A 63,517-nucleotide genomic window follows, 5' to 3' on the forward strand; every position below is an offset into this window, starting at 1 on the left:
ATACAATGGCGGACGTACGCTTACGGGCAGTATTAAAATATTGAAGTTCGTGACAGATCGTACCGAAATTATATAAAATAGAACCCGAGATGTTGGACAGAACGTCATTACAACGTGAAAATAAGTATGTTATCAACGGATATTAATGGAAATAGGAACTTTTAGTTTCGTCAATTGCACAATTAAACAGAGTATCACACTGCCTACGACGTATTCTCGGAAGTCGAACGTTACACGAAATACCAAAGTGACTGAAATTATCCATACAAGTCGATAACTGTCAAAGTTCGCGATCCTCGAACGAGAATAATGAAACGTTATGGGTCATCAAGGAAATTTAGTGACTTTCGGACTCGCTGATTCCTATCTCAATCGTCGAAGCTTATCTCGAGGGAGTCACAGGTGTAATTAGCTGCGGCTTGTACACCGATTGTAAAAATACTGCTACTGCCTCAACGAGCACACTTATACAATATTAATTTAGTAAACCCAATTAGTTAATTGAGGATGGTATGGTCGTATCGTAAGCCAACGATACGTCCAATCGTCTTGGTTTAAATGTACCCCGAGGATCGCGTTTCGAGTACAAACTTATACGGGCCAAAGTGTTTTGGAGCGCATTTTCGCATTAACAAGCAAATGTGCGACTCGCGAGTGTGTAACGATAACATTAACTGCGGTAATCGACATAATTATCACGGACGTTATCAATTTCATTAGTTTCTTCTCGGGTAACAGGGAACAGGGGCCGTGGTAGCATTAGCGCGGCGACGATTATCGCGTTTCGAACGACCATTCCCGATGGAGTTCGCGGTAAGAAATGCGAGTGAATTTCGTAGTTGGGCTTCCACTCTTTTCACGGTCCTTGGATAGCCGAGAGGCGCTTTCTTGCGGAACCACGAATATCGTCGGCTCGTGCAGCCTGGTGTTTTGCTCTTTAGGAATCATTAGCCTCGACTTTCGCGGCTAATTCAAATTGCGATTCTCTGCCAGCCTTGTGCTCCTCCTCATCAAAATACCGGACACATGGCAGAGCCGCACCGAGGAACCGACAAAAAGGTCGAATTAACTTTTACTGCGGGAAAAAGCACGCCAGGTCGTTTTGCGCGCGGCGTGCCGTCTCTGTGAACCAGTTGCGGCGACGTCCACCAGTCCCCAGAGGCCACACTCTTTCTCGGTATTTCCGCCAGCACGTGCACCGGAATGTTCCATTGTAGTCGTTTTACCAGCGAAAAGCGTACGCGCAACTTTGAATGTTAAATTAGCTCACGGGGGGATTGCGTTTTTAGCAGAACAGCTTTACCCCGTCCTAAATCGTAAGAGGGACCTTAAACGTTCAATAATCCTCTCGTTACCGCGGCATCGTTATTCCATCAGTGCCCCGACATCATTTCCCCATTTTACACGCCCGTTAATAGTCATTAATTTGCTTCTGTATCAGTAGAATTACCAACAAGGGTGCAACAAATTTGTCTCCGTCCGAGAATGGTTTAGAAAAGAGCAAAATTGAACTAATGAAAGAGATTTTTTTACAGAATGCTCTCTTACTGATACAGATACTGGTTCATCTTAGAATATTCATAAGATTCCTAATCAATATTATATAAAATTACTTGAAAAAACACAAAATAGCATACATTTCCCCGCTGACTATTTTATTTTTACTTGTTTTCAAATTTGGAATTCCAAATCCTTGCTCTAGAAGGTGTCGCTACGATAGCGTAAAAGCGTTTCCCTCTGGTAAGCGAAATGTGCAGCAAGATGCAGTCGCTGCTTTGCCTGACGCTTGCCAGAGGACGCCACAGAATTGTGTGAAGTGGTTGTGTTTTGTGGAGGGCGATGGATCGCCCTCTCGCTTCTGACCATTCTACGCTTATCCCCACCACAGAACATTGGTACTCACGCGTGGCACGCTTTCCACACGTGGATCGCGCGTTTCTCTCCTCGCTGGAACTCGGAGGAGCTCGGGTCCCCTCGTGAACCCTATGCCAACCACGTGTTTTGACTTTTTAAAGCAGACTCCCACGCGATCCGTTCTCAATGGTATGGTAAGAAGTCCTCGTCAAAAAATACATGTCGTGGCATAAAAACGAATTTGTCACTCGTACGTTGTAGGTAGAAAAATTGTTCAGTATTTTATAAAACGTTCAGCCATACGTAACATACAGATATGTACATAAAATGGTAATGAATGTGTATTCCGAAAATCATATAAGAAGGAGTACCCCCTTAATATATTGCCTCAACGTCCATCTCCTTTTAAACGTGTTTCCTCAGCCTTAAAGTCCATCCTACCCACGACTTGAAACGCTATTAAACTACTAATTTAACTAATAATCGTCGAAAGAGAGAAAAATTACATGCGGAGAACAGGATACGTAAAGAAATAAAAAATGGATCTACTAGGTATAAAAACTCATTTGCCAGCTCGTAACCTGGACAGTCAACGGGAAGATACCATTTTTTACAACTTTTCTCCGCAAATTATACGTAATACCACGGCATTTGTAATTTTGCTCGGTTATTACAATCAATTTTAGTGATTCCCATGCGGGCGTTGCGGCCCGCCATGTAGTCGCAGCCCATAAAACGCTTCAGCCAATCCAATGTAATTACCCTGACCGCCACGATTCTAGAGCATCGATACTGTAAAGCGCGCCGTAATTGCTTCGGAATTACGAAAAATAACGGTTGTTGAAGTTAGATCGTAAAATTGAGCTAACGAGAAGCGCGGCGAGCGGGCGTTCATCGCACGCTATAAAAAAGGGGGTCCGAGTGTGGCTAAACGCGACGGATATTCATCAAAGCACGGGTTATTACGTGTTTAATTTTCGACCACACACGTGGTTGCCCGTATTTCGAAGAAACAAGAGCGTGTAAAGCGAACAACAGCGTATACCATTATCAAAAGAACGATTACGACTTTCAATTGTAAAAATCGTAAAACATTCGATAGAAATGTGATAGAACGATAAATCTTGGAGGAAGTTGAAGTTGAAACGCTGCAGCATCATTTATTGTATCACTTGTAACTAAAAGTTACGTCATACAATTCATAACTAGGTATAATAGAATACGTAATATAGATTCCTATCCTTACATTAAAAGCCAGTAATCTTAATGAGTACCTTTATAATAGTAGGTTGTTCTCGTTTCGACTTCCATCTGTCCTTTTAAATATTATGTACCCTTGTGTTTTCGGCTATTGAAAAAGAATGTGAAGAAGGTCCGAGTAAAAGGGAATCATGTTTCTAATCTACTAAACCTTCCCTAGACACGGGAACGTTCAGTGTTAGAACAAAGAATCTGCTTGAAAAAATTGGAGCCAACGTTTTATCAGAGATCGGATACACCGATACTGATGTCAACTTGTGGTTTTCATCTATTTTCGGTACCCATGTTTGCGCCACGACATGGTCAACTACAGATTTTTAATTAGGCTAATAAATTAAAGGACAACAGGATAGTGTTTCAGATGCCATTCATAGGTATCCATTGCTTCTTTGTATTTTCTGGAAAAGTATCCCTTTGTTCTCTGGCTATCAGTTAGATCTTAGCACAGACGAAGTATACGAGTAGACCTTACACCTTATGAACTTTCGTGGGCCAAACAAATTTATTAAAAATGAAAAACTTAAGAAAAATCGACAGGTGCTTAAATTTTTAGGCAAAATTAAAAAATTTCAAATTGTTCTAAAAAAATTGTTTTCGGTTGCGGGGGTCAATTACAACCATTTTTGGTGAATAGACATACCCCCGAAATCCTACTCACTTGCGAGAAAAAAATTCGAGTAGGTGCTTAAATTTTTCGGCAAAATTAAAAAATTTCAAATCGTTCTGAAAAAATTGTTTTCGGTTACGGGGGTCAATTACAACCATTTTTGGTGAATAGATGTACCCCCGAAATCCTATTCACTTGCGAGAAAAAAATTCTTTACCGAAAATATGATGCGTGGCTAGAAATGTTTCCCCGAAATTTCATGCGTATGTTTAAAAAATCAACTTCTGGACGGATTAAAGCATTCAAGGTCTATACACTCTTAGATCGGACAATATAAATATCAGATTTTAGTTGTTTCGAGAGCGAGAAGGAAAGGTTTACATTCGCTTTCTTTCTCGAATTCCCGAAGCTGTCCGAAGCACAGGACTCACGTACACGTGGTTGAGTAGTACAGTGCGTAAGTGGAGGGGCAGTTTCCTCTGGGCACCGGTCTGCCGTCTGGTAACAGAACCTCTAATTCGTACAACACGCAGAAATATTTCTTACAACGTCTATTCTATGCCTTGTTTATTCTTTATCCAAGTTAATGAACCGTTATTTCGATTTTTGTGATAAATATTCATCATGAATATTTAAATGGCGCATTCTAGTTTTCTGTTCATGTCATCCGCTAATATTGTGAATTGACGGTACAGTACATATTTACAATTTTTGATGGGATTCTGAAGGAATGAGCATATGTCCAGTTGATCTGTAATTATTATAATCAAAAAGTTACGATGGAAAAATATATAAAGTTGTTAAAAGATCACGATATGGATTCTCAATTTATGGGCATAGTAGTTGCTGTAATAGTGATTATCCTAACTATAGGTAATTAAATATAGTATTTCTAGGTTATGATAACCTTATGTTTGCTGTATAGTATCAAGACCAATGATTATTATGTATTAAAAGTAATACGAAACGTATCAACAATCTATGGCTTACGCAACAAATATATTTTCCGATTATTTATTATCACATTATTCAAAATAACATCACAGTTTTTCTGTAGCAAGTACAACTAAAACGACATTTACTTAAAGCTATAAATAGATAACATACTTATAAATCATATGTACAAGATAAAATTCACAAACATCATTCAAATAACAAAGAACATTTTGTACGAAGCCACATGTATATTATTATTTAAACATTATTTATTGTTTTAAATCGCAAATGACATTGTGGAATCTGCAATATCAATATCTACTACTTTTATTGCATTTTATTTCTGTTTCTGTTTCTGTTTCTTAACAGAATGATGGTTTTTAATTATTTTCAGGTTTTATACAAATCTGTATTTGGGTATTTATTATTGTATTCATTAGAGAATTTAAAATATTTGTCATGTTTTGTGTTTTCTATTAGATTAATACTTTTAGAACATGTTGCACTGATACCATATTTGACCCCACAATGCCATTTATGTGCATATAAAATCACGACACCATACAAAGGTTAATATTGTTTATGAATTTCATAAGCAGTCTCTTAGAGTCATTTATCAAGTCCTATACACATTATGTTTATTTAGTTAAATTAAGTGTATATTATAATACCTACAGTAATTGTGGAACAATACAAAGATAGATATTAGTAATGAAACAAACATAATGTTATAGTTGTATATATAATACAAAAATAGGTACATTTTAAAGCAAGAACTGTCCTAAGTTGTGACCCAAATACCCATGAATTTAACTCTATAATACCATTTATCTGATATTGATACCATATAAGTTATAAACTTTTATTGCATTTCTTTCTTCAGTAATATTTGCCATATGGCGTAGAAAAAAGTCCATAGGAAACAGTGTACTGTTGACTGGACTCAGCGATGCTGGTAAAACATTACTATACGCGCGTTTACTTTATTCCAAATTTGTTAAAACGCATACATCTGTGAAAGAGAACACAGGAGATATCACGATTAACAATGTAAGTTTTTATAAATACAATGTATAAAACATACCAATGGCATGGGCCTTTAAATTGTTTTGTACATTTAGCGTGTGTTAAAAATTGTCGATATACCTGGATATGAGCGGCTACGCTATAAATATTTTGATCGATTCAAGTTATCTGCAAAAGGAATTGTCTATGTAATTGATTCGGTAACTGTCCAGAAAGACATTCGTGATGTAGCAGAGTAAGTAAATATAAGTGGCAGGTCATCACATTCTGAAACAAAAATGATGAAAAGCTTCAATTTTCAGGGTTTTATATAACTTACTATCTGACTCTGCTACACAAAAGAAACCTGTTCTTATATTGTGTAATAAACAAGATCAAACAATGGCAAAGGGTTCTACTGTTATAAAGACTTTACTTGAAAAAGAAATAAATTTATTACGTATGACAAAGACAAGTCAATTAGAAGCTACAGATGCATCGTCCAAAAACATATTTCTTGGTAAACATGGAAAAGATTTCGAATTTTCTCATTTAATCAGAAATATTGAATTTGCAGAATGCAGTGCATTTAACAAAGATCTTGACAATTCTGCTGACATCGAACAGTTAAACAGTTGGTTAAAGAAAATTACATAAAAATGTATAGTAATAACTTTTACAAATAAATTATTTGTTTCTAACTTTCTAAATTATGTTTTTATTCTCATACAATAAACAATATTTGTAGTGGATTTTTTACTCTTCCGTAACAATGTAATGCAACACACTTATAATTAAAATTTCATAAGAAACATTTTGGTCGATTTAATTAATATACACAATATACACCTCATTATTTATAATTTAATCATTAATCTTTATTTTGACAGCAAACTTTGATCAGTTAATATTTGATTAAATAAACGTTACAATTCAATTTTTAACATTTTCGTGTTAAAACCAATGTTTACATAAAAAATGTGTATAGTTAAATAATTAAATATTATAGACACTTTGTTATTCTTTACTATTATTTATATGCTTAGTGCATATTCGTTCTAACCTAGCAACAATGTTATACATTAGTTGTCAAAGTGTAACAGACTAAACTTATGTACACTTTTTAATTTTGCAATAATCGATGAATTTAAACATTAGCTATTTCTTTTTGTATATTATTAAATGTTAATAGTTCAAATGGCCAAATTTTTCCTTCACCTTTAGAAATCTCTTCTTCCGATGATCAATTATCGACGCTACTGCGCGAAAACAAGTAGTTCAAGTATTAACACGACGCGCAAATATATTATTTAAACATTTCTAACTCATAGGTTTTGAATAAAATGTATTTTACTTCTATCTTCTTCTGCAGACTACAAAGTATTTGTTTATTACTCAAAAGAACTTAATTTTGTACAGTATTTCACATTTATCAATTTATTCGAGTTGTATAGTAAAATAAAGAATTAATTTAAGCAGAAACTAATATAAAATAATAGATATAAATTAATGTAAGAATAAATTGTAGAACTGAAGCAAGTAACTTACAGTACAAATGTATTCTTTATAGATTCTATAATTCCATGCATTGCATTATATATTTTTCTAAATTCTATCTTTTACATTCATGTATTGAAAGATCATTGTATTTATTTTTTAAAGGTGATCAAATTCCTTTGAAAATAGAATTATTAATATTAATTATTGTTTATATAGTCTATATAGACTGACTGTCCACTGTAGGATAATGCCGTAAAATTATATGCTTTAAACTTTTATAAATCTTATAAGATTTGAATTGATAAATAAATTTGAACACTGAGAGAATCATGCAAGTACTTTTGAAAATTGCATTTTATTGAAATTTGATGGCTGCAAGAATAATTAGTATAACTATAAGAATAAGCAGTTCGTGTTTGAAAAAAAAACTAAAATTAAGAAAAGAATTAAATAACTTGAATTAAGATTCAGTGTGTAGAGATACACCTAATTTTTAGATTCAGCTTCAGATAATTTTCATGAAGTAAAGATAAAATGATCTGGGCAAGTAATCACTAAAATACCACGATACCGCGCGCCATCTTTCGTTGAAAGGGAACAAAATTTCAATGAGGAAGGGAGATAACCTCCAAGTTCATAAAATGCGTTTACACTACAGATACGTGTTAAATTATTTGTGGAATCATTCAGCGTGTGTGTTCGTTTTTATCAGTTTGTGATAGTATTATATACCATGTCGTCCGTAAAACCCGTCGCTCAGGATGTGAACTATATGATTGATATCGGAGGTAACGTTATCATTATGATTACTCCCTTTTTACAAAAATGAATTGTTTGTTGTGATTAATAACACAAATTTGAAAAACAAATATACATACATCCACTAACTTTTATTAACATCTTCCAAACGATCAGATAATTGATTATTGCAATTGTACACCTCGGTTGTGACACTTTCCAAACCTTGAAGAAGCACGTAAAAACAGGTTTCAATGCTGGATAATAAATCATCGTCAAAACACCTGTTATCGAATGTCTGTGCGTGTATATCATAACTTCTATATTGATAATATCAAATCTTGATATTTTAAATTACGATAATACTAGAATTGTGAACATTGAATTAAATCGATGCGCGAAATTTACATTATGAAACTTTCTTAGAATATTGGAGTACTGTCATGAGTGTCAGAGACGATTAAATCATAAAATTTTGTCAATATTGTAAACGAAGATAACGATTATTTAGATAAGACGATTTTTACGAAAATGTACAGCAAAACGCAATGCAGAGGAAAGAGTTTGGTAGACGCATTGCAGTAAAGTATAGCGCGATATTAGCAAATGCGTAAGAAGGGGTGATTGTTAATCAATCAGACAAGACAGTGCGCGATAAAGAAACCGGATTGACTCGCAGATACTTTTTGGTGCACGAATTTCCCCCCAAAATTAAAACGAAGTTTTGAATCGTTTCGAAATGTTATTTGAAACTAGAAGTTCTTGACAAATTTTTAAACCCTCGATATGTTTCGAAATACTATTAAGGTCCATTAAAAAAGTGTTATTCATTACTATTGTGATTCCTTCACTAGTCATCATTCAACAAAGTAAAGAAAAAATTCTCTTTATCGGAACGAATGGCGGTTAGAACTTTCAAGTCGATTCTGTTTTCGACGCGACTATAGATAGCGAATATAGTTGATGATTACTTTCTCTTACAGGTATTCGAATTAAATATAAAGATAAAAGCGAAACTTTTACCGAAGATCGTCTCGCGAGCAAGGAGCCTATTGGTCAATTCAAAGCATGGTTTGACGAAGCATGTAACGCCCCGCAAATTTTCGAGCCGAATGCTATGTTCCTTGCCACGGCTACTAGGTAATCGTAGATGACTTGCCTAGCCAACGAACGCGTGAAACAATTCGGAAAACTATTTTCTTACAGAGATGGGATTCCATCGGTGCGAGCTGTTTTGCTCAAAAGTTTTGGCACAGATGGATTCAAATTTTACACGAATTACGAGAGCAGAAAAGCTCGCGAACTTGTAAGTGTATAGTTTAGCGTATAGTAGGCGGAAGAGATACCGTGAACTTGTAGAAAAAACAAGATTTCAGTTTAATGAATTTGAGTGTCAGAAGTGAAGAGCTCTGAGATGAATTCTATAGTCTTTGTGGATACTACAGTTGGATCTGAACCAATTGACTGTTCAAGATCACTAAGGATTTATTCCTGCTATGGTAATACGCCAGAAAACCGTCCAATTGGTCCTGTAATGTTATGAGCTATCTTCTCTCTTAAGCCGTATACAGAACAAAGAGCTAAGACAGAGACAGAGAACCCGCGGTCTAAAAGCCGCATATTTGTTGAGGAAATTTCGTGAGATTTTAAAACGCTACCCATTCTTTACAAAAAATGATTTCCCTATATAATTGTTGAAAGATAAAATTAATTTTGTGTAAAAGTTAACACTGTTATCAATCTACCCATTGTTCTGTAGTCGCCATGTTGTCCTGTTTTTTGTTTGGTCTGATTAATTTATATTCAGGTAAGTATGTCTATAATTTCGACAAAACTTACTGTTTATAATATGCTATAAGTTTTCCCATCTCTGAGCTAAGGAAATCAGGCACGTATGCTTGGATTCACGTATACCAACGTACGTATGCCAAAATCCGAGCACACGTGTCTTCGATTGTCTTTGCTCTTTGATTTGTACGCGGATTTACGGCATTGCTATTTGAATCAAAATTTAAGACACAGAGAACGTTTTCCTACAAATTTATGCAAAGAAGGAGTTTACTATATCTATTTTAATCATACAGGCTTTGTATGGCACGAATGGAAACTATGTTTAGTTCATTTTCAGGCTGAGAACCCGAATGCAGCGCTGACGTTTTACTGGGAGCCTTTAAGACGAAGCGTAAGATATAACCTAACACTGACATTTGTCACTGTAGAGAGAAACAATTTAATCGTTAAATGAAATTATTAAATTACACAGGTGCGCATAGAAGGCAAAGTTGAGAAAACGTCAGTAGAAGACTCGGATCGTTACTTTCAAAGTCGGCCATACTCGAATCAGATAGGATCTATGGCTAGCAAACAGAGTGCAATAATCGCAAGTAGACAAACGCTCATCGTGAAAGAAAGGGAATTAACGGCTCAATTTCCGGAAGGACAAGTTAAAAGACCAAGCTGCTGGTAATTCATTCAACGAAATCATAACTTAATGTTATTATAAATTATCCGTAAGACCAATAATTTATTTTCAGGGGTGGTTATATCGTTATTCCACATTCCGTAGAATTTTGGCAAGGTCAAAGCGATCGTTTGCACGATAGAATTCGTTTCAGACGACCTAAACCTACCGAGAAAATCGATAACATTCTCGTGCATCAGGGAGACAACGGATGGGTTTATGAAAGATTATCTCCGTAAATATTAAAAAACTTATATGTATTCCGAATAGACATTAATATTACAGTATATTGTTAGATAGACAAAAAACGTAAGCGGGTGGGGTTAGGTATACTTCCTTGAAATTTTTAGAATTTCTCTTTGTAATCCTGAAATGTAAATACATATTGTTACTTGTTCCGAATATGTTCATAATTGTTGCTTGTTCCGAATAATATAAAAATGTGAAATAAAAAAAGATCACTGACAAGAGGATGACCTCAATTATATCATTTCGATTTTAACGATCTTTGGGATCATCTTCTTGCAAGTCGTTGCCTCCAATAATTAACTACGTATAATTAATTACCCTCTCGATTTTTCCACACTGTCTCAACATCGAAAAATCCATCTTCCTCTATAAGATTTTGAAATTGTCTCATTCCTCCCCCAACTCCAAAATAGTAACTTTTACCAGCAATGAACCTGAGGATAGCGCGCGACACGATGTTACTCTTAAACCTATAGTAACCTGATTCAATTTTACGACGTAATGATTATACTTGCCCAACGCCATCGAGTTTTAGTTTTTGTTTAAAAACTTCGTAAAGCTTTCTATGATTGTCAGGATTATAAATCGTTTCACTCGTGAAAATTAAATCGTATTGTGCAACCTCGTTCGTGGAATTCGAATCATTTAGTTTCGTAAATGACTCCCAGTCGCCACAAAAAAATTTACATCTCTTTGAAAGGCTTTCTCGATCCTCGAAATTTAGTAAAACGTTTGGGATCGTTACGGTTCTAATCACCTCTATATTCTACAAAACTGTTTGTTAATACGTGCTATTTTGGAAAGATCATTACAAATGCAAGCTGAACGATACGAACATAATCTTGAAAATGAACGATGGAATTGTTTAGAAGAGCGATCAGACCGATGATACCGGCACCACATCCTAAATCCAAGACAACTTTGTCTTGAAATTCGATATTACGTTCGAATACGTAATGACCTAGGTCGTAACTGCATTCCCAAATTTTTAAACCACCTTGATACAAGAATTCCAATGATTTTATTCGTTTTTTATTGCTGTTGTTCACTAACAATGATTTAAAAACCCTTAGAGATAGCGATTATAAGTCACCGAAATTTGTTTTCGTTGTCAGTAATTATTATCGCGTATAACAAGTATACTAATGTTATTGATATTGGTTATCAGTAATTAGAAACAAAAATTGTATTATTGGAAATAATAAAATATAACAGTTATTTTTCGTCCCTAGTTTTTTGAAAAAATTAATTACGTTCTAAGTACCTTCGTATATAGCAGGGATAAGGTCGGAATGTTGCGACTCTGCTGCTATAATATTTGTACAATTATTCTGTTTTAATTCGTCTGCAGCTCTCTCAGATCGAATTAACTTTAACTTGCAACCCGAAAATATTGTATTCTCGGTATAATCGTTAAGTTCGTATTGTTTTTTTATTTGAGATTCCGATATCTCAACATTCGAAGCAGGTATCCAATTGATCGTTAATTTTTTCCTATTGCTATCTTCCTCTGAAATAATTGTCCTAATTTGAGTTTGTATGACATTGTCGTTTAAAATATTAACTTTATTTAACTGCAAGAAAGATCTATACAAAATTTGAACAAGTTTATTCAAACGTCACAAATGCGAAAAAAATAATATAGCGCAGTATAACCTCAAAAATTTGATCCTCAACAATATTTATATATTGATCGACAACAAATAAAAAATACAAAAATACCTTTAGTCTCGTCATGTTTCGTAAATCCAAATTTGAACATCTTATTCCTAACAGTATTACACTTACGTTAAAAAAGAGCTACTAAGAAACAAATTAATTGAGGCTAAGCATGCAACTCCATGTAACATTGTTGAAGATAAGTCAGATTTCTACCAAAGATGACTTCTTGAATGCAGCGACCTCTAGATTCATTGATAAACATAATTAAAAATTAAATTTTCAAAATGTTCGTCCATTTCTAATATTATTTTTACAATGAACTAGCGTATATTTTTTATATGTACGAACAAAAAACTTGTATACTTTCTATAACGTTAAAATACCTTATCTGTCATTGCATGATATTTCCATGAATCCAAGACGTAATATATCTAGCAGCATTGTCATCTGTTTCCTTTAATCTAATCTTTTGGAACATGTATCAATCTGTATTTGCAAAATCATTTTGATAATAATGACAGTATCGTCTCTTTTATCGTATTATACATATATTAAAACTGTAATTTTATATTTAATTATTACATAAGTTCTTAATAATTATGTTGAATTGTAATTTTTGAAATATTACCTGTATTTTTGCATTTATTCAATTTATTTATCGTTTATTGGATTCAGATAAAAAATAACTTATATAATATATGTTATATGCACACAAAATAGCAATAGAGGGAATAATTATCGCATGTTACAACTAGGTAAAGAATACCCAGAACTATTGTTAAATACATTTTGCTTTGGAATATTTTTCTATTAATCATTGTAACGGTATGCATTTTGTGCGCCCAACGTAACGATGATAACAATAATCAACCAAGAAATTCATTTAAATTACAATGAACAATGAAACGATCAGATAGTAAACTTTTTAATAATTCCTACAGCATTGGTTATTAAAAAGAATCCTTGTATCGATTCATAGAAAATTGTGTAATATATTTATTATCGAATACACGTTTCTACTCGACATTAACAAACGCGTAATTATCGAATATTGTATCTTATCGTTAAACATTTTATAGTGAAAAGTTTCTACTATCTTTTGAAATTTTACACCAGTTACAGATTACAGATCAATCCTCATTGATCTTCTCAGATTCAAATCCCATTGTCGACTACGTAAATGAAATTTGTGTCGTGGGTTTGTTGTTCTCGTGATACAACGTTTCGAAAAGGAGAGAGGGTTAAAAGACCCAACGTGTACCTCTGAGGGGCTTCCCAGTACGTTCAATTTTTCGTTTAAAAGGCGATGTCGAATCACGATTCTCGTTCAGTTATAGTTTTCACGCGAGTTGTTACGGTGCTGGCGATCATGGGGTCGTTAATGTTTTTTCTAAGTGCAGTGTACGTTTTGACTGTACTTTTAAAGTTCGGAAACAGTACCGTCAGGTTGCCAATCACGTGGGAAGATTTTGAAAACGGCACCGGTAAGAAGTGATTCTTTGCTACGATTTGACAGAACCAAATTCACCGATTGCGTCAGTAACGTTACTTAAAAATAGTTTTCTGCTATAAATTAACATTTTTTCTATGAAGAAAAAAAACACAATGTTTTCGATATACGTGTCTAAATGTTAGAATTATTTCTAACGAACGCATTTCGAAAGCAGCATGAGTCAACTATCTTTGCTTATAATCTATCCAAGAGAGAGTGAAGTTTCCAAAAACTCTTGCATCATTTGTCCACTGGCAAAGATGAGCACATTTTATTCGAACAATTAAGCAAAGACTGTTGAATACTATATCGAAGATTAAATATAAAAATCGAATACACTAAGTTGTCACGCGTTTGCTACCCGCCTTTCGGAGTGGTTCCAGTGATTCTTCCATCGGCTGACTTGTTTCAATCGCGTACTCGTGGATTATCGTTTCACATATTCTGCGAAAGACTTTCTAAAAGTGTGAGTGTTGCCTGTTTAGATGGCCTAAGGATTCTAAGCAGGGAAGAATGGGGAGCCAGACCACCGGTAGCGCGGGAACCAATGGTAGTGACACCGACGCCTTTCGTCGTGATCCATCATGGAGGCATTGCTCAATACTGTTACGATCAGACGACGTGTTCAGCGATTGTCAGATCGTATCAGAATTTTCATATAGACGATCGAGGCTGGTACGACATCGGTTACAGCTTCGTTATCGGCGAAGATGGAAACGCCTACGAGGGTCGGGGCTGGGATTACATCGGAGCTCACGCGCCCCCTTACAACAATCAAAGCATCGGAATATGCGTTATCGGTGATTTCAGTAGTAGGTGTTTCATTATTTCGTTCTCTTAATCGTTCTAAAAAAGTAGGATCCTGAAACCTAGAAAACTGTGTCGGATTATCGAGCACGTTCTTTTCTATTTTCGACCTCAGCTTTGAATAAAAGTAACCGTGGTTGGAACGAAGGTCTTTAGTCGAAACGAGTGGCATTCGTTCCGATCGATTTTAGCCATCGCGGTACAAGGACTGTTTCATAAAAGTCGATTGTTTAAGGCTGAGTCTCCCATCTAACAAAGCGACAACGATATAATCGGAAAAGATTATCAGTCAACAGTCGCTCGTACATATGTACATCGAAACTTTGCATTGTATTTATACTTCGTTCACCAGGGCCAGGTCAAGAATGTCTGGAGGGGGTGATTTATATTGATCTAAGACGTGTAATTAATAATTAAGGCGCGAAGAGTTCGTATACCTGATTCGTGTATTGTTTTTGTGCAGATTTCCTGCCCAATGATGCTGCTTTGAAGACTCTGAGCGCTCTAATCAATTACGGAGTGAGTCTAGGCAAAATAAGTAAAAGTTACCTGGTTATAGGCCACCGGCAAGCAAGAGATACCGAGTGTCCCGGCAGTGTATTTTACAAATACGTGCAGACGAATCCGCGATGGACGAAACAACCTGTGCCAAAATACACACCGCCAAAGACAACTGTGGAATCAGTCACAGCTGTGAACGACAACGCTAACGTAACTTATCTTTGAACGATTACGAGAAAAATCAGATACAAACGCGTTAGTCGAGTAATATCCATTTCTACCTCGAGGCACGGTGAATGTCTCAAAGCAGTAGGCTTATACGAAATACAGTATTTATATCGTGCGCGACGTTATTGAAAAAAAACGTGAAGCATAATTCGTTTCTTCCTGAAATGAATCATTTTTAAGCGAAGTCTATTTAATTGAGATAGATGGTCGGTCATTTTTGCGCAAACACGCGTATTTCTGCGTATTTTTTGTTTGTCGACCATATCAGGATACGATCTATCGAATTCATTGATTGTTCCTGATTGAATGTTCCTGAGAAATATATTACGCATTATTTTATTATAGCATGTACATACAGAACATTTTTAACTATTTAAAAGATCCCTGTCTTATCTTATTTTCCTTCCCGTAAAAAATGGATAATAATAAAAAATAAAATTAGCAAATAAGAAAGTTAATCGAAATCAACAAAATGGTTCGTACATGAAGAAGTCAATTCTGTCCAAGTAAACAAAATTCCCCCAAGAGAATAAAGTACATTATCTGGGGTAAAAACTTTTCCTGGAGTGGAAGTACACATTACACAAGCATAATACCGATTTGTTTCATTTCATTGTCTGTTATAAATAACATTATACAGCACCAATTGTTGTTTTGTACAAGTTGTGCACTGACTTGGGAAAATCCGAAACTGATACAGATGATTCGTAAATGTACGCGACGAAGTTTCATTTATACGTTGCTGAGATCAAAGATCATGACGCGATGACATATGACATCAATTCTCTTATAAATGTCTAGAGCTCAAAAGATTTCGTGGCAGTGTTTCTTCAATATACAGGATGAACAGATCGATCTCAGTGTTTCTTGTATTGACGATTTGTCAAATAACGTTTGGTTCTCAGCACGAGACACCTGGTACTAAATCTCTTTCACAATTCTATTTTTAACATTGTTTGTTGTTCTTATATTCGTCATCTTCGAAGCAAAATTAATTTCTATTAAACACATGTTTGTACGAAATTCTCGTAATAGATTTCATAGATAGAATCGGTAACTTCTTTGCTTAACGCGAACGTGTGATAATTACTGCGACGTTAGTGCGATGACAGTGTATACGAGAAAATAATTTGCCCTCGTCGTTAGTTATGGTCGAGATTTGATCTTTCTACAGTAATCGCTATTTTTTTAAATGTCGTGCTACGCGTCTGTCATATGTCTCTAAACAAAGAGAAGACATTAAGAATCATTTCTAGTTATTTTAATTTTGTTCGACAAGTCTCATATTTTAATTAGTTGGTCTATGTCAAGAATATAATATTACTGGGTAAAATAAGCTAAATAATTAACAACGTAGGACTTCTAATAAGAATGAAGCGAATAGAATAAAGATTTTCTAAGCTCAGATAAATTTGAAACGCTTACAAACACATAAATATTTCAAATTAATTCTTCTCAGTTCGACCAAATATAATATCGCGGTCAGAATGGGGTGCCATGTCCCCAAAATGGGCGGCAAGAAATCTGAGGGAAGATCCACCCCCGTACGTAATAATTCACCACTCAGCGACCGATGGTTGCACCACTCAAGCGATTTGTCAAGCTAGAATGAGAAGTTTTCAAGTAATTGATTTAATTAATTTCTCATTTGTGGCATATATGGTGGGACCAGTTAATTTTTACTTTGTTTCGGTTGCAATCCACAGAAGTTTCACATGAATGAGAAAAACTGGTCCGACATTGGCTACAATTTCGTAGTTGGAGAGGACGGTAACGTGTACGAAGGAAGAGGATGGGATAAACATGGCTCGCATTCGATACCTTACAATTCGAAAAGTATTGGGATTTGTATAATTGGTAATTTCGATGGTATGTTCGTTCGATGTACTAATTTATTTTTATCAAACAACGATGCGTATATCGTGTAACGTATTGTGTACAAAAACAATAAAATTGCAGGCCACAGTCCAAACGCAGCAGCAATCAGTGCAACCAAGAGCTTGATATCGTATGGAGTATCTATTGGAAAAATAAAAGATACTTACACTTTATTGGGACATCGACAAACTACCCAAACGATTTGCCCAGGAAATAGTTTGTATAATTTGATTAAAACCTGGTCAAGGTGGTCGTCAAATCCATAAATACGAAACACACATCACCATGAAATGTTACTATATTTATTATTATTTTGTACAAAGCATTTTTAAATAAATGTCCTCCGTTTCTGTTGTAATTTTATTTGTTTCGTACATTTATACGTAAAGTGTTACGAGACCGTTCACAGAATTATCGTAAGTGTCCTCTTCGGTTCTTACGCAAATATCTACGTGAGAAAAGTCAGGAGATTTTGTTTCAACGTCGCCGTATTGACTTTTATCCCTAGCCTAACAAATGTGATCAATGATTGCGATTATTAACAAATATATGTCGTAGGGGCTTGCCACCCTCGTTTTAGAGAATACAAATCATACCTGAAGAGGAATTTGACGATTGAATTTTGCGTTCAGCTCCGGTATGCATAATTTTGTCCCGTATGGTATTCCCGAATCTAGATCCATGGAGACGGTGACAAATTCCGTGCGACCATCGAGGAAATCCTAGATAGAGTGAAAACACAAGTAATATGACGTAGTTTACTTTTTTCAAAGAACAGATGAAATTACTACGTTCACTTTCTAACGATCATCGCAGAAATAAATTTTTAAACGCACCTGCAGATTTCTCAGTTTCTTCATTCTGGCGTCCAAGTAATCGAATTCGTCATCGCTACTGTAGTCAGGATAATATGCAGTCATAAAAACGTTGTGATAAGCACGACCACTGCAATTAAAGTCTGATCTATTGAGGCTTCCATCTAAATAATATCGAAGAATATGCCAAGAACGTCGAAATTTATTGCAGAAAAAATGTTAGAGTGAAAAATATTTACCGCTTGCGTGGACAATAGAAGCGACGAATACGATACACGATACGATCAATATCGTTTTCTTCATTTTTTCGATCACGAATTTCAACTTTGCACTGCACGGAGGACGACGAAGAAGTGACTTCGAAATATCGACAGATGCTGTTGCAATTTCCAAGCCATACGGTAATTGCTGAACTCAGCGTGTCGAACAATGGAATTTGTCAAGTCTTCAAGAATCGAAAAACAGAAAGTTACTGACTATAGGTCTGTTCGGTGGTGCACAATTTTAAATTCTCTGTAGAATTACGAAAGTAGGTTAAACATTGTAATATTCATTATCGTTACAACCTGAATCGAAATCCTTGTGAAATATGTACACTGATAATATTTTTGGGCCGAAATAAATATTAATAGCGTTTTTATCTAATTGATACACAACACAATAATTAAAAGTGTTCGGTGCTATTATAAAAGAACCTTACACGAACATCGTATCACGTTTGATTATTACCATTAGTCATAGCCTTTCATTAACTTTTTTTTACAGTGACCCCAAGAAGTAGGAGCTATTACACTATACTCTTCTTGAATAATAGAATCCATGTTTGACTGGGACACGTGGAAAACTACGCAACGTCAGTCGAACGAAAGGCACCGTACCTTTCGTACGTGTTTTCCCGTGTACATTTCTCTAGTTATGGCTACTGATTTTTATCAAGTGATGCAAATACAGGATGACAATTAACGAATCATTGATTGCAGAATTCTCGACAAGGATGGTATAATATTGAAGGACGCAAAAATGGTTTGTTGTACAATAGAATAGATATCAACGGTTGCACGATTGTAAAATTTGTCTACACTAGAATTTAAAATGTATATAAAATTTGTTATTATTCTAAAAGTATATAAAATTTGTTATTATTCTAACATCTTACATAATTCATATCTCAATCATGTACATTCGATATCCTACAAGGACAGAGTAGACGCTTATTGTGTCAAGCACCTGTGCTTCTACTCATTCTCGATGCAAACGCGTCCCTTTAGATTTTTTAAACAATAGTACTGCTTTCAACGTCGGTCAGTTTCCGCACTTGCACCTCAAAATAAATGGAATGCTTCGATATCGAGCGTCTAACGCGAATTTTTATCGTCGTGTATTTTGTTACGTAATCGCACGTCTCGTAATTGACAGATAATTCGATGAAAGTACACGCAACATCGTTCGCATGATCGGCGTGTCATTGCTCCAAAGAATATCGATTTCACCAGCTGGAAATGAAATAAGAAAAAGAGGTAAATGGCTAGCGAGCAAATAAAACGATCGCTCGGGATATCTCGAATCGAAAATAACCGCTGATAATCGCTAATGGGGACGCTGATGATGAATAAAAGATGCATTCATCGTTCTGTGGATTCCCCTTATTAGGGAAAGACACAGAAACACGGTTTGGCAAACGTGTGCACTAAATATTTATAAAGCGTACATAAAGTATATATTTAAATGTGAAGGCCTCCGCTTAACTATTAAGCTTCTAATGCGAAGTCGACTTCTTTTCTTTCTGGGGTACCTTTTTTTCTGTCGGAACGGAGACATTGCAGAAAGGGGATGAAAGTAAAAAACTGATACAGCAGATGGCTGGAATATATTGAATTTTATAACATCTACGTTCTCTAAAACTTGTATTTAAAACAGAAACTCTGTTGCCATTATAGAGGCGTCTAGGTAGGAATCAATAGCTTCGGTTTTCAATACCTCCATTCGTTTTTGTAGAAATGTCAAGGTCGTTTTATATCGTTTTATACGATTAAAAAAGTTAGAGTATCGTCTATAATTCTTGTCGCACGAAAAAGTTGGTAACCATTTAATCCTTTCACTCGATACGTAATTATACGTTAAAACATGTAGAATGCATTTTTCTTTGTACTTTTAAGAAACCTCGAAGTAAAATAACCACGTGACTTTTATCTATATTAGTAATGCAAATGACTTTACATGTGTATAGCCAAGTCTCCCATTCATCAATCTTAGAGGGATTTTTACATCGAAGTCCAATTGTAAACAAATTAATATTTTATCAGAAATATTTTTAGCATCGTCGTCAATGTTAATGTAAATATTCGTCCTCGAAGTAAAACTTCCCCGATTCAATATCAACATGAATATTCCGTAAACATTCTTCGATTTCCTGTTTTAACTAGAGATTCTATCGTGACGCCACTTTCCTTATTTAACAAATGAACGTGTTTGTTTGAAAATGTAATTAAGGTGTCCATGACACAGTCTTCAAACAGTGACGAATCTTGAATTTCGTTTAAGAAACCATATTTGTCGAGCTACTTTCGCGAGCTCGTTACCCAACAACTTCCGCAACTTCCATTATTAAAATTACCATCTGATTAGCAATCTCTTGGTTAGCAAATATGTAGTTTACGATTTACGACCATAGGGGATTCACCGATGGCAGGTTTACTGGCCTTGCGCGTGTTTTTTAGTCCAAGTGACGGGGATTCAACGATTCACGATCATCGATCGATCTGTTTATTTATAAACTCAACATAAAGTCTTGTAAAATTATCTTCTCCTTTCTCGAAGTGTGTAAGTTACAAATTTAAGAAGTGCTTCAAATGCTCAAATAAAAAATAATATATCTTCGAGGATAGGAAATGACCCAGAGCAGGCGAACCGTAGATTCACGATCGATTTTGTTTACTGGCGCGAACAGAGAGAAAAAATGGTGTTTGACGGTTGCTTCCTCGCTCTTTTCTCCACGGACCGAACATCCAGTTTCGATGACCCGGTGAAATCTATGGAAACGAGTTCACAGGTGGCGTCGCGACGCTTCGCATCGACTTCATTCGACGCGCGACGCTTCCTCGTGTCGTGCACCGCCGTTTCGCTTCGGACACGAGCACGATTTGTCTATTGTACGCGGCACAGCGATGAATTTTTCGATTGCACCGAGCGGCCAAAACAATACCTCGCTATGATAATAGTACCGTGATCCCCGAAGTCTACCAGGTAATTTTGAATTTTGAGAAACGGTTACGACGAACCGATCGACGCAAGACGCACGATGCACGAATTTTCCTGGTTTTCCGCGTGCACTTTTGCTTCTCGATCACTGTAATTTTCTCTTTGTTGGTTTGCACACCTTTGCACTTTGAAAAACGCTTCCGAAAATTGATTGACTTGGTAATCGAGTCTACACTGAAGTAGATTTGATTGCAGGAATGAATTAGACTGGAAAAGGTCGTGAAAGTTCCTTTAGAAGCTTGTTTAAATTACGCTTTTGTGTGGAAAAGTCACTGAATAAGTTCGAATGTCATTAAATTAAAAATAAAAAGAGTAGAATGCAAATCACCAAGAGATTCAGACGCTAGAACTTTTATAAGAAATTCGCGCAACGGTTTCCAGCAGAGGCAATCGAAGGTGGAAAAGAAAATTGTTTTCATTGTCACGTTCATGGCAATTTAAAATATTTAAAGAACCATTTTATCGACGTATGAGGCACACTTTATTAAAGATGCAATAAACACCTTTGCACGATCCATCAAAATTGTAATTCAATGTAACATTAATCATGCAGGCACGCGTCGTGTCGCAAACAGTTTCCAATGGTTTATCGTAAAAATTTCCTTCCTTTGTTCCTGTTTTGCAAACGTCACGTACATTTAAATTTCGTTCTTAGATGCTACAAAATTCATATTTGATAAGACAAATTGTTCCAGTCGTTACCGTATAATTAAACGAAACGTATGTTTCGTTCACCTTGTTTCTCATGTAAATTTTGCGACGCGAATAAAATGCAATTCGCCGAGATAACATCGCACGTGCCCGATGGCGTTATTCGTGTTACATTTGGCTTCACACGCGACCCACAAACCGGGGGAATCACCGCTCGTTCTTCCCGGAGAAAAAAGGCGAAACGGCGACGGATCTATCGCTCGTGCGATCGCAGACATTTATTTCTTTTTTTCACCGTGATCGGAAGAATGACGTAGGCTATCAATTATGTACGTGCATAAAACGAATGGACAAATTTTACGAATATATTTTCATATTCTTAGATAGCCAAAGTTAGTAGAAAATATATAGGAAACCTCCTATAAAAAAAGAACTTTCTTTCTCACCTTTCAAAGCGACGAAACAGGTCGAAAGATGTATATTCGAAAAATTAACTTCGTTATAAAAATGTTGTATACCTTGCTTGCTTATTATAACTCCAGCACGCCTAGGTAATTTAACCTCGATCTCGCTTTAGCGATTGTATTTCCCCTGAAAGAAGTTCAGAACAAGTTTTTATCGATGCTTGCGTATGAATTGAAACGAACCGTATCTCGAGAAGATGATAGGTCTGTCACCTTTCCACGTTTCGACAAATATTTATTGAATCGAACTTATTAATCATTGGCCTTTCTTCATCGGGAAAGCCGCGAAATAATTTTAATCTCGGAAATACATTAGTCGCGCGGAGTAATTTGCACATTGATGTGAAACTAAATCGAAGAATATGTGTGTATATAGGCGTTATCGCGAATCAGTAAGGTTATCAGAGAATCAATAACGAATGTTTCTATACTGATTCTATAGTGATGACCGACGATTAATTCACGATGTCGTTTCACGTCGCCTTTGTTCGAACGTGATTTTTACTGAACTTTGTTCACAGACGCAGATGAACCCATCAACGCTAAAATTGTGGCTGGTCCGCGGTGAACTCGAGAAACTAGAGCATGTCGTTTTGGAAGGACGCGGAGCTCGTTTGTTAGGCGAACACTCCCCCGATATCAGAACCCGAGTCTTCCTAAAGGGACTCCCAAATTACTTGGTTGGTGCATTATCGATAACACAGCGATAACACGCTGTCCAACGGATTGAAACCTTTTTCGCTGATTGATTCTTGCAGAGTTTCTCGTACCAAACACGAACACGGAAGTAGAATTTCTCCGTCGTGAAAGCTAAAGATATGTGATTGTTTCGGACAAGAATGCAGATTAAAATTCCTGTTGGACAGTGTGCTTTGCGAACAGAGGACTCTTGGAATGTTCCATTCTCGTTTATCCTTCCAGACAAAAATCTCTCAAGTGCACGACGCGGTTGCTCGCGGTTCTCTGTCAGAAACTCAAAAACTCATTAACGACGAGCCCAAGAAGAAGTTGGCCATCGCGAAGGATCCAGCTGGCACACCGTTGCTCCACAAAGCCGTCTACTACGATCAACAGGACATCGTCGAGTGGCTCGTGCAACATTATCCTACTACCGTGCAACAGAAGGACAAAGTAATCATTATTCAATCTCTTACAATTCCATTTTCCCCCTTTATCGTTCTCATCCAATGAATTTGTTCAGAGTGTTCAAAACACTTGAAAAACCTTAATTATCCATAAAAGTTCCAGCGAAGACTAAAATTCATAAACGATAATCGTTCGAGGACTGAATGGACCCGATCGATTCCAATCGGGACAGCGGGACAGCAAAACCAACCACGTTTCCGTTCGAACCGATGACCCGCATGACCCCACGATATGTGACACGATTAACCTGAAAAGAATTTCACAATGAACCAATCGTTTCCTCAACATTTACAGCCTTGATCCCGACCGTTAACACGAGGGATCGTGATTAATTGGCGAACGAGTCCCGCCCACTTTCATCTACGAGATCGGTTGTACGTCACGATGGTATCGTGACACGGGCGTTTGCGCTTCTCGCGAGATATCCGGCTCCATGAATAATCGAAAAGCCATTTTTCCTAACGACGGTCGTTTTTCCCGCATCGCGTGACGCGACTTAATAACAAAGTGTAAACCACCTGTTCTTCCCTGCAGCCATCCAACTTCGTGTCCGGGCGCACGCAGTGCCTCCAATACGGCAAAGGGTGCCTTTTCACCCCTTTCCCACCCTCGATCTCAATTCGCGTCCTATATATTCGCCATTTAACTGTCGTCGACTTCGCGATCGCGCCGCTGTTCCTTCGGACTATTCGTTCTCTAACGATCGCAATTCTTCTTTCCCCAAAGACCACGCAGCGAATTTCCTGTCCCTGTAAGTCCACCAAGTAATTAATCGACTCTCTTTTGGTGCTATTTCTGTCACAGGTACCGGAAGGAACCTTTGAAAATTATACCTTGAAATTATTTTGTAAGTTTAATCGTCCTCCCTCGATTCGCTTCTTTTTAATAATTATTTGAGCAGTATCTAATTATAGACTCACTCACCGATTGTTTGTTACGCGAGTCTCGTACGTTTGATCCTCAGGAAGGTAGGACAGCGTTGCATTACTGTGCCGCTTGCAAGGATCCTGAGGCAATTTGGGATGTCCTCATAGAAGGCGATTGCGACGCGAGCATCTGCGACAAGAAAGGCAATCCACCAGCCTACTATCTGGAACACAGCTCGGAGATCGAGCTATCGGAAGCGGAGACCATGTCTCGCCGGAAAACGAGCAGTGGCAAGGAATGTGAGTGACTATAATCAACCGTGTCTAACCCTTTCATTCGGGAACTCGAACGAACTCCAAATTGAAATTACACTCGCGTTAATTCGCAATTGTGCACTTTATACGACCTACCTTCACATATAACAATTACAGCAACCACATCTTATTTCGACAAACTGGGAATAAGAATATTAGTTCCTTTTTATTATTTTCTATCGCTATATTTACAGAAATATGCATACATGCAGTTACTCCAGTATTTGTACGCTATAATGACGATTCACTGTAAGATTTTCATACATTGTTTGAATAAATTAAAAAGAAATTTATTGCACATCTCTATTTGTAAACAAAACAAAACAAAACTACTTTATAAATAAAAGTAACACAGTATAACAAACAACATTAGCTAAAAATAAATGGAAAGAATTCCTAAGAAAGTTTCTTTCCATTTATAGTGAATCGCCATTACAGTGTGGGAGTAAAACTGTGTGTGAATAGTAAAATAAGAATTTAAGATTCCCCAGTTCTCTACTTGACTGACATTGATTGATTGACAAAGATTGGCACGATCTGACTGGACTAACGTATAGAAGTTGGTTTAAAGATTCACATAGGTTTTGTATACTAACTTAATTCCGACTTTTCTTCTTTATACCTTTCTGTATAAATGGAGCAACTTTACTGGAGTTGACCTTTTTACACCCAACCAGTCGATGTACGTCGACCCTCTGTACTTATGCGACAACTGGCCTCTCGGAAATCGTGAAACCATCCTTCCGGGCAAATGGTTCTCGTAAAACTTATTTCCAGTTCGAATCAAAATGCTGCATCTTCCGATTGTTAATCGCATACTCGGTTCGATGGAAAGTAACCTGGACAGAAAGATTTCCACGCAACCTTGCTAAAGGCTGTGTTTCGTTCATTCTCCGCCTTAGACGAATATAGGATTCCTTGACTTATACCCTACCGGAATCTACCTGTAATGACCAGGAGGAATCGATAGGACTTGAATTTGTAAGGCAAAGAAAACTGCGGCGATCGATAGGATGACATGCTCTAATCGATCGAGTCGCGAATTATTAAGGGACTCGTAAAAACCGTAATTCTAAGAAGTTGCATCGATGTTGTAACGATATAAAGGCGGTTCCCTTCGACTTGTCGCTACGAAACGATCCATCGTGACGCAACGTGTCCTGAAATTAACAGTTCCGAGATCAATTTTTAGCAACGACGGCATGGCACGATTTTCGAAAGAAAATTGGAAGCATGTGCATTTCAATGATCGGTGACCTATTTCCTGAATACCCGCATTCGCCTATTCGCCATTTAAAATTGAACGGTAAACTGTTCGAAGAAAATTGTGAATAATAGTTGGACGAAGTTGTAGGTGAATTTCCGCAGTAAATCAATGACAATGCTAAAATGAATAACGAGGTAACGATTATGTTTAGTTTAACAGGAAACAATTATATAAAACTGCTACGTATGGTAATTGTTAAATTCTTGGCCTTCGAGTAATTTTATATCTTTTTCTTTTGCTGTTCACGAGTCGAGATTTTTAATACAAAGGGCACGCTCCCGTTAAACTGTGAAAGTGGCCATTGCAGTTATCGAGGCTGACGCTGGAACTTTTGTTGAATTGACAGACATCGATGGTACATTAAATCGTCGTAAACTGTCAGTGTTTCATGTGGCGCACGGAGTCAGTATGGAACGCCTGCAATGTACATTTCCGCCTACATTGATTGATCTATTTACCAAGAAAGCATAGAGTACGTGCGATGTAAACAGTGTCAGCGATGTGACGAGGTCCGTGCACCCGGCTAGCTTCTCAAAAATTTATTAATCCACCGTGGAGCATGCAATCCGAGTCGAAATAAAACATTACGTGCCTCGGCGAGCACGCTCGTTGCAATTTCAAGACACAGCCGGATTCTTATTAAAAAACAGATCCGCACAAAATAATTTTCATTTGAAATGTCGATGTAAAAGCAGAATCGTAATTAAGAAAATTCCTATTAACGTGTAACATTCGTCCTGATCTACCGATAAACGTAATTATTATTTTGTTTTCAAACAAACCTTCCTAGTTACGCGATAGATGTTAATAACAAGAACGAGGAAAATTGAGAAAATGAGATAAGCGATACGAGGAAAAAAAGGGTTATGCACATCGATTGGTTTGTAATCCTGATACAACAATGTTTTATTCATAAATGTGACGTACTAGTAACAATGTCTATTTACATTTTTTTTTAATTTATTTCATTCAGAATTGTTTGCTGATTAGATGGAAAATAACGCACTATGCCAGTAGAATGTTATTGACGTAATACCTGCAGGTTTGCGCGAATAAGAAGATATACCGTTTGATTTCCTCGACAGTGTCTCGTTCGAGTTACGTAAAAATTGATGACTCACTAATGGTAGCAGGCGTTCGTCATAACACATTCAATTATGCCACGGTGATTTCTTTAAGCCGCTCGACGCGATGGGTATTATTTAAAACTGTCACGTTATTAATTTCGATATTGCAGAAATAATGAAAGACGATATTGAAACGTGTTATCGCTTGGAGTTCGCAAAAAGTTTGAAAATCAATTTTCGAAAAAGTAAAGTTCTCTCCAAGCTAAAACGATATGCCTTCGTTCTGTCGGCCTCGGAAAAGCAACAGTGTCGAACACAAAATCGATAGTTGCTGGTAAAGGGATTCGTCCGCGTATCTAAAATATTTACCACGCTAATCTAACACGCGATGTACGGGTACAAATCTTGCCACTCGTAAATTCTTAACAAAGCAGTCATACCTCGAGGAAAGAAGGCCACGCCGTTACTTAATTTATAAACGAAAAAATTGTTCAACGCCCCAATTAATACAAATTGCCATGAAGTACCAAGGGCATGACCGTACATTGCCATTTACAAGTCGAATAATCGCTTGTCCAGCTTAGAAAATGCAAATTAGAATCTTATTATCTCGTTATTCACCTGTTCTAAGTCATTCTTTTACTCTAACGTTTATAATGTTTATACATGACCCGAACAAGGTTGAAACAATGAATTTACTAAGTGGATGGGCGTGGATGTACATCACGGACATTTCGAAGCACATCATTATGATCAAAATAAAAGCGTGTCTAATAAATTATACTTTCACTCTTCCCTTAATGAAATTTCATAAAGTGCGAAACGCACATCGATCAAACATTAATTAAATAAAAAAAAAGGCGAAGAAAAGGGAAAACAAATACTGGAAAAAGAACCATCTGATCATCAAAGATAATTGTTTTACTCCAAGCCGTCGAAAATAATTTTTACAACTAACCGGAGAAATATCTTTTCTAGCCCTGGATTTCAAACCTTCCAATATAAGAATATGGATCCATAATCGAGATATCGGAAGATTGCAACAGGTTCTGTGGGAAGGACATGGAAGTAAATTGCGCGTCGAGACCAGCAACAATCCGCGAGTAAAAAAATTTTTGGAAGCTGTTCCCTTCATAATGGTTCGTTCCTGCGTACAATCTTTAATTACTTACTTTTGGACGAGGAGAATTCGTTTCTATATTTGTATCACAGGGCACCGTAAGGGACGTCCATGCAGCCACGGTTCATAATCATTTAGACGACCTGAAAAAGAAAATTGACGCCACGTCACCTGTAGTTCTGTGCAGCAAAGATTCCAATGGTTTGAACGTTCTGCATAAGGTACGCGACGAACAAAATCCGTAATATTTTATCAATACGCGACAACGTTGTTGAAATGTTTAAACTATCGTTAGGCTGCTGGATTGGGGCATACGGAGATCGCACGAGAAATCCTCGCGAGATATTCGTCGGTTGTAGATACGCAAGACAACGATGGGAAGACGCCATTGCATTACGCGGCTGCAGTAAAAGACGACGGGGGATTATATAATTTGTTGACCGAATACGGGGCGGACGAAAGCAAATTGGACAATGTGAGTGTTCCACGCGTCGAATTAATTTATTGCAGATTTGATCGACTAAAGATTTTACTGGAATGAAACTAGAAACGAAAGTAGAAACGTTGGTTAGAATTTTATGACAAATTCAAGCTCACTTATATTTTCCAATTCAAATAAGATGCTTCTGTCAACAACTTTTAAGAAGAAATTGGTTTGCAATAAACCTTCATTTATTGCACTTACATGCATGTTTCTTTTTATCAGAGGCAAAAGGCTGCAGCTTTTTATAAGAACCGCCCTTCGGACATAGATCAGTCGCTTCTAACTGTGATACCGGAAGCGCCTCGAGTTTCGAAACCGTCGTACCCCAAGCACTGGGATTGGAGGATCTTAGAGGGAGAGGAATTGATATCGAGAGGCATGAAAAAAATCAGCAGCGCAGACATTGACAGCGCATTTGGCAGCGCCGAATCCGCATCGAAAAGTTTCAGCAGATCCATAGAACAGGTACAACCATAATCAGTTAAATTTTCTGCTGAAAATGCAAATATCAGTGGAATTTAGTCCAGATAATAACCTCTCATACAAGAATTGTATAGAGTCTAATGCTTCCACCTCTATAACTGTAGTTTCAATTCGGATCTATTAATAAATGCGACAGCAAAATCATTCTTGAAATATACTATATCACCTGTCTTTATCTTTCATCCCAACGTTTCTCGAAATCGTCGTAGAAGTCATTACTTTTGGAGTCTACTTGGTCTTAGACTACTACATCAGAAATCTTAACAGTCCTTGCTTCTGTATTTTAAAGTACCGATAAAGAAAGTTTAGAAATGCACTAGAGACATTCAAAGTTCTGTCTACGCAATGAGATTAATGGTTTGTTTAACGGAACAGATGAAGAAAGTCGGTGACGATCAGCAAAAAGACCAAGAAGATTCGGGGAACGCAGAAGAGGCGGAAAACGCAGAAAATACAGAAAACACAGAGAATAGCGAAAGTGTGGAAAACACGGAGGATGCAGAGAACGCTGAGAAGGCAGGCGATGCAGAAGCTGCAGAGAACGCAGAGGAGGCAGAACCTGCAGAGGGTGCGGAAGAAACGGAAGATGCAAAAGGCACGGAAGATGAGGAAAACAAGGAGGAGGAAACGGCAGAGGAAGCAGCGAATCCGGAGGATGGGGAGGAAAGATCCTCCGACGATGACGTGGTGACAGGTACACCGATGCAAGACGCGGAGGAAGCACCTAATCCTGAAGAGGAGGAATCACCGGAAGTTGAGGTCGCGGACGAAGCCAAAGAAGAGACCAACGAGGCAACGGACGCCGAAAAACCCGAGAACGCCGAGCAGGAGGAGGAAAGGAAGGACCAAGAAGAGAGAAACGAGCCCAGCACCGGAGATTCCGGAGTCGATGATCCAGGAAACGATGAAGATCAGGTAAAGTCATCATAACACTTAAACAAATCCGATTTCAGGAATTTAATCTGCTAACACGCACACGCAAACGCAGCGAAAAGTAAGAAATAAATATACATTAGTTAACGAGAAACGTAGGAGTGGAAATCCAGGCTTCGATTGTCGTTTTGGTGAGTGTATAATGAGGAACGCGTAGTCAGCAAATGTAACCACGGACTTACGACGGTTATAAGTGTCAGGATAAGTAACTAGATATTGTGTATTGGAGTTAAGGAATGATCGATGTGGAAATATTATACAGTATGTTCTTTGTCACGCACAAATATACCAATAAATAAATAACTGAAGAAAGGACCTCTGTTATGTAACTTCTGAATACAACAGCCCCACGAACGCTCAATGGCTTCATTCGTTTCTTCGTTCTTTGCAAACTTTATTTGTCGGCAACAGTTTCTATATTACGCTTATTATTTGTCATTCGAGAACCAGCAATATTTACACGATTACTTTTATTTTCTTAATTTGTTCCAAATGAATTCAACGATTGTTTGTTTCGAATCTAAATTGGTAGCTTCGTTAAAAGTTTGATGCTCGTTCCAAAGACTTAATAACAAGCCAAGCTTAACTTTAAAACTTTGAAGTAGCCACGTGCTCTAGTAAATATTATATAAAACTGCAACACATTTTGTTAAAAATTGGCTGACCATCCTACGATCTATGAGAGACTTCTCTTCTTAGAAACAAAAACAAAAACAATAGAAACAAATTAAGCTAAAAGAAGCGATTAAAGAAACAAGAAACAAGTTGCCAGACACACGCTGCGTCATTCGATCGATCGAAAAATGGACGGACGAAAATATACACGCATCGGCACGCAATGTAGAGACGAAGCAAAGACAGGGAGCGATCGATTTACATCCAGATTGCTACGTACGATTAATATTTCCTCTATCGATCAGCACGTGCTGGCCGCGCGCATGGTCTCTTACCAGAACGTGATTAGCAGGTAATCGCCGGAGAACACGAGGAGCTTCCGGAGACAGAGCTGAACGAGGGCAGCATGTCTGCTGATCCGGAAATGGAGAAACTGCTGGAGAACGGAAACATGGAACAGTTGGCCACTTTGGTGCTCAACGGGGAGGGCAGAAGATTGGTCGGACGACGATCGGGACACCCTGAATTGCAGGCTTTCATCGATCGCGTGCCTTCTTACATGGTATTACGCGCTGCTTGTACAAAAAAGTGTCTTTTTTCTGCCTCGGTTTTCACGCTGTCGTTTCAGGGTAAGATACACGCTGTGCACATGGCGGCGCGAGAAGGAAATCTGAGGGATCTGCAAAGTTCGCTGGATCGTCGCAAATTTGCAGTCGCGAGGGATGGTTCGTCGCCACATGGCGCAACACCGCTCCACGTTGCAGCTATTTTCGGAAACACCACTATTATTAGGTACATTAATACAAATCAAGTCGATTACACTTTTATTCGATTAAAAATTACTACTCTCGATGTCACGTTTATTATTTAACAAGTTTGTAACTTTCACGGTACAAAATGCAGCGAAATTAAAAATACAAGGAGAAAACGAATCGCCTTGTCAGGTGCCAATCAATTTTTATCGATTATTCCCCGACCTATCAATCTTTTATGCTCAGATATCTGGCAGGGAGGTTTCCGGAAACCACGCATGCGACCGACCTGGATGGCCGAACACCCTTGCACTACGCGTCTACTCTGGCAGACAATGGCCATTATTACAATCTCTTGCTTCATTTAGGCGCCAATCCTCTGGTTCAAGACAATGTAAGTGCAATCGCTTCGATAATCAATCGTTATTCATAGAAAGAAAGTTTCCAAAACTATTGGGTAGAAAAAGTTAAATAAACTTGTAAGAAATAATATTTCCAGTTGCGTATTTATATTTGTCGTACTTTCTCGCGTAGTTTGGGCACAAGGCGGAGTTTTACAAGCAAAATCAGTCCGAATTCTCGCATAAAACGCTCCTCCGTGATTTCGGGGCTAACGAAAAACTGGCCGACGAAATGTTGACGGACAAAGGTATTTCGTTCGAAACGAGACACTTACAAGCACCATCGATCACACCAAACAAAAGTTGTACAATGATCGTTCAAAGCACCCTCGCAACTCTTGCTCCAATTCTTTTATTTGTATAAAAATAGGTGGATATAAAAAACGAAAAATATTTCACCCTGTTTGATCGTTTGCTCAGACACTGAATGTTGAATACTTTCACGACATATCATTCTAGACGTTGAAAACTAATTACTTTGTAATTTAATTGAGCGTTTGAACAAATGGACGATCAGAGATCGAATATTTTTTAATTCTCCATCTACCTCGTTAAAATCAGTGCGTAAAACGCCATGTGGCCCAATCGTGACAGTAAGTGTACCCATCAAGTAGTAGAAATCATCAAATCCCCTATTGTTCGAATCATTCACCTCCCATCGTTACCAAAAAATTCTAACAAAATTTCCTGATTATCCGCGATTCTTCACGTTTCGCTCTTCCGTCTTCCTCCCGGATCGTTTCGTCGGTCTCGATGCTCGAGGGAAACAGTTCCCGGAGGCGACACGTTCTCTGCACGTCGAGACATAACCGAGCCAGAGATCCTAACCACCTTGGAGAGGTGTTTCCGTCTGTTGGCTGGGACAAGACACATCGCGACCCCGAAGTCGCCGGGGAACACCGGTACACTGATCAGCCGTTGCTTGAAACGGCCCATATTCGATAGTATCAAGCACCGTGTGACACGCATGGACCACAATCTCTTTGACGTGATCTGGCCCGCTTTAAAGAAGCATGGCAACTCGGTTTACAACAGCAAAGCGAGCAGCGCTTATTCGGTCGTCAGCAACCACGTGGAGGAAGATCAATCCTTGTCCATCGTAGCGCCGGATTACGAGAGCTACATCGTCTTCGCGGAGTTCTTCGATCCTCTGATCAGGGACATGCACTGCGTCACGGCCAGCGGCGATCTTCCCGATCATCCGGCGCCGCGATTCTTCTACGCGGACGACGACGAGGGCGAGGAGGGTCCGGACACCGTGGACGAGATGACGATCTCCACGATCGAGGCGTACGATCTCGATCCACCGGCGAAGTACGTTCAGGCGGCCGTGATGGAATGCTGCAGAAACCTGGAGAAGTACTCGTTGCCCCTGACGCTGACGGTGAACCAATTGGAGGCGGTGGAGAGGGTGCTGACCAACGAGCTGATGAGCTCAGAGATCTCCGGGATGATGGCGGAGGGCAGCAGCGAGGACGAGCCTGGAACTTACTTCACCCTCAACGAGATCTTGGACCAACCCAGCCCCGTCAGAGCCCAGCTGGCGGCTGCTGGTTTGCTGTTGCCGATCGCTGACTACGATATTCAAGACGACAAACGACTGCACGGCAGACAATGGCCGTACGGACGCGGAGTCTACGTCGCCTCCGCCGGAGATCTCGCCGCCTGGGTGAACGTTCAGGATCACCTGAGGATCGTTTGCCGCACCAACGACTCTAGACCAGGTCTGATCGGTCGCGCCTACGTGAGAGTCGCGAAGATCATGGTGATACTCGACGAGAGGCTGCAGTTCAAGAGAGACACGAAGCTGGGCTTCCTCAGCGCTAGACCGTACGCAATCGGCAACACTCTCAGGTTCAGCGCGATAATACGGTTCCCCGAACTCTCCAAGGAGTTCGAAAACTTGAAACACCTGTGCGTCGTGCGTGGATTGAGTATACGCGAAACTGCCCGCCAGGATACCGTTCGTATCGGCAACCAACAGTCCTTGAGCATCACGGAACTGCAGACGCTTCAGGACTTTTCCAGAGCAGTGTTGAATATACTGATGTTGGAGAAGGAGCTGACGATAAACAGCTCGATGAAAATCGCTAATTTACTCGCGGGACTGTTTCGGAAACGGACGAGCGCGAAACGTTTTCAGAATTAAGCGATCCGGACGTGGAACTTCGGAAACCGTCCTGCATCGCGTCAACGAAGACTTTTACCTGTTTTTTTTTATTTCTTTTTACTTTGTTTTTTTTTAAATACTGGAATAATACGCTTATACGTGGAAACCTTCTGTGATAATTCATGAGCCACAATGTTCAACTGTCAATTAATCGCCCATAAGCTAATATTATAGTGAAACTTTAACAGAGAAAGGGGGATCGTTGGAAAGACGTGTGCAAACGTTATGTCTATTTCTCGTGCAACGAATTACGATATTTGAGCAAAATTTAATCGGATTAACTTCTCAGAGGGACGCTGGATTGTTTATTAGGTTAGTAAACGTACGTTGTTGGCCCACGAACAGTTGTTACGACGCTTTGACATGTTGTCGCACGACACCATGCTTACGTGAAATGTGCATATATGTATCCAAATCGATGACGATATTATTGAAATTATCGGTGATGAATCCGCCTTGTTCGGTGGGTGGCAAAACAAGCTTACAAAGTCTCTACCAAAGCTTCTTTATGTGTCATGCACGAGATCAATGTTCACAGAAACAGAAACGGCGTAGCACATGTCTTTCCAACTTGATGTACTCAATTTACAATAAATATTTTCATGAGTAGCTATTCTATGTAAACTTTTAAATATGTATGTACATATATATATAAAAAAAAACAAACGAAATTATCAAATACGCATTTGATGCACACATTCAGAATTAATTTTTGCCTTAATATTTTTGTAGCTATGTGTATATGTGCTTTTGCATTTTGAGTCGTATATAGTACAAACTAAATAGCTGTTAAATTTTTTACGTATGCGTGTGTGTGTGCACAAATTTTGAAATGGATCGATGCACTGTGTGTATACGTGTCATATATTTCTGATGCATCTTTTGTTCATGAAACATTTTTCTATATTTATACGCGATCGTTCACGTTCGATCAAATTGTTATTGCAATAATCTTTCGAATGTTCCAAACAGTTTGAAAACCACTAATTTGATTAGATATCGAAGAAATCCAGCGATAAATTACAGAATAACGAGTTGCAACTTGAACGAGAGCAATATGTTTATACATTTCGTACGTTTGATTCGAGAATGTAAATACGATTTTCCTTTCAGGCGACACGCCACTCGATATACCAATATTTCGAGAGGAAGAAGGTCGCTATTTAGCATCGTGTAAGTTGAAATTATATTTCCCTTTATCGAAATAAGAAGAGAACATAATTTGAACAACTGTTTCAATAGCTCTTGGCGATCCACTGATAAAAGGCTTAACGGAAGTTGCCAATGCACGCCCAAAAGATCCGGTCACGTATCTGGCAACCTATTTATACAATTTTGCCAATAAGACCAAACACAGTGGACAAGAACAGGTAAAAATCTGATTCGCGTAAACGATAAACTAACTTCCTGAAACAAGATTTGAAAAATTTGTACAAAACTGAAGACTCTAGAGTTCTTATAATTCGACAATATCGCAGGAACCGAACGTGTTGATTATACCTGACCGTGAAGAAGAGAATATAGAAAATGTTGAAAACGAGAACGAGGATGCTGGTTACCCACAAAGTCCAGGTTCCGATACGCCGGAATCGGCTTTCAGCAGCCCTAACAGAGTACGCCAATCAATTATTATATCGTTTCTCGAATAAATATACACGGCTCATGGTTGTACAGGTGGAAGACTCAAATTAAATTTTATTTTGTTAGGACGAGCACGGACAAAGTGTGATTCATTTCGCGGCCATTCGTTCTTACTCGAAAGACGGACTGTTCCAGCTGCTTCAGGAGAATCAAATTAATATAGGATTCAGGGATGAATTGTACAGAACAGCTAGGGACGTTGCTGAGCTGGCGAATGTCAAAGAAAACGTCGAAGAAATCGATCGCTACGTGGCTTACTTAGCAGCGAGGGGTGAGAAATAAACTGTAATCAGTACTGGAAAAATGATAGATGTCGATTAGATTTTTATTGAACGTTATTAGATTTTTTACAAACTTCTTAGCCACTGTTAGAGAATGTTCGATCCATTACTTTTACGTAGGCGAAACTGAGAAGTTAGTAGAGCTACTGTTGGAAGGATACGATCATATTTTGGATGTGGAAGACGGGGGCGTGAACATCGTGAATATCGCTGAAGAACGAGGACGCGAAGCAACAGTGCAGTTTCTACAATCCATTCCAAATTACGTGGTAAGATTTACGAAATTTAAACGAATAATTAAAGCTTGTTTTAATCGTCGAAATAGGAAAGTAAAGTAGTTTCAACAGTACTCGTCCCAAACGCGTGTGCAGAAAATTGATTATTTTTTCGCAGGCGCAACGCGAAGAAGTCCACCACGAAATCAGAATGGACAACGTAGCAAAAGTGAAGGAACTGCTGCACAGAAACAACGGAGGAGGAGGTAAATTGTTAGCGATGGGGAAGAACCCGATGAGCAGATGCGCTCTTCACATTGCTGTACTTCGCGAGAACGAAGAAATGGTAGAATACATTGCGAAAACGTATCCAGAGACTCTGCGTATCGGCGACAATGTGAGAATCGTTAATTTCGTGAATGCTCGTTAAATGTTGACGACTCTATAAACAGAAGAGATTCTAAATCGTCGGTTTCAGTTGGAGAGGACTGCTTTGCATTACGCAATGGGGTTGCCATCGGTCGAGGAATTGAGCAACGTTCTCATTAAAGCAGGCGCGAAGCGTATCGTCAAAGATTTGGTAAAGTTTCTCTACCTCCGAGCGTAGAAGCAAGGAATAATAATAACAATGTAATTTTTAGAAATCACGACAACCCTCCTATTATTTCATGAACAAGTCAGACATCGAAAGGCTTCAAGAAGAAGAAGAAAGTTTGATCAAGTAGATCCAACTGGACGAGGGTATTGGTAAATGTTTACATATGTATACGTACACCTTGAAGTAATTGTATGGACGAGTATAACATAAAATGAGGAAGCGGGTAATATAATATGCATTTAACAGAAGCGAAAGAAATCAACATGTGCCACTTTATTCGGTATATTAGAATTACTATATCAATAGAAATTCAACGCTTCTTCTTCTGAAAGTGCGTTTGAGCAGACAGTATTTTTCCGTGATCCCTTGTAAAAAAAAAAAGACGATGGTTGTGTAACAAAACGTCGTGTAATATACAATGTTAGCGATAGAAATAATAAGAATATTTGGCTTTTGCGTATACGTTTCGTTTAATTACCTCCGCGCGAGTTCTTTATTTTTAATTATCTACAAAACCTTCGAGTACCAAGGCGAGGATCTGCATTACGCCCTTGCCGCTTTCTGTTTCCTAATTCATCTAAATAATAGTCGAAGAACGTTATTCACGATTATATTCGGGCACATTAATTAACCACAGGGACAAACGTAAAAAAAATATGAGTAATGAAAGTTGTAAAGCGTATCAAAGTATATCAGCTATGAAATAAAATTATTTTTCAGGGTATCTGTTACGTCAGAGCGTGATCGTCATTCTAATTGGAATGACGCAATCCGCGCAGGGATATTCTGCCCGCTAAGACAGTCGCAGTACACCAGTCTCTGAACCAAGGTACAATATTTATTCGTACTCTTTGTTCTATCCAAGGCTTCTCTCGTAATCTACTTATTGTTCTTCAAACCGCAAAATCCTCAGAGTCCCATTATTAATGTTCGTATCACTGATAAGGTGTAGTGTATCTCTTATTGCTAATCTTGGGCTGGCATTGCGTTTTTCGGACATTCGATGGATTTTCCTCGCTATCCTCGGTGTCGTCGATAATTGGTTGCCAGGGCATAGGGTTTACGTAAGCTGGCTTTGCTTTTTGATGAGCTGGGAAGTCAAAATTAATATCAAATGGGACTCTTAATAACGGAATACGGTGTAAAGAAATTATATGCAGCGGGATTCTACACCTTTGGATCGACCAATGACAAAAGAAATATTTCAGACGAAACGTACACGAATACTACGAACGTTTAAAATTAAGATAGATAAACTAACGCAGAAGTCCTTGCGTAGCCGGCTTAGGTTTGTTCTTCGCGTTCTTTCGCCAATTTTCGTAAGCTTTCGTACTTTCTTCTAGCCTTTTCTTCTTCTCCTCAGCAACCTGTTGCCGTTTCATCTCCTCTTTCTTTTGACGAGCTAGACGAACATCGAGGATATCAAATCCTGGACGAATCGAAGGTTATTGGCACTTTCTTTACCTTTCTCTTCCTCCTTCTTCTTCCGAGCCCACTGGCGAAGATACAGGCTCTTCGCCACGACAGCCTTCTCCTCGATCTCTTTCAACTGTCTCTGTAGATCCAATTCCTTCTCGACCATCGCTTTCTTCCGCTCCTCTTCTCTCCTCTTCCTCTCGGACCACTTTAAAAAATTCTCCCGCTCCTGGGATTCCCTTTCTTCCTTCTCGCGCGCCAGTCTCTCCGCCTCTATTTGCTTCTTCCTTTCGGCCTGATCTTCTTCCACCTTCTTTTGCCGCGCAGCTTGCTGCTTCTTTCGCATCCACTCGTGGTACGGGATTCTTTTGAGGAGATCGCTCTCGGTCAATCTGTTCTCCGAAATGCTAATGCTGGATAACGATGTCGTAGACACTTGCACGATGCGGTGTCCATTGAACGAATATCTAAGCAAGAAAATGTCGAAATCGTTTGTTCGTGTTACCGTAAATAGAGAACGAGAAAAAGAACGGAACGGAGCGTTAGAAATTTGCAAAATACCTCTGCTCTTCCGTGTCGACTCGGTTGACGGAGCAAACCTCGTCGCGTTCGTCTGCTCTAACGCCGATTCTACATCGTCTCTCGACGACTTGATTGGAAGGTCTACACGAGATTACAGACTTAGACCGCGGAACACCAGATTCCAAGGAGGTGGTCGGTGAATTCAAGGAATAACAACGATACGTTTCTTGAGCCGAAGCTTGATCGCCCGCGTGGTCCACGAACGAGGTGGACAGATCATTCTTGATGGACAGCGTAGAACGAACGTCGCTTTTTCCCGTAAAGTCGCCGCAATTCCCTTCAATAGGTCCACTGTCTTTGGAACTGACCTTCACGCGAATTTGTATCTCTCTATCATCGTCCCCGTTGTTCAAAGTTTCGGCGTAAATAGCTGGATTAATGAATCGAATTTCTGCATCGGATCTAGAGCTCGTAGGGGCCGCAGAGTTGAGAATTAATCCGTTGCTTCGCGAACTTCCTTTCTGACTATCGTCGGACGTTAAACGATTTAAATGACTGGAACCAGTCAATCGTGCATCGTTCGTGGCATTAACGCCCCTTCCGCGGTGCGATTTATTGAAATCATCCTGTTTCCAATTGTACCAGCTGTCAGCGTCGCTGTCAACCATCGTCAAGTGCCCTTAACCTTGGTCCGGTAATATGCGATCAGAGATTACAAACAGACAAAAGTACGTCGAATTTTCAGAACGCGTCACATATCGTTGGCTTGCGATGCGTTTTCCAATTAGTCCTCAGGAGCCCGGAGGGAACTCGGGAATGTACATTCGTCCATGATCCGCGCGATGTTGTACTTTTCGTATGCAAACAATGACGAATCCCTTAAATGACGTTGAATCGGGATTACGCGTCAACGTTGTATCGGTTAGCAGATTGTCCTAAAGCGTTATCGCACGATTCCGCGTTCGGATTTTGAGATTGACGGGGCTGTCGCCGACAACCGGAAGGAATACCCTCCATTAAGCGACTCTTAATGACACTAACGCGACTGAGATTCGACAGTGGCTTTGCTTTGTGCAATTTTGGCAATCGACCGGCAACGAAAACAGATCACGCTCGACGTTTTTCGATATTTTACGCAGGACCGGAAAAAATGCGATTTATTAAAATAACAAACAATATACAAGTAAAGGAAGTTTTATATTTAATAAAACAAGATAGTTTATTTAAGCTAAAGTCTTTATTTATTTTTCAATTTATTATGTACCCTTATAGTAACTTGTGCTTGATCGACGTATCACTTAACTCTTGATTCAAAATGAATTGAGATCTTAAGAGGAATTAGCGTTCAGTTGATATGAAGTTTCTTAAATTCGACTCGGTTGCATTGTTCTGTCTAGTAATCGTAAGATACTCTTCCGTGATCTCCTCCGGTTGTATCTTATTGAAGTATGTTTCCCGCTCTTGATGCACGTAATATGTGTCATCAAAATTAAAGTGCAGCCCGAGTATGATATTTAGTGCAGACGTGTCGTACGCGTGACATCCGGAATACCGGTATTGCGGTTTCTTATTAAATCGGCAACCCGCCGATTGAGCTCCTGCAATAACAGACGATAATTATTTACGATAATATATGACACAAATATTTTGATAAATAACGTGTAAATAAAATTATTTTTAGCATACCTACCAATTGGACAAATGCAGTCTCTCGTTAAAGCGCACTGAACCCAAGGCAACATTACTTTCTCTCTAATTTCTTTAATGTTCCTAATTACCAAGTGCGACGCCCGTATCAATGGGAGAAAAAAGAAACTTTCCGCGGAAACGTGAAAATATTCGTACATCTTTGGGTGCGTTAGAGAACTAATGGCATGCCTCGTAGGCCAAGTTAAAATTCCAGATTTTGGTAATAGGTATTTTGAAACATCCGAAGAATTCAAACGTACGTTCGAATCCATGTACAATATATTCCCTAATGTGTTTAAAGCTGTCTGCAATGGGCAAAAAAAATATTCATCAGCTTGTACGGATAATGTTTGTAACATTACAAATATATATTGTTGCTTACCTGAATAACTAAAGGTCTATAAACATGCAGTCTATCGTCTTCGACGTGTGCTGGAAACAGGCTTGTGTCAAAATGAATCACATTACACTTTGTAAAGTTGCAAGTTGCTCTAATATTTTGCAAAGAGTCATCATTTAATCCAACACTATAAATAACAATACTATTATTTGGCAAAAAGTGACTGACATTTCTGACAAAGCCATAAATGTGCTGTTCATTCCCAGGCCTTATGAGAGAGACAACAGTCAAATTTTGAGATTTAAGACTAAAAGGAATTGTGCTTGTTTGGCCATCAAGGCCAAGCATTGCAAGATACTTTGAGTCTGTTACTAAGCGTTTTTCTTCAACATCTTTTAAGTTTTCCTGTTAAAATATTAAAGATTATGGAAAAATAACTATTAGCACGTACGTTACCGATAAAATCAGTTGAACTCGTATGGTGTAAATATAGTTACTTGGAAGTTTCGTAATTGCTTGTTGGTCTCTGTAACCAGAGTCTGAATGGAGGGTCTTTGATTGCTGAAAGCAATAAAAATGATGCTGCTCCCTGCTATGCAGATAAGGAACAGTAGCAGGCCCTTGGTACGCATCTCTCATCATTTAATCAGATGTTTTTTCAATTTTTAGGTGACAACTACGTTCGGACGTTACGTTAGAAATGTTACACCTAGGTTATACATTGTCCGTGACATGACTAATCGTTATAACTTTATTAATGTTATAACTAGAGTGCGTTGGTGTCAGGTAAACATTGAAAAAATATATTAGTCATAGTTCGTTTGGCAAGCCCATCTTATAGACGAATCACTCTAAAACCTTACAGCTGATTAGATTAAACTGTTCTTTTTCTGATAACAAAGCACTATCAGTGCTCTAGCAGACGCCGCATTTGTAGGAACTTTCTGGTTAAATGGTAACTCTGCAATTGCAGAATCATACCTTAAGCTTTATTTCCAATTCGCAATACCATTTATACATATACGTGTAAATGATGTAAGTTTATAATTAGACTAATGGTAATTACAGCCTCGAGCACTATCCTCCAAAGGGCCTGATTTTTTCAAATAATAAAATAACTGTTTACAAATACTTCAAGAAGCAATTATTTTTCATTTGCTAATGTTTTTTAAACAAATTAAATCATTTATATGCTTATAAATTACTTACAAACGCCTTAATTCCGCCTTGGGTAAATTACGCACACCTGACCTCTCTTTTACACGATTTCACATTCAGTTTCCACCAACACAATTTATTTAAAGTTTACATGAATTATAACTGATACTATGTCTGATGAGGAAGAAGCCTTAAACAATTCTAATAAACACAATAATGATAACGAAGAAAATTATCCACTGTTAGTTTCATTAAAGAGGATCCAAGTGTTAAACGAGTTACAAATTTTCAAATAGATCCAAGAGTTTATGTGATTCGTTACAAAAAATTATTAAAACAATAAGTAAAACAGGCGTTATCACAATTGATACAAAGTACAAGAGATACTTCGGACGATGAAATTGATTTCTATCTAGTAAGATAACGAATTTGTTGTAACTGTATTGTAAAAAGTAATGCTGAATAATGTCGATTGTTGACAAGATATTACAGAAGAATCAGGTGTAATTATATACTGTATAATTTTGATTAAACTTATCTACAGACTTTATGCGTTAAGTCTGTTCCGCATAGAATATATTTTATTACGCAAAATCTATTAATACTAGTACTGTACAATAATTTGATCAAACACTTAATCACACAGATTTCTGCCGTATGAGGGGAAATTACCAAATAGTAAAAATTTAATGCTGGTGATATTCCCCTCAAAATGGTGAGTATCAGAATCAAGAGAATAAATTTCACCGCTTGTCGCACTGTACTATAAACATGATGTAACTGAATTCAAGTAAAACGTAATACAAATCCTACAGTAAGGATTGGATATAATGGATAAATAATTTTACATGACGTTGGCATATTTTGACGTTTGCAATCTATTAATAAACTGTGTTAAATGCAAAGATAATTACGTAGCTTGTGACGAAACGAATGTTTCTCTTTCACAAACAAGTTTACCTTGCGCAAATTGCTTTCAATCTACTAGTATTTATCCTTTTTCGTCACGTTTTAACTTTTTTCTTATAATTAATATTTTATAAGATTCTATACGTTTTGTATTCCTATAATCTTGACATATAACTAGTTTAACTGATGCTATTAATGCACAAGTCAAACAATATCGATCGCAAGAGGAACTGGTGGCTAGTTACATTCTTTTGTGAAACAAATGCATGTCACCAAAATTCTAAAGAATAAAGCATACTGGAAATATTGATGTTCTTGTTGATGTCAATTCTTCTTCCCTGTGCATAGTGTCGATTTTTTCTTATCCTTTAATGGCTAAACAAAAAATAACAATTTCAATTAATTACATGGCAGAGTATGTACGAGATTAAGTTGGAATAGGGAAGGGTCTTGAAATCCATATAAAGCATAATAATACTCATATGTTTATTTGATATAAATCATACTTTATTGATAGTTTTTAATGGTATATCATTGACAATACACACAGATGTATTACTTGGAAAATATTGCTAGTTCTGGATATACTGAAGACATTTTGTACTGCCTGAATTAACTGATAGTAAGTTGTTTTAGTTTTATTTTATTGCATGTAAAGTGGATGTTTAATGAAACTATGCACACAGAATAAATGTAACTACTTTTTACTGTAAGAATAATCTTTTTATGGTAATGTCGTGTTATGAAACATGAGATGCATAATAATTTTCACTCATACCTAAGGTGTTACAATTTATTTCTATCCTATATTACAGTTAAATTTACTAATGATACAGTAATGGGCTAAAAATGAAGCTTTATAAGTTGATAGTACATCAAAAAACCTTTAGTGAGGAAGATCTGATAATTAATCCAAAAGATCACCCAGGTATAAAAACAGGAGATGTTGTTGAGATCTATCATCCAGAAGTTGAATTCAGTCGTCTGCTGCTACAAGTCACGTCCTTTAAAGATGATTTACAAGGACGGGAGACAATTAGTGTGGAAAATAATGTAGCAACTATGTTTCAACTAAGAACATTTGGGGATGTCTACATGAATGTTGTAAATCCAGATGATGTTGCTTTAGATTCTGTTGAACTCACTTTTAAAGATCAATATTTAGGACGTAGTGAAATGTGGCGTCTAAAAAATGGCTTGGTAGAATATCTTCTTTATTTCTAGATATAAATTTAGATATTTTCAGTACTATCATTTATGTACATGAAATAATTTTCCATCAGGTTAACACTTGCGTATATATGAATAAGAAAATTGAGTTCTGTGGTGGTAGCATAAGGTGTCAAGTATATGAAATGTGGTCACAGGGTGATCGTGTTGCCTGTGGTGTTATAAATAATGATACTAAGGTTAGCATTTAAACATAATACGTGTTGTCAGAGTATGTGTAAAATACTTGTTTTTAAAGTTATGGCTTTTAGGTTGTATTTCGTTCTTCTACAAGTATGGTATATCTTTTCATTCAAATGAGTTCAGAAATGTGGGACTTTGACATTCATGGTGACCTATACTTTGAAAAAGCAGTTAATGGATTTTTGGCAGATTTATTTCAAAAATGGAAAAAAAATAGCAGCAATCATGAAGTGACAATAGTTCTGTTTTCAAGAACATTTTATAATGCTACTAGTTTGGAAGAATTCCCAAATCATATGCGTGAATGCTTGCAACATGACTACAGGGGAAGGTTTTATGAAGATTTCTACAGAGTAGTAATACAAAATGAAAGATTTGAAGATTGGAGCAATGTATTGGTACAATTACGTAAACTGTTTACAGATTATCAAAAAATTGTATTAGAATATCATCAAAAACCAGGCATTACAATACCAAAAGCAATGAATTCAACTGCAGCACAGGGCAATTTTTTAGAAGTTCTAAACATGTCTTTAAATGGTAATAATTATTCTAATATGCACTGTTAAATACATTAAGAAATATTCTTAATCTGATTCTCTTGCAGTATTTGAGAAACATTATTTAGATCGTAGTTTTGATAGAACTGGTCAATTATCAGTGGTGATTACACCTGGTGTAGGTGTATTTGAAGTTGATAGGGAGTTAACAAATGTTACAAAACAAAGAATTATTGACAATGGAGTTGGCAATGATTTGGTATGTGTTGGAGAACAACCATTACATGCAGTGCCCTTGTTAAAGGTATTTTCAATACATTGGAAGTACTAAATTATGAGTATAATAATATTTTAATACATGCTAATATTTGATGTGATTTTAGTTTCACAATAAAGATACATCTATAAATGCTCCAGATGACTATAGTATGCCACACTGGATTAATCTTAGTTTTTATTCTACAAATAAAAAAATTCCTTATTCAACATTTATACCTCGCATAAAACTTCCTCAAAGGGTATCAAAACAACCAATAGAAAATGGAAAATTGCAATGCAAAAATAAACTTTTACAAGAAGACTCGCGAGAATGTTTACATAATACTTTGTTTGATTATGATGCATATGATGCAAAAGTTTTTCAACTACCGTCGGTTCATACTTCCAGGTATACTATAAATGCATACTATGTTACTAACACTTCAGAAGCAAATATTGTAGTTTATAATTTTATATAAGAAGCCTGCAACGAGTTACAACAAGGGCTAAGAAAACAAGTGTTGCAAGCATGGAGACACATAATAATGCACAAATATTGAAACTCCTAAAACGAAAAATGTCGGATCCCGATATTCATCATCCACCGCCTGACTTACATTCACCTCCAGCAGCCGCAATAAGAAGCGCGGCAATATCAATACCGCATAGAGTGGATGACGTTGCTAGCAGCGAATCTAATGGAGAAGTTAATGGCATGTATTTGTACCATTTCAGTAGTATATGTATGTACGAATAGAATTCCGAAAAATAATATTAATAATTTCGTATTAAATAGAATCAAGAATATCAGTGAAGAGTGATTTAACAGATTCAGAAATATCGCCACCATTTAGACCGGTTGTTGGTAGTGCTGGGAGCCCAACAAATACAATATCTCAACCAACAAGTATCATTAGACCCAGCAGGGCGCTCATTAATCCTTTTGATCCATCTCACGTTACAATTAAACTTACTAGTAACAGACGAAGATGGACACATATTTTTCCTAAAGGTAAAAACTTGTGGAAAATTGTGTTAATATTCAATCGAACCTAGTTAATTTTACAGGACCAACAGGTGTACTTATACAGCAACATCATTATCAAGCAGTTCCAACACAAACGTGTTCACAATTACAATCTGATGCTACTTCTGCTATAAGTGGATTTCCTATGGAGCATAATGAAATCTCGAACTTAAATCAATTCCAAGATCGTAAGTATAACATATTAGTTATATGTATAAACTATATATTATTATTATATAATAATGCAATTGTGTTTATTCGTAGACACCAAACATAAATTACAAAGACTAAATCTGTCGCTATCAAGTGGTGATAAAAGTGGAAACCTAATGTCTTCTACAGGAAATAAGTCTTTGACACTATTATGGGGTGCTACTGGTGAACAAGAATGGACACCAGCACTCACAACAGGTTCGCATACGTTTACCCAATAAAAATATTATAGGGAAAATAGATTACATAACTACTGGCAAAGAATATTTGATAACATATCCAAATAACAATAATAGCCACATTGTTATTCATAAATTATCATAAAATGAGTTTACAGTTTGAAGAACAAATTTTGAAACATATAGTCATTTTTACAATGCATAATATTAATTGTACATTATATATGAAGTGTAATGTTTTTCGGCTATTGTAGAAGAACTGTAAAAGCGTAGGAGAATCGTAGGTGTAATATTACAAATATTTCGATTAAAGTATATCGATATACGATCGATTGTGAATAGAAAATATGCTTTTAAATTAAGTTATTCAATCACGATTAATACCGAGAAAATATACATTTCTCTTTTTTTTAATATAATTTTTTAAAGAATGAAAATAGTTGGTGTATACTTAAAAAAAAAAATTGTTTTTCATATAGAGTAAATGAAAGTTTGGCACGCAATCACACAAAATCCATCATGCATAAGAAGTATTTTCATTCTTAGATATGCTCATATTTATTTTTTAATTTCATCGATCATTTATATAAATAATATTAAATTTATTTCCATGCTATGGTACGTCTTATTGGGATGCAACGCTGGACGCATTGACGCGTGTGTGATGTACAACTATGATGTCACATTAAACAGCAATCATAGGTTAGCGCCATACGTTATTGGTGGTTGATTCGGTTATGGTACACATTTATTTTTAGGACAGTAAATTTATAGTAATTTTAGTTCTTTATTTCTCTAGTTTTTATTATTCTTCTATGCATGTATGTTCTCTGTTAGAAAAAAATAATTTTAATTCCAAAGTAATTTCTACAAGTAGTACTTAGTAATCTGTTAAAGACTTAACAGTATTACGATTATGTATACACCTACTTCAAACTTTCGTTATTTTCTATTTCTACTTATTTCATAACTTTGCACCGTTTAAAATATATTCGTTTTTACTGATATATTTTGTATACACTATGATTTGCCATTTCTGATTTACAATTCTTCAAACATTCTCTCATCTGCTTTATTTGCCTTTCATGTATCACACTGCTTTACTTACTATGTAAATTTTCTTATTATCAGCGATTAGTTTTTGCAGTATGTAGTAACTAGTAGAATTTGTCACTAATCTACAATAATTTTCTTCTGCATTATCCAAGCAATCCTTCCTTTTCTGTAGTCTTTTTAGACTATAAAATAGTTTGATTGCACCAACTATGCATTGCCATGTACATTAATCTAATATGTACTTAGTTTGTTGTGCTTCATAATATAAAACTGTGTACTTCATTATGTTGAAGATCCATTGAAACACATTACAATTAATATATTTTGCATTGCATGTTTAAGTAATTAGTAAGATTATACAGGTAGTACACCTGACACTAATAAAATTACTATTTTTGGTACATATATGTATTTTTGTATTAACTGCTAAAAGTAATTAGATTTAGTATATATTTAATCTTGAAATTAACATCAAAAGTTAGATAGATGTCTATTCTTTATTTTTATTAACTTGAAATTTATGCGTTTTATGTGTATTCCGAACTTTACTTTTTAGGTGTCGATTGGAAGTCATTGACAATCCCCGCATGTTTGCCTATTACTACAGATTATTTCCCAGATAAAAGAAGTTTGCAAAACGATTACGTTGTATCAGATTACAATCTTCTGCCAGATGACGTTAATGCAGATTTTGCTCAACAACGAGCGATATATAAAAAACCTTTAACAACTGTAGAAGTTTTTAAAGAGTTAGTATCGCAGCGGTTAGCGCAGGTATTAATAATTAGAAATTTATATTACGAATTGGGCATTAGTCGATTACAATTCATCGAGTAATCAATTATTGTAATTGTTAATCGTTAATTGGATTACATTTGTCTCTCAATGCATTTAAATTTCTTTTTCAAGGGTTTTCAATTAATTATTTTACCTACAAGTAATAAAAATCAAAGCAATACCCCCGGTAGCAATGCCGTCCCGGCAATAAGTTCTGTAATACGTAATCGGCAAACAGAATCAGAACCTAAAGAGTACTTATTAAGTATTGGCAGAATTTTTCATAAGATATCTCTATTTGATAACTGTATAACAGTAACAAGGTACCGGCCAAGGTGAGTAATTTAATTGCACCGAACATTAATCAGGAACGAAAAAAACGACACTTTATTATATACTTTTGTAGGCATCCTTATCCTCCGTTTAACATTCATTACCTTTATCGATTTCATGCACCACACCATGATACATATGAAATATCATGGGTTTCTTTTACGACAGAAAAACTGGAAAATTATAATTGGAATTATTTAGATCATTATATTTGTACAAGGGGTCACACTGACTTTGCTTTGGTGGAGGTAAGATTTTAAGTAAATGTACCGTGAAAAACAATGTATTCGTTGATGTATCTAATAATACGCGTAATATTTATATAAACCGCATATTTTTTAGGGTCTGAAATATTGGAGGTTCCGTGTATTCTTACTACCTTTGCACAATTCAGCAACTCGAAAATTTTCTGAAGGCTCACCGAGATGCGACATATACACGCCTCTAACCACCTCTGAGCAAGTTTCTCTCATGGATGGGTTTCTACGATTCATCGAACTATGGCCAAATAAAATACGACGTCCGAACCCTAACAAAAATTGGGTAATTCTTTTTTATAATAATTAATTTATAATACAATTTTATTATTCAATTCATAGGAACTGATAAATGGGTATAAAATATTGACTTCTTATATAGGTGGACAAAATTGAAAAAGCGTCCTACATAACGTTCAATAAAAGGTGTCTTGACATTGCTTTTTTTTTAATCCAAATATTAAGTTTCGTTTAATGATTTATTTTGTCTTACATTATATCGTATTGTCGCACTTTAAACCTGGATGTTCGCATGCCTGATGTACAATGCCACTATAGTGCAATTTTTTTCAACGCTTTCGTTTTATTTTTGAACATGTATTATTTATTATTTATTACATTTAATTTGACATCAAAAAATTGCAATTCCCTGTTACCTCACAGTGCGTTTTTAAGAGTTTTGTTGCAGTGCCTCTATAATATTTAGTGTGTTCCCAAATGATGCACTAGATATCGAGGATCAAGCAATAACATCGGCTAATAAATAATTAAAAAAAAGCACGATTTTTGTATAGGCTTTTTAGGCACTTCAGTAATAATGATTATAACATTTTTAAACCAATAATATTATATTATCCATTAACTAATTTTTCTGGTGTAACATTTGTTAAGCCGATATTACAGCCAACGGGTCGCCAATGCCGAAATTACACATTTACACGAAATATGTACACATAACAGTAGATTCAAATAGATTATATTAACGGAATGTTAGTATAGGGAGGGGTATTTAGCATGATATGTTTCAGAACCCTTCAACTTTAGGTGGTGTTCCCCCGAGAGATCCTGCCTCTCACTTGACCAGACGCAGGCACAGCACGAGCCTGATAGTCCTCACTAACCAGGTATATCCTCGCATCCTGTAGCCTCGATATGCTGAGCCAGATGTCAATGACATCGTTATCGTACTTAGGCTTTGAACTACATACATTTTGCCGTCTTGGCAATCGGGAACAGCTTCGAAATCTTAATCTCTTTTATCTCTACATACACACCATTTATTTTAATTTTTCAGTGATACTAGTTTGCAATTAAATTGAATATCACTTTTTCATTACATATATAAATATATTATTTATAGTGTTCAAACAGCTTACATAACATATTCCATCACAATGAATGCAACCATGCTTGATATTTGCCTTGAATGCGCGTATGATTTAGCAAGCTTCATGTAATGCAAATTGTTGACGTTTAATTTATTCCTTTTTTTTTTCATAATTTAATAATACTCTTTGAATATAATGTTAACAATTATATCATTACAGTTAAACAAACCAGATATACATCTTCATGATCACGAGCTTACTCATACATTTACAGTTACCCATACTCTTCATCATGCTTTTCAGACCAGTCTAGTTGGCAGCTCTCCCTTCAGGGAGCGACTTGGAAGCAATCGTCTACCAGAGAAACCGAGACCAAGGTTTGAAAAAGCTTAGATTGATGATTTCGGCATTGTTGCTTTCTACAAATGTAATGGTATAGCGTGCAGCATATCCATTTTGTAATGGTGGACCATTGTGGTTTGATATTTGATGATTTTTCATTTTGCTTGTTTGCTTTGTGCTATGTATGTTCATTTTCTAAATAGGACTACTCTTCAACTACTTACACACAATTCTTAAACAGTAAATTTTTAATATTGCAGTCACGATAAGAGTTTAAATGATTTACATGTACATTTATAGTTATTATAAATGTACTTTATTGTGTGCAAAACAAAAATTAATGATTAATTACCATAAATGATCGAATTAGTATTTCTCTAATTCTTACAGTACTTTCACGATCGAATGAATATGTATTCGACTAAACCGCCATGCAGTTTTCATAATGAAAAAAAATTTCCTTTTACACGAAAAAATTGTTAACGGAAGTAATATTATAAATATACATTTTTAAACAACTATGTTACATTTTAGGAAAAGTATTGCACATCATTTTCAACAAATGCACATTTGCATGTTTTGTCAGGTGGCAACATTAGAATTTATCTCCACACATTTTTTGTACGACACTGGTCATATTGCATTAAACAGAAGTCAGTCTAAGAATGCTGTGTCAAACCTGTATTTTGTAATTTGCTTACAAATACTACATGCTTTCACAATGGTGATAAGTATAAAGGTACCTTTAGTGTGTCCTATTCTGAGGGGGTTGTGATCAGAATAGAGAAAAAAACTGTTTTTGTAAATGTTTGAGAAAATCTTTGTACATAGTGCCCATTCTGTATCTTTCAGCTGCTTTTATCTTTCTTTCCATCATTTAGTAAATATCCAATACAGAGCACTTGTATCATTCATTTTGCATTTAAGAAAAGGATATTAACGGTAAATTTTCAAATATGTGACTTTAATTCTACAAATGCTCTGTATAGTAGAAAACATTGGTAGTGAGTGAGGGAGTGACGGGGTTCTCTGTACAGGAGAGGCATGTAGTGAATACCGCTGCGACTGCCCGCACGTGCCTCGACACTCCTCGTCACGTGCCAAACAGGTTGGTTTTACTCTTTTAATTTCTTTCAATTCAACTATAAACTTAAATTTTTGCTATTTATAACAAAATATGTATGTACAACGTTAGGTATTTCGGGGTAACTGGCCGTGAAACGCTACTCTATCACGAAGCGCTACATTATGGCCGATAACGTAACGAACAGAAAAAGCAATTGAACTACAATAAAGCGAATACATATTGATATCCCGGATAAGACAGCATTTATAGAGCAGACATGCCTAATTCTAATCTAAGCACAAACTCAATTACTACTGTAAATTATGTTCTTATAGAAACGATCTAATTATTTTAGTATTAAAACAATAATTCTAAAAAATGATATCTCTCTTCGAGAAATGGTTGACTTCTTTCTCTAAATTCCAATATTATATTTATAATGTACATACATATTGGTTGAAGTTATATTCTATTCTAATTATCGTTTAAAATAAATGCAAATGATATGCATATGCAAATAAATTTTGTGGCTTTCACAATGCAATTTTAAACATTGCTTAATATTTTAGTCGCTTTACATCTCATTGCCATGCACGTTAACGATAAAGGCATTACGTGATTACATTGTAATCCTATTTTTGGCAGGTCAGGTTCAAAAGTGATGGACAGGGGTCGAATTTCGCCAGCTAGCGAAGCTGTGTTACCTCTTTCGCTTGAGCAACAGCAAGATCATTTTGATTCTAACGAGGATAGGTAAAATAAATACCTAAGTAAATTAAATCAGTTATTCGTGTATTGTTCTAACGTATAAAATTCACCAACAGTGCGAATATGGAGTTAACAAAGATAAAGAGTACTACAGCAAATAATGAAATTCTAGAAGCAATGAAACATCCACAAAGTGGTGTGGGATTCCTTACGCAACACCCATCTCTCCCAAGTCAAACATTTGTTAGCGCGGATGCCGTGCAATGGTTAAACAATCATATCGAAGGAGGAGTAACGGTGGATGGTGCTGTTAACATTATGAATGTAAGAAGGAGGTTTTTATACGCTCGGAAATAATCGATCACATTGTAATAGCACTTTTTCATCTAGGGCATGATACAAGATAAACTAATATGCCACGCTTCCGGTGACTTTTCCAAATCTTTTATTTTAGGGTTTTATTTGTACCATGTAGTGCAAGACAAAGAACATCAAAGGGGTAAGAGGAAGTATCTATTACACGTTGCATGCTAATTTGCAAGTTGTTTTGTATTTTGTTTATATTCAAGGAACAGATTATTTTTCACCCACGGGTGATTTGCAAAGTTTCGAAAACGAATGGGTGGAGGTGGAAATAAAAGCACCAAAAGGTTGGTGCGAGCCTACTTCGCCAGGAACTTTACCAACAATATCGTCTCCGATAACTATCCCCAGTTGTGATACTGTTGATGAATCGAACGTACCGTCATTTCTTAAAGACGATCTAGACTTAATAGACTCTGTAGATGATTGGCAAGGTGAGTTATAACACTATTATTTTAACGTAAATTATATCGTAAGGGCTTTCTTCCCATTACTAGACCAAGTTGTTTTTGTTTCTAGTTCCACCATACAAGCATACTTATTTAGATATCGATATAAATAATAGAAGCGACCGAATTGAATGGGGGCATTTAAGATATCAATCCGTATATAAAGTAGATCATTCTTATGAACTTGTAGTACAATGGGTAGCATCATCTGGCAGCATAGTCGCCGATCTGGTAAGTACACGTATTATTTTTTGCATGTAATTTTGAAATTAAATTTCGGTAAGTATCAATATTGACTTCGACTTTTATTTTTAAAAGATATTTGTATGGCAACGTAAAGCACAAACTTGTGGGATTCAGATGGTACCTATTCCCAGTGATTTATTAGCACTACCGTTCACTTCGAAAAGTGATCCTTTAAGGGGGCCTATTTTTATACCATTAAATACAGAATGTCTTATGACAAATAAACAACAACTTTTCGAAGGTTTGTTGTCAATTCGATGACGATACAAATTTAAGTAACCCGAGAGTTAGTATTTAGATATTGTATTTAAAATATATTAATTATAGAATTCCGAGAAGATAGTTACACGCAACGACTATTCCTCTTTCAAGAAACAATCGTACAAAGATTTGGCTTTGTCCCGTGTTTAATAGAAAGTACTGAGAATGATCATCAATATGTGCACATGACTGGCAATGCATTTATACTAATTCCTTCAACAACAAATACTAAGATGCGTCCCCGAACGGCTACTAATGTTGTAAGACGAAATACAGGTCAAAAAGGATATCCAGTTCATCCCGATCAGCCTAGTCCGCATGAGGCTTATATTACGAGACATGTTAGCGGAAAAAATAAAAATGATTATAGCATAGACAGAAGAGTAAGTATCAGGTTTTTTTTACGAAAGGAATAGCCGTAGAAATAATTTTGGTTCGTTTAGATTGGGTTTCTTTGGTCATGGAATCATCTGGTTAGCCGAAAATGGAGATCGTCATCCACATTAGCTGGTGATGAACTATTTCAAAAAAAGCTAATTCAAGATTTTAGACATTTTTGTTCCAATGGAGATAATAGACTGAGACAATTCTGGGAATGTTGTTGGGACGTAAAAGAGAAATCATTTATACAAACAACTTAATAGTGTAAAATATAATATAGGTACTGTTTTATAAGCTTACACTTTAATTACAACAATAACGGAATTTATTTTTGCCATAATTAAACGTGTACCATTTTTAAATTATTAGAAAATCATTTTAAATATAATATGTACTTGTGATACAATTATTATTATCATGATAAAGAAAGTATGTACAAATTAAAAATATTTGCTGACGCTTAAAAAAGATGTAAATGAACTTAAAAGCAACGTTTGTAATATACATTTACGAGTTTACTTAGTTTGCATAAGGCACATATTGTTTTTACAAAACTAGTAATAATAAATTTATAATTTTTGTTACTCATACGTGTATCGATGCACTTACAAAAAGAAAAAAAATGAGGTTATATTAAAGTAAAATAGTCAGTGTTTTTACTCTACCAAAATGCCTAGAAGTGTGAACGTTAACGAAGAATGTTACATTTCTTATATAACAATATTTTAACCCCAAATTAAAAAATAATGATATTATGGTCAGTATATTTCGCATATACAAAATTATTATAAAGAATACTAAATACATTACATTACTAATTTAATTTTTGGAATTTCAAATAGACTGATAATTAAAGATGTGCGTCAACCCAAAAATATCAGATCGGGTCGGGACGAAAATTCTTTTGGAATCAGATCGAGGTTTTAAAAACAAATAAATTACAATTCAAAAATTATCCAAGTTACAAGATAGAGTGAAAATAATGCATCAAATTAATAATAAATATACGTATTATTATATTATACTTACCGATTTGATGAATTACTTTCACTCCAGCTTCCTAATTTTATAATTTTGAAGTCTTATAAATTATACTTTCTTCCGAGAAATCCGACACTTCCGGAAATCTCGAATATCGTCGAGAATCTCGAAACTATTTCGACTATTGAATTCCCGATATTTATAGGTTGGAACACCTCTACTTATAACGTAATCTAATAGTATTTTGTGCAATACATGACGCAAAAATCTATTTGCACCAAAATGATACAAATTTTTGAACAAAATATAGAACTGCGTTCCACATTTGGTAAAAAAAATTACTATGTCCAAATAATTCATAATTACTTAGAGTATTTGTACCTCAATGTGAATAATAAGTACATACCTAATTTTCTTAGAAACCCGCTCTAGAGGGAGGCGTAGCAAAATATTTTTTATTCCTCCTCATAAACGTTCGACTATAACAAAAACAAAGGAAATGATAAATATAATCGTAATGTATTTAACAATTAAATAAGAACTAGAAATAAAATATATACCTAGAAGCAAGTGGAGTATTAAAGAAACCACGGGAAGTGCTACGTTTAAGCAAAGATTCCGTGGATGGTGTATGTCTTAGTTCTGTTTTATGGGTGCCAATGCTGTTTAAGTTTTCGGGATTGACAAAATTTGCCCAGTAATCCGACGGAATTTTTAATAAATTTTCTACTATCTGTAAGAAATTATTTTGTATTTTAAAAGGATTCTCGAAATTAAAAAATTTATCACGTAGGAAACTTACTGCGACTTGATTTTTCGTCTCCGAAAGCAAAGACGTTGGTGATGGTTCTTGACAACTGTAACCCACCAATGTTGGCCCAAAGACTTTAGCCAGATTACTTATAGGCATTTTACATTCCGGACTACTCGAAACTCTTTGTAAGTGTAATATTAGAAAAGCAAGCGTATCTCTGTTAGGTTGAGGTAGCTCTGAAATTGCTTGGTACAAAGCAGCGTCGGCATCTTGTTTGTCAGTAATAGTAGTGGCACGAACAAAGTCGGCCCATAATCCTACGGTAATTAACGGCTCCCGTAATGACCTAATAATGAAGAAAAAATAGATATGAATATAATATTTCATTTTTATCAGGAAAAATATGTTTATGTAAACAAACCTGAGAAAATCTTTAAGAGTAGAGCATATGGTAGCTATATCGACATCGGAAAGATTAGGAGCTCCTTTGCCTTTTAGAAACTTTTCTTTTAGACATTTCACCTCTGTCAAACCACCATTCACTCTGTATAATCCTTGTTCGCCCATTCCTCTTAATTCCACTTCATTGATACAATGAACAACCAATGATGGTACCATTGGTGGAATCATAGGTGTATAGTCTGCTATGGTTCCCTTTGCGATAATATATCGTGATAATTTTACACGATAAATTAATGAGTCGTAAATATAAAAGAATTACTTACCGATGTGCCGCGCAGGGTAGGCGTATTTCCAGTAGGCACGCATGGTAACGGTACTAAGTCTTTACATTCCGTATGAGCTGTAGCTCTACAGTCTCGACATTTTAGAGCTACTTTTCCAAAACGAATTCTGAAATGTTATTTAATATGAAACGTTTAGATTACTTAATCGAATACAACTAAATTCTTGCGTGAATGTTTATACCTCTTATCACAGGGTGTACAAACTTCTGGTTTAATCACTGTCTTTGCTATAAAACTATGACCTCTAGTGGATTTTGTATTTAAAGTATATCCACCTATATTCGGACTAGGTTTGAAAACACCCTCAGAATCTGACCCTGATGTAAGAATTTCCATTCTTGGCGCGGAAGGCTGCAATACATTTTTTTTTATATAAAAATTATATAAGACATATAATAATCAATATTTCAGGCATACAATAAAAGCTCACAGCAGTATCAATTTGCGTTTGTTTCGCGTCAGCGGACGATAACTTTGTTTTATTACGATCGCCGCTTTTGTGTCTTTTGTACGAAGTATGCAATGGACCCAGTGGATCTACATTCTCGTCTCCGGGTATAGCTTCAATTACGGAAGACGCAGTAATAGCACCTTCTTTAGGCATTACTACAGTAGTTGTAGCTACTATTCTATCAGATGAATTTAATTCTGCAACCTTCTGTAACGTGCTACGACGTTTTTTTGTGGAGTATTCACCACTGGGTCTGTGTTCTTTCCATTCTCGTTTCTTTTGATTTTGTTGAATAATTACACTGGTATCTAAGTCATCCTCTGACTTTGAAAAGCAACTCAAGTCGCTTAATATAGAGCCAGTGGAGTCCAGCTCCGCTATAGTATTTAATCTAATAATAATAATAATTATAAATATCATCTGAAATATCAACAAAATAATTTCATTCGTAAAGAAAAACTCACTTGTCATTTTGATGTATATCTTTAATGTGCATGTTACTATGACGTCCGTTCAATGTGGTATTATTTAAGAACTGTAGTTTTTCTCGTGTTTCATCATTCAAGTTCCTACCACCATCATTAAATAAAAGATCTCTAGCCATAGCAATTTGTCTCTCCTATACATATAAGGATAATAGAAGTACATTATCAAATGATACAACAAAATTATAAAGAAATGTTACACATACCAATGAGTTTCTCTGTTCTTCCACTGTTCTTCTTTTTCGCTTTTCCTCATCTAAAAGTCTCCTGGCATGACTCAATTTTCTATCTAAATCTGCTGCTTCTTGATGAGCTTTGTCTAAGGCAGAGTGAAGCCTCTGGCATTCTTGTATCGATGCCAGCCATTTTTGCCTCATTTCCTCTTGATTGATAGCAAAATGCAAAAATTCTATATAAAAATAAAACGTACTTTTAAATACACATCACTTACAGCCACCTTTTGCATAGAATGCAATCGCGTTCTCTTTACAGTAAAATAGTGGCAAGAAATAGTACAAGTAAATCGAGAACATCGAGGTGTGTAAGAATGTATATTAAATACATGTGAAAAATTAAGAAAATTCGCAGATATGTAACGAACAAAATATCGTAGGGGGTAAGGGGGTTAATAAGATCAAAACCTTCTTCACAGGCTCCATTTATCAGCACGTCTGTGCATCGCACGATTTCATCGTGGCTTGCTAACATCGACAATGATGTGGTCATTTTTAAATCGATATAGATTTGTTTAAACGAAATTACAATATTTTATCATGAATACAGATCATGTAAGAGCACTGCGATAATTATCCGTAGATTACTTCGCTCTTGCGACGATTACACCGTTACAAATAACAATTCGTTGAAGTTTTACATCTAAGCTCGACAACGCGACGGACGTAATACATTTCTGTTACAGATTTCCAAAAATATTCACTCCAAATTAATTCCCGAAAAACGCTCGCAATATCGCGCCATGGAGCCGTTGACAGTGCACGTTGAACACGCAACAACCGCTTTCTACGCAATTTAAATTCGACCAATCAGAGAACCGCCTCTTCGTCGAGTTTCTTGTTCCTCCGTTAGGTGTCTTCGGCCATTTTTTGGCGGACAATCGAGTGAGGAGGATTTCGCGCGTTTTTAGCTCTTAAATTATTATTACTTTGTACTAGAAATAAAGCAAATATAACACATTTGCGTAAAACAAATATAGTAAGTTACCGCCAGAAGCTTAAACTACTTAAATTATTACATATTTGGCTTATTTTTGTTTCAGAAATTGATCATGAAGATTCCGTTGTTACGTTTCATTGCTACACGACACGAGACATGGGAGTAAGTCACACTCGAATGGCAAAAGTTATATTAATTACAAATATAAACCATGCGAGATGTAATACCATAGAACTAATTTCGTCAAAGTTTTAGATTCGTGAGATAAAAGCATAAATTACTTTAAAATGTCCGGTACGTTTTAACAATCTTTTCAACTTTTTATAACCATATAGTTGAAACTTTTAAATTTGAACGTTTAACTTTTCCGCATATACTTATTCATAGGTTATAATAGGTGTAATTGATATAATATTATACAAAAATGAACTGAATAATTGGTCATGTTTAGTATGAAATCAAAACGTTCGTGATTTCGTATTTTAATTTTCGTACGTGATTTTCTTTTTTCGTGAATTTCTTTCAACGTCAGTAAGGTTCAAACTTCATTTATTTTAAACATTTTAGGTTTGATGCGTCGGTCACCAGTGACCACCACGGCAATCATCTTGTTAATTATGAATTCTAGGTTAGTTAACCCGCTATCTAATCCGTTTTAGATTTTACTTTTAACACTTTATTATCGATTTATTGCAGAATATGCTTCACGTTTGTCGAACAATGTGGCACAAGTCCGCCTAACAATATATTAGGTAATTACACCATAGATGGCGCATATTTTGATAAGCCTACAGAAATTCTAACTTATCGATATACAGTCACTCTTTTACCACAATCGATTAATCGTGTTTTTCGTCTTACAGGTCCATCGAGTCAATTAAAATGACGTCGAAGCATAACGATCGTCGGTGAATATTTCAAGTTTGAATTTCTTCGTTCCTGATTCCACCGGATATCGAGACTCAAAGAAATGCAGCTGGAACAAGAGAGAGAGAGAGAGAGAGAGAGAGAAGAGAGGAGTAAGAGGGCGAGTGAGTAGCTAAGTATTATCGTCGGTTAGATCTTTGCGAGTACTGTGCCCTCGCTTCCGTACGTCTGCTATATCCTTTAACGCACGAACGACTTTAAAATTGCTCTTACCTCTTGCACCCTTCCATTTCTGCGTTCTCAACTTCTCGAACGGGTGTCGTGAACCGACCAATTTTGAACTATTCCCCGTTCCACGTGTTTCTCTACTTGCATCGTGTCCAGAATTTTCACGCAAAGACTCTTTGTAGAATTAACAGCATCTCCAGAACCGATAAAATGAGGACGCTCGCCTCTAAAATTAAATAGAGCTGCGTTTAAGGCGATGCAGTTTATTTTCACTGAATACTATACTAGGGAACTGTATAACTCAACCAAGAAAATAAATAAAGCTAGTGTTTATCGGTACTAGAAATATTAAAAATATCAGTAGCGATTTTCAACTATAAAAATTAATTTTACAAAGAAAAAGTATCATTGTATATGTTAAAATTATATTACACATGAAAAGTCGATGTACCGACTCAAAGTATTTGTTGCATGACCGCAAGGTTGAGGGTTAAGAGACTCGTACTGTGTATTTCAATCGATCAGATATAGTTTCACATATTTTTATAAAGAAATCAAGAAGTTTCTTTGCATAATGAACAACGATATAGCTCAATTTAAACGTGCAGGAAGTACAAGGCTGTTCGTTCTTGTTCTCCCCGTACTAAAAGATACTTGAGACATGCCTCAAGAACACTGGATTTTACAATAAGCAGAATCCACGAAAAACTGGGAAGGAAAGTTTTGAAACGATAATGGAGTGGGGTCGCGGAGTTATATTTCCGTGAAGAATCGAATCGATGATCCGTGAACGTAGTATTTCGTTTTCTCAAAGCAGGAGAGAGAGAGAGAGAGAGAGAGAGAGAGAGAGAGAGAGAGAAAGAGAGGGGTACCCATGGGATCGAAGAAGCTCCCAGGAATCGCGTAGTCAGGGGTTGCCTTACGGGTGCATGAATATTGAATGGCACGCTTGGTCGAGTTTTGAAAAACTCGCATTTATCCCCGTCGGTGAATCCCGCAAGCTCTATCATTCCCAGTGAAAGGATAATCGCGTCTTAACTTCCACAGGACTCGTCCTCGAAGCTACTTTTTAAAAGTCCCGCTTAAAAGAATAACCGAAACAGCGGATACAAATTGAAATCAAGTCGTAGGAATACGTAACTTCCGTATTCATTATTCGAGGACGAGTTTTAAAAGTGATTCTTATATCATGGAGTACAAAATGTGCTGTTATTGGAATAAAAAATACCACGTTGACATACCTAGGAAATCGAGTCGTAGGAAAGTTTTTAAAATACATGTATTGTTCGTATAAAAATGTAAGTTTTGCTAAAAAATACAACGTTGATTGTCCCGTAACGTCCTTAGTTGTTACAGTGTAATACAGTAAAAGTAAAACATGGCATTTTTACAACACGAATTCGTTTTAACAAGCTTAAGCAATTGAGGAACTCCCGATATAACACAGCACGCGTTGATTGTCTTTTGTGAAAATGATGCATTGAATGTTTTTATTCCAGTCTATTTGAACTGTGAATTCAAGAGAAGAGTGCATATTGTTCATGTCTGTTAACATTTTTGCAGCGTATTTTTATTTTTAATATTTTATATGTATATGCGCGTGAAAGTTCGTGCAGTTTATTTCAAAGTGATTTAATTTGTTTATAATGTTTCGGGAGAGCTGTAGCAAAAAACAAATATAGATAAATATGTCCCCTGTAAATTTCAAAAGATAATAGTAGTTACATTTATAAATTATAACGGAACCGTGTATACGATCTCGTTGAAGTGGACATTACGACGGAAATGACTTGGTCATCTATCGCTATTGTTGTTTTTATTTCCTTATACACAGTATGTCGGAAAAATAACGGAACTTTTTAAATTAAAAGAAGAAAATTAGTTATTTTGCCAAAAGTATTATTTTTTATTCAAAATACATCCCTTCTGCAGCAATACGCCGCTGGGCACGTTCGACTAGTACCAGCATAGATTTTTTTATATCATTTTGCGGAATCGCCTCAATGACTCTTGTCACCGCGCCTTGGACTTGCGTAACACTGTCATAAAACGTTCCTTTCATGGCCAGTTTGAGGTTTGGGAATAGGAAATAATCACATGGAGATAAGTCCGGCGAATACGGAGGATGTTGGAGCACACAGACCTGTTTTTTTCGCCAAAAATTTACGAACAGCGACAGTCCTGTGCGATGGTGCATTATCGTGCAACAAAAACCAACTTCCTGGCGCTCGATATTCGGGCTTCACTCGAACGATTTTTTCCACAAACGCTCCATAACACTCAGATAATATTCACCATTGACATTTTGACTCTGTGGAACTAATTCCCCAAGTATAATACCTTTAGAATCATAAAAACAGATCAACATTGTCTTCTCTCGTGACTTCTGGAATCGCAATTTTTTCGATTTCGGAGAGTCTGGGGACTTCCACGTTGCACTTTGGCGCTTTGTTTGTGGATCGTACTTGAAGCACCAAGTTTCGTCTCCAATCACAATCGATTCCAGGAATGTGCAGTTCCGTCTGGCTGTTTTAATAAGATCCTTGCAATGTTCAATGCGAGCAATCTGTTGGTCCTCATTTAATGCGTGAGGAACAAATCGAGCAGAGACTTTCCGTTTCTTTAAGTCCTTTGTCAAAATTTCGTGAATCATATCTTTAGTCGTATTTAATACCTCTGCCATCCATCTCACACTTGAAGTAGCATCGTAGGTAATCATTTCACGTACTTTTTCCACCAACTCATCGCGATTTTTCTTTTTTGGCCGGCCTGGCTTTGGGTCATCTTTCAAAGCATCACGACCGTTTTGGAATCGTTTATACCATTCGAACACACGTGTACGGGATAAACAATCATCACCACAAACTTTTTTCATCAATTCAAATGTTTCTGTAAAAGTTTTCCCGAGTTTGAAACAAAATTTAATATTTGCTTTTTGTTCCATTGTGTTTTTGCGACAAAGTGACAAAAGCTACTGCCACGTTAACCGTTATAACTTGACAATCCGTTAGTCGATTTCAATAATGATGCCTTTGTTTTGTAGAGGAAATATACAGATTTCAGGTTACATATTGTTTCAATAAATGACATTAGCAGTTTTCATTAAATTTAAAAAGTTCCGTTATTTTTCCGACAGAGTATGTATATTTTGGCGACTTCCCTACGAAACTATCTTATTTTATCCGATTACACTCGCGTGTAGCGTCCTACTCTATATTGTTGAAAATAAACGCAGCAATTGATTGAAAAGCTACTAGAACACACTTGTAAAAACAATTCTGTACCGAGTACGAATTGCGGTATATTGTACGTTAACAATGGATCTGTTGATAAAAAAGTTGAATCTCTATACCCGCTAGCGTATTCCCCTTGAAAATATCGTACTGATGAAAATCAGCACGGACGTAGACAAGGGTAAAAATATTTCACGTCTGTGCGTTTCACTTTACTAGTCCACGTTATATACCGGCGGAATTTTTATCGTGGATTTTTAATTTTCGCCGCAGCGATTTTTAAGCCCCGCCGTGGAGTTAGCCTCCCATTTGCTCGACAATTTTTGCAGAAAAGAATCGTGAATCGCGGGTCTCATTTATTCAAAAAAACCAGTTGTTTGCGTTTTAGCGTTCGATATTCCCCGTCTGTGGTTACACGTTCGATCCGCAGAATTTCGATACGGATCTTCTTTTATGTCTGCTTCACAGCTGCATTTTAAAAATATTTATTAGAGATTATTAGAAATATAAAACTTAAGGAGTCTCGATCGTTCGAAGATTAATGGAATACAAATTAAATAGCCTGTCCTTAACCCTGATACATTCTCGTTTTTGGCTACGCTCCAAGCACGTGTGTCTACTTATTCGTTAACAAAACAACCTTGGCCAATGCAAATCGTTATTGATTTTTGTCAAACTGCACTGCGAT

At 36.5% G+C, this 63,517-nt stretch overlaps 11 protein-coding genes across 18 annotated transcripts; 6 read left to right on the forward strand and 5 right to left on the reverse strand.

Annotated features, from left to right (window-relative positions):
• Positions 1–4,220: 4,220 nt before the first annotated feature.
• On the forward strand, positions 4,221–6,319 carry LOC122401083 (signal recognition particle receptor subunit beta). Its single transcript, XM_043403021.1, has 4 exons — positions 4,221–4,594; positions 5,541–5,707; positions 5,779–5,918; positions 5,986–6,319. The coding sequence occupies exons 1-4, from the start codon at positions 4,501–4,503 to the stop codon at positions 6,317–6,319; spliced, it is 735 nt and encodes a 244-aa protein (XP_043258956.1). The 5' UTR covers positions 4,221–4,500.
• A 1,446-nt stretch (positions 6,320–7,765) lies between these two features.
• On the forward strand, positions 7,766–11,606 carry LOC122401105 (pyridoxine/pyridoxamine 5'-phosphate oxidase). Its single transcript, XM_043403049.1, has 6 exons — positions 7,766–7,950; positions 8,884–9,040; positions 9,107–9,206; positions 10,029–10,082; positions 10,164–10,363; positions 10,435–11,606. Exons 1-6 carry the CDS (start codon positions 7,896–7,898, stop codon positions 10,598–10,600), a joined length of 732 nt encoding a protein of 243 aa, XP_043258984.1. The 5' UTR covers positions 7,766–7,895; the 3' UTR covers positions 10,601–11,606.
• On the reverse strand, positions 10,677–12,458 carry LOC122401104 (histidine protein methyltransferase 1 homolog). 2 transcript variants are annotated; one of them, XM_043403048.1, is made up of 6 exons: positions 12,333–12,458; positions 11,875–12,120; positions 11,447–11,607; positions 11,126–11,376; positions 10,929–11,044; positions 10,677–10,728 (listed from the first exon to the last, which is right to left on the reverse strand). In XM_043403048.1, the coding sequence occupies exons 1-6, from the start codon at positions 12,370–12,372 to the stop codon at positions 10,685–10,687; spliced, it is 858 nt and encodes a 285-aa protein (XP_043258983.1). In that variant the 5' UTR covers positions 12,373–12,458; the 3' UTR covers positions 10,677–10,684. The 2 variants fall into 2 exon arrangements, 1 of the variants encoding a protein (XP_043258983.1); XR_006259421.1 differs by having other exon boundaries at positions 10,679–10,728; positions 10,839–11,044.
• Positions 12,459–13,595: 1,137 nt separating this feature from the next.
• On the forward strand, positions 13,596–17,536 carry LOC122401084. Its single transcript, XM_043403022.1, has 7 exons — positions 13,596–13,756; positions 14,250–14,576; positions 15,035–15,282; positions 16,089–16,218; positions 16,760–16,923; positions 17,007–17,169; positions 17,260–17,536. Exons 1-7 carry the CDS (start codon positions 13,642–13,644, stop codon positions 17,442–17,444), a joined length of 1,332 nt encoding a protein of 443 aa, XP_043258957.1. The 5' UTR covers positions 13,596–13,641; the 3' UTR covers positions 17,445–17,536.
• LOC122400961 lies at positions 17,440–18,353 on the reverse strand. Its single transcript, XM_043402771.1, has 4 exons — positions 18,233–18,353; positions 18,015–18,157; positions 17,775–17,900; positions 17,440–17,687 (listed from the first exon to the last, which is right to left on the reverse strand). Exons 1-4 carry the CDS (start codon positions 18,294–18,296, stop codon positions 17,556–17,558), a joined length of 465 nt encoding a protein of 154 aa, XP_043258706.1. The 5' UTR covers positions 18,297–18,353; the 3' UTR covers positions 17,440–17,555.
• Positions 18,354–18,868: 515 nt separating this feature from the next.
• Positions 18,869–37,091, forward strand: LOC122400963. The gene is made up of 21 exons (XM_043402772.1): positions 18,869–19,016; positions 22,888–23,046; positions 23,288–23,497; positions 24,477–24,678; positions 28,006–28,166; positions 28,240–28,368; positions 28,443–28,622; positions 28,854–29,096; positions 29,490–30,029; positions 31,015–31,224; positions 31,291–31,454; positions 31,661–31,808; positions 31,949–32,063; positions 35,099–35,158; positions 35,228–35,355; positions 35,464–35,598; positions 35,693–35,897; positions 36,028–36,176; positions 36,301–36,519; positions 36,601–36,702; positions 36,764–37,091. Exons 1-21 carry the CDS (start codon positions 19,014–19,016, stop codon positions 36,845–36,847), a joined length of 3,546 nt encoding a protein of 1,181 aa, XP_043258707.1. The 5' UTR covers positions 18,869–19,013; the 3' UTR covers positions 36,848–37,091.
• Positions 32,390–33,964, forward strand: LOC122401028 (arginine kinase). Its single transcript, XM_043402886.1, has 3 exons — positions 32,390–32,408; positions 32,634–33,073; positions 33,104–33,964. The coding sequence occupies exons 1-3, from the start codon at positions 32,390–32,392 to the stop codon at positions 33,962–33,964; spliced, it is 1,320 nt and encodes a 439-aa protein (XP_043258821.1).
• A 564-nt stretch (positions 37,092–37,655) lies between the features above and the next one.
• LOC122401085 (stress response protein NST1) lies at positions 37,656–39,326 on the reverse strand. The gene is made up of 4 exons (XM_043403023.1): positions 38,698–39,326; positions 38,185–38,603; positions 37,982–38,122; positions 37,656–37,810 (listed from the first exon to the last, which is right to left on the reverse strand). Exons 1-4 carry the CDS (start codon positions 39,324–39,326, stop codon positions 37,656–37,658), a joined length of 1,344 nt encoding a protein of 447 aa, XP_043258958.1.
• A 571-nt stretch (positions 39,327–39,897) lies between these two features.
• Positions 39,898–42,345, reverse strand: LOC122400986. 2 transcript variants are annotated; one of them, XM_043402812.1, is made up of 5 exons: positions 41,897–42,345; positions 41,185–41,648; positions 40,730–41,092; positions 40,349–40,652; positions 39,898–40,256 (listed from the first exon to the last, which is right to left on the reverse strand). In XM_043402812.1, the coding sequence occupies exons 2-5, from the start codon at positions 41,317–41,319 to the stop codon at positions 39,997–39,999; spliced, it is 1,062 nt and encodes a 353-aa protein (XP_043258747.1). In that variant the 5' UTR covers positions 41,320–41,648; positions 41,897–42,345; the 3' UTR covers positions 39,898–39,996. The 2 variants fall into 2 exon arrangements, with proteins under 2 accessions (XP_043258747.1, XP_043258746.1); XM_043402811.1 differs by having other exon boundaries at positions 41,185–41,780.
• A 421-nt stretch (positions 42,346–42,766) lies between these two features.
• LOC122400985 (GATOR complex protein Iml1) lies at positions 42,767–54,228 on the forward strand. Of its 6 annotated transcripts, none has more exons than XM_043402804.1 (25): positions 42,767–43,376; positions 43,570–43,954; positions 44,038–44,163; positions 44,236–44,707; positions 44,775–44,971; positions 45,051–45,334; positions 45,406–45,638; positions 45,722–45,937; positions 45,994–46,140; positions 46,217–46,363; positions 47,038–47,046; positions 47,957–48,174; positions 48,310–48,512; positions 48,584–48,758; positions 48,853–49,053; positions 49,796–49,891; positions 50,399–50,472; positions 52,149–52,256; positions 52,328–52,535; positions 52,602–52,710; positions 52,781–53,008; positions 53,094–53,254; positions 53,342–53,510; positions 53,597–53,913; positions 53,974–54,228. In XM_043402804.1, the coding sequence occupies exons 2-25, from the start codon at positions 43,604–43,606 to the stop codon at positions 54,169–54,171; spliced, it is 4,647 nt and encodes a 1,548-aa protein (XP_043258739.1). In that variant the 5' UTR covers positions 42,767–43,376; positions 43,570–43,603; the 3' UTR covers positions 54,172–54,228. The 6 variants fall into 6 exon arrangements, with proteins under 6 accessions (XP_043258739.1, XP_043258740.1, XP_043258741.1 ...); XM_043402805.1 differs by lacking the exon at positions 50,399–50,472 and adding an exon at positions 51,475–51,545; XM_043402806.1 differs by having other exon boundaries at positions 45,409–45,638.
• Positions 54,229–55,272: 1,044 nt separating this feature from the next.
• LOC122400988 (rac GTPase-activating protein 1) lies at positions 55,273–58,297 on the reverse strand. The gene is made up of 10 exons (XM_043402815.1): positions 57,970–58,297; positions 57,535–57,737; positions 57,308–57,462; positions 56,823–57,234; positions 56,574–56,743; positions 56,372–56,498; positions 56,068–56,300; positions 55,695–55,992; positions 55,453–55,625; positions 55,273–55,371 (listed from the first exon to the last, which is right to left on the reverse strand). The coding sequence occupies exons 1-10, from the start codon at positions 58,052–58,054 to the stop codon at positions 55,308–55,310; spliced, it is 1,920 nt and encodes a 639-aa protein (XP_043258750.1). The 5' UTR covers positions 58,055–58,297; the 3' UTR covers positions 55,273–55,307.
• Positions 58,298–63,517: the final 5,220 nt, after the last annotated feature.

This window comes from Colletes gigas, unplaced genomic scaffold, assembly GCF_013123115.1.
Source record: "Colletes gigas isolate AHSC1104 unplaced genomic scaffold, ASM1312311v1 Colletes_gigas_Sc00021, whole genome shotgun sequence".
In the NCBI taxonomy this organism is placed as follows: Eukaryota; Metazoa; Arthropoda; class Insecta; order Hymenoptera; family Colletidae; genus Colletes; species Colletes gigas.

What these genes read in the sequence shown, in the direction of transcription:
- LOC122401083 (XM_043403021.1), top strand. Translation starts at nt 4,501, where the DNA reads ATGGAAAAATATATAAAGTTGTTAAAAGATCACGATATGGATTCTCAA. An exon ending in AGTGATTATCCTAACTATAG is followed by an intron (nt 4,595 to 5,540) that starts GTAATTAAATAT and finishes TTCTTTCTTCAG; the next exon opens with TAATATTTGCCATATGGCGT. An exon ending in GAGATATCACGATTAACAAT is followed by an intron (nt 5,708 to 5,778) that starts GTAAGTTTTTAT and finishes TTGTACATTTAG; the next exon opens with CGTGTGTTAAAAATTGTCGA.
- LOC122400986 (XM_043402812.1), bottom strand. Translation starts at nt 41,319, where the DNA reads ATGCGTACCAAGGGCCTGCTACTGTTCCTTATCTGCATAGCAGGGAGC. An exon ending in AGCAATTACGAAACTTCCAA is followed by an intron (nt 41,093 to 41,184) that starts GTAACTATATTT and finishes ATATTTTAACAG; the next exon opens with GAAAACTTAAAAGATGTTGA. An exon ending in ATAGACCTTTAGTTATTCAG is followed by an intron (nt 40,653 to 40,729) that starts GTAAGCAACAAT and finishes TGCCCATTGCAG; the next exon opens with ACAGCTTTAAACACATTAGG.
- LOC122400961 (XM_043402771.1), bottom strand. Translation starts at nt 18,296, where the DNA reads ATGAAGAAAACGATATTGATCGTATCGTGTATCGTATTCGTCGCTTCT. An exon ending in TTCTATTGTCCACGCAAGCG is followed by an intron (nt 18,158 to 18,232) that starts GTAAATATTTTT and finishes GATATTATTTAG; the next exon opens with ATGGAAGCCTCAATAGATCA. An exon ending in ATCGTCAAATTCCTCTTCAG is followed by an intron (nt 17,688 to 17,774) that starts GTATGATTTGTA and finishes CACATTTGTTAG; the next exon opens with GCTAGGGATAAAAGTCAATA.
- LOC122401105 (XM_043403049.1), top strand. Translation starts at nt 7,896, where the DNA reads ATGTCGTCCGTAAAACCCGTCGCTCAGGATGTGAACTATATGATTGAT. An exon ending in CTATATGATTGATATCGGAG is followed by an intron (nt 7,951 to 8,883) that starts GTAACGTTATCA and finishes TTTCTCTTACAG; the next exon opens with GTATTCGAATTAAATATAAA. An exon ending in GCAGAAAAGCTCGCGAACTT is followed by an intron (nt 9,207 to 10,028) that starts GTAAGTGTATAG and finishes GTTCATTTTCAG; the next exon opens with GCTGAGAACCCGAATGCAGC.
- LOC122400988 (XM_043402815.1), bottom strand. Translation starts at nt 58,054, where the DNA reads ATGACCACATCATTGTCGATGTTAGCAAGCCACGATGAAATCGTGCGA. An exon ending in AAGAACAGAGAAACTCATTG is followed by an intron (nt 57,463 to 57,534) that starts GTATGTGTAACA and finishes TTATATGTATAG; the next exon opens with GAGAGACAAATTGCTATGGC. An exon ending in AGACGAAAAATCAAGTCGCA is followed by an intron (nt 55,626 to 55,694) that starts GTAAGTTTCCTA and finishes AATTTCTTACAG; the next exon opens with ATAGTAGAAAATTTATTAAA.
- LOC122400985 (XM_043402804.1), top strand. Translation starts at nt 43,604, where the DNA reads ATGAAGCTTTATAAGTTGATAGTACATCAAAAAACCTTTAGTGAGGAA. An exon ending in ATCTAATGGAGAAGTTAATG is followed by an intron (nt 45,639 to 45,721) that starts GCATGTATTTGT and finishes CGTATTAAATAG; the next exon opens with AATCAAGAATATCAGTGAAG. An exon ending in AGACAAAGAACATCAAAGGG is followed by an intron (nt 52,711 to 52,780) that starts GTAAGAGGAAGT and finishes TTTATATTCAAG; the next exon opens with GAACAGATTATTTTTCACCC.
- LOC122401104 (XM_043403048.1), bottom strand. Translation starts at nt 12,372, where the DNA reads ATGTTCAAATTTGGATTTACGAAACATGACGAGACTAAAG. An exon ending in TCGTTCATTTTCAAGATTAT is followed by an intron (nt 11,377 to 11,446) that starts GTTCGTATCGTT and finishes ACAGTTTTGTAG; the next exon opens with AATATAGAGGTGATTAGAAC. An exon ending in AGTGTGGAAAAATCGAGAGG is followed by an intron (nt 10,729 to 10,928) that starts GTAATTAATTAT and finishes TTTACATTTCAG; the next exon opens with GATTACAAAGAGAAATTCTA.
- LOC122400963 (XM_043402772.1), top strand. An exon ending in AACACAGTGGACAAGAACAG is followed by an intron (nt 35,356 to 35,463) that starts GTAAAAATCTGA and finishes ACAATATCGCAG; the next exon opens with GAACCGAACGTGTTGATTAT. An exon ending in AGCGTATCGTCAAAGATTTG is followed by an intron (nt 36,703 to 36,763) that starts GTAAAGTTTCTC and finishes TGTAATTTTTAG; the next exon opens with AAATCACGACAACCCTCCTA.
- LOC122401084 (XM_043403022.1), top strand. Translation starts at nt 13,642, where the DNA reads ATGGGGTCGTTAATGTTTTTTCTAAGTGCAGTGTACGTTTTGACTGTA. An exon ending in AGATTTTGAAAACGGCACCG is followed by an intron (nt 13,757 to 14,249) that starts GTAAGAAGTGAT and finishes TTGCCTGTTTAG; the next exon opens with ATGGCCTAAGGATTCTAAGC. An exon ending in CGTTATCGGTGATTTCAGTA is followed by an intron (nt 14,577 to 15,034) that starts GTAGGTGTTTCA and finishes GTTTTTGTGCAG; the next exon opens with ATTTCCTGCCCAATGATGCT.
- LOC122401085 (XM_043403023.1), bottom strand. Translation starts at nt 39,326, where the DNA reads ATGGTTGACAGCGACGCTGACAGCTGGTACAATTGGAAACAGGATGAT. An exon ending in GTCGACACGGAAGAGCAGAG is followed by an intron (nt 38,604 to 38,697) that starts GTATTTTGCAAA and finishes TTTCTTGCTTAG; the next exon opens with ATATTCGTTCAATGGACACC. An exon ending in GGCTACGCAAGGACTTCTGC is followed by an intron (nt 37,811 to 37,981) that starts GTTAGTTTATCT and finishes TTGACTTCCCAG; the next exon opens with CTCATCAAAAAGCAAAGCCA.
- LOC122401028 (XM_043402886.1), top strand. An exon ending in GCGAGGAGGGTCCGGACACC is followed by an intron (nt 33,074 to 33,103) that starts GTGGACGAGATG and finishes TCCACGATCGAG; the next exon opens with GCGTACGATCTCGATCCACC.